Source organism: Lampris incognitus, chromosome 11, assembly GCF_029633865.1.
Source record: "Lampris incognitus isolate fLamInc1 chromosome 11, fLamInc1.hap2, whole genome shotgun sequence".
In the NCBI taxonomy this organism is placed as follows: domain Eukaryota; kingdom Metazoa; phylum Chordata; class Actinopteri; order Lampriformes; family Lampridae; genus Lampris; species Lampris incognitus.
The window spans coordinates 21,615,255-21,687,343 of record NC_079221.1 but is presented as its reverse complement, the minus strand read 5'-3'; positions in this window follow the sequence as shown (position 1 = coordinate 21,687,343).

The window sequence follows — 72,089 nt, the reverse complement described above, 5'->3', positions numbered from 1 at the left end:
GGGGGGCATGAGAAGGCAATGGAGAAAAGGTGTGTCTTGAGACGGGATTGGAAGAGTGGGAGGGATTCTGAGTCTCTAATGATTTGGGGAAGTGAGTTCCAGAGCCTGGGAGCTGCTCTGGAGAAGGCTTGGTCACCAAAGCCGTGGAGGTTGGACCTGGGGGTAAAGAGAAGGGAGGCTGAGGTGGATCCGAGGGACCGAGAAGGTTGGTAGGGGGAGAGGAGATCAGTGAGGTATAGGGGAGCCAGTCTGTGAAGGGCTTTATGAACCAGGATTTTGTAAGTGATCCAGTGGGAGATGGGTAGCCAGTGGAGGTATTTTAGGACTGGGGTGATGTGGTGCCAGGATTTGGTGAAAGTTAAAAGTCGGGCGGATGCATTCTGGACCAATTGGAGTCTCTTGATAGAGCTAGCACTGATGCCATGGAGGAGTGAGTTGCAGTAATCAAGGCAGGAGGAGGTGAAAGCATGGCTCAGTATCTCAGCAGCAGGGCGTGTGAGAGAGGATCTTATTTTTGCAATGTTGTGAAGGTGGTAGGAGGAGGATTTGACCATTTGGTGGATATGTGGCTCAAGGGAGTGGGTGGGATCAAGGATCACACCAAGGTTGCGTGCCGGGGAGGAATGGGAGACAGTAGTGCCATCGATGGTGAGTGCAAGGTTGTTGACTTGGCTGAGAGTGGACTTGGAGCCAATGAAGAGTTCAGTTTTGTCACTGTTGAGTATACTGAAAGGCAAAACCAAGTGGCTGGGATAGTGTATAGGAATATCTGTACTGAATACAGACTGGAAGTCCCCAAGTCCAAATGGGAGACACCACCAAAGGTGGTTGAGAATGGCAGAGCTAAGATCCTGTGGGACTTCAAGTTCCAAACTGACAAGCAGGTGAAGGCTAACCAACCAAACGTTGTGGTGGTAGACAAGAAACAGAAATCAGCAGTAATGATCGACATAGCAATCCTGAGCGACAGCAGCATCAGGAAGAAAGAGCATGAGAAGCTAAAGAAATATCAAGGGCTGAGGGAAGAACTAGATCAGATGTGGAAGGTCAAATCCACAGTAGTCCCAGTGGTAATAGGAACACTAGGGGCTATGACCCCCAAACTGGGAGAGTGGCTGCAGCAGATGCCAGGAACAACATCTAAGGTCTCAGTCCAGAAGAGTGCAGGTCTAGGAACAGCTAAGATACTGTGCAGAACCCTCAAATTCCCAGGCCTCTGGTAAAGGACCTGAGCTTGAGGAAGACACACACCACCAAAAAAATGGTGAGAGGGAGATTGTTTTTATGCAAACTGTGGGGTTTCAGTCCGGGCCTTCAGTAATGAGCTGCACCCCCCCCCACACACACACACACACCCCCACACACACACAAATTTATCATATGGGTGCTGATACAACTAACACAGCCGCATACAAAATACACTATCTCGCACTATATGCACTACTGGATCAACACCAACAAGACAGCTGATCTCCAACAATCACAATGCACACCTCTGTGCACTATCGCAGTTATTGCAGCATCACCAATCAGATCTTCCTTTATGTCACTCAGCAACCAGATTGCACATGAACACCACACGCAAACACAAAAAACACTAAAAGAGTGCACTCAGTAGAGTGCAAATGTCCACCACGCATATCTCCCCTTCGCTGGTGCTTGGACTTGGCGACAAACCACCCCTTTCTTAAGCTACCCAGAGAAGGGGCCCTTATTAAAAGACTTCAGATGTGTTTAACCGTCATGGTTTTCATGCTGTAAATTGTAGGCGAATTACTTTCATTCATTCTAAAGCAATTAAACACCACTAAGAAAGCATAGCTCATATTTTATTGTAGCTACTGAGGCGATTTCTAGCCGGGACTGTGATTGATCCTATGCTTGAAATTGTATTTTTACAGTGGAGTTTTGACACTGGAGTTTATGGCACCTCCGCATCTAATCTCCCTCATGATTTCTGTTAAACAAACATGAGGTGAATAAAGCGAATTATTTTTTGTTCATCCAGTGTTCCTCCAGTTCTGCTGTTCTGAGGTCAGTAGTGAATGATTTACTGATTCATGAAATTCGATCCGACATTTTGTTTACTTTCAACACTCATACTCGAATCCATATTGGGCAGTGTCAATGCCTGACCTAAATCAATAGTGCACATGCGCACAGTGAAGGAGAGCAGCAATGGTCAAGCGAGCTAGAGAATGAAGACACAGAAAATATACTTCATTATTTTTCATTGTATATGCATACAATGAAATTCGTTTTCTGCATTTAACCCATCCTACACTAGGAGCAGTGGGCAGCCGCAGTGCTGAGCCCGGGGATCAACTGCAATTCTTTTTTTCCATCTGCCTTGGTCAGGGTATCATCCAACATCTGAACACAAACACACATACACACAGAGAGAGAGAGAGAGAGAGAGAGAGAGAGAGAGAGAGAGAGAGAGAGAGAGAGAGAGAGAGAGAGAGAGAGAGAGAGAGAGAGAGAGAGAGAGAGAGAGAGAGAGAACGAGAGTGAGAGCGAGAGACACGAGTCAGGACATTTGAGTTGGCCAGAAAGACTTGTCGACTTCGATTAATTGCCTCTGGTCCCTTAACCGCGAGGGGTAATGATGAAATGTACAGTAGGCTTACCTCAATTAACCGCTGGCTCGTTACTGTAATGAACAGGGATTCGGCTTTGTTGATCTTTCTTTGTCTTTCTTTGTCTAGCCTTCTTTCTGAGGCAGCCCTTACCTGCTGAAAGCGGATGGCATTCACACTAGTGATGGTGCCATTCTTTTGTCTAGCAATATAGATAGCGGCCTAAGTTTAGTTTGACATGAGGGACTTATCATTCAGCAGGTTGCAGGCGATTAGAGAGCCTGCTAGGTTTAAACCTAGTATGGATATGGATTCAACTAGTTTAGTTAATATGATAAGTCAGGGAATTTCTCATCGTATAGATTATCAGACAGACAGCTTAGTCTATAACAGTGAGACTGTCTCCCTACCCTGCTGTATTGCTCCCAAGCTCTCCTCTCCTAAATGTGTGAATCACAGTAATCTAATAATCATTCCTACCACTGATGGTGGTGATTTATATTTATGCACATTTGTGCAACAAAGTACCTAATATACTACAGAACCAAACATCTAATGTTATCAAAAGTGTGACCACATATTGTCCAAAGCATAGGACATTCAAATGATCAAATAATACAAGGTGTATAATTCTAATTAACATTTCAGCTATTGGTAGCTCTAAAGTTCTGCCTACTACTGATCACTTCAACACGACGCTTAAATTTGGTTCCATAAATACCAAATCACTGTCTACCAAAGCCTTACTAATAAATTATTTGATTCTTGAACACAGTTTTGATATGACTGGGTTATGTGATAAATAGCTGAAACTAAATGTTTTCCTTCCCTTAAATGAACCTTCCCTACCTGATTATGCTTATGCTCATGTATCAGGCAAATAAACATGGGAGGGGTCACCTTAATATACATGTCTATTCTCTTTATTGGGGATTTTTCCCCCTTTTTCTCCCAATTGTATCCGGCCAATTACACCACTCTCCCGAGCCATCCTGGTCGCACAATGTGAGACTTTTCCAAAAGAGTAAAATGAGGCCTTGACTTTGGTGTGGATTATTTATTTATGACCCCCCCTCCCTTTTTTTTCCTTCCCCAATTGTACTTGGCCAATTACCCTTCTTTCCGACCCGTCCCCGTCACTGCTCTACCTCCTCTGCTGATCCGGGCAGGGCTGCAGACCACCACATGCTTCGTATGATATATGTGGAGTCACCAGCTGCATCTTTTCACCTGACAGTGAGGAGTTTTGCCAGGGGAACGTAACATGTGGGAGGATCATGCTATTCCCCCCAATTCCCCCTCCCCCCTGAACATGCACCCCGACTGACCAGAAGAGGTGCTAGTGCAGAGACCAGGACACATACCCACATCCAGCTTCCAACCCGCAGACATGGCCAATTATGTCTGTAGGGACATCCGACCAAGCCAGAGGTAACACGGGGATTCAAACTGGCAATCCCCAATTTGGTAGGCAACGGAATAGTCCGTTACGCTACCCGGATGCCCCACAAGTCTATTTTCAATTTAACTTCTAAAGTTGAATCTAAATTCTAACCTATTGAGGCCCTTATTCTAAATACATTTCCCTGAGCCAAGAATAAACTCTGCTCAGTCCAGATTGTGATACTCTATTGACCTCCTGGCCCTGACTATTTCTTGGAAGAATTTGGAGAATTTGTCTCAGTTCTTGTTACTCATTCTGATGAGATTCTAATTCTTGGTGATTTCAATATTCATCTGAATAAGGCTGCTGATCCTCTAAGCAAAGCCTTTCTGGCACTGGTTGATACTTTTGGGTTCACTCAGTTTGTTCAAGAGTCCACTCATTGCAGTGTTAAAACCCTTGATTTGGTTTAATCTAAAGGGATAGTTATTTCTGATCTGAATGTCTTGCCAACCACATCTGCTGTGTCAGATCATTTTCTCATTAAAGTTGAAGCATTATTGGCCTGTCCTTTTAATGTTGGCACAGATGTAATTGGTACTCGCCACATTGGTCCATCCGCTGTAGCTGCATTTGGAAAGCAGTTGCCTGAAATCTTGGCTCTTTTCACTGTAGAGACAGACTCTTGAAAATCTCACTAGTGACTTAAATATGGCCCTCTCTAGTCTAATTGATTCAGTTGCACCTGTCACTACCAGAGCTAGGTGACTAAAGAGGCCTACACCCTGGTTTAATGATGAGACGTGCTCTTAAGCAGGCCTGCAGGAGACTGTAACGTGAATTGCGAAAATCAAAACTAAGTTTTTTACCCATCTTTGCATGAGTGTTTATTGAAATACAAGCATGCTTTAGCTGCTGAAATAGCAGCATATCTCTCTCGCTTAATCAGTAATAATAAACATAATCCAGATTTCTCTTTGACACTGTAGCTAAATTTACTATAAAGCAGCCGTCAATTAGCTGTTCACCTTTCACGGCCCATGAGTCTTTAGACTTTTTCTGCAATAAAGTTTGAGATTATAAACAAACTTAGTTCAACTCCAGCAACTCCTGCATATCCTGTCTTACCAAATTCATATCTATACAATGAGTCACTTATAGTCCCTGTTATTACATCTTTTGAGAGTATCTCTCTTGATACTTAGCTCATATCAACTTCTAAACCAACTACTTGTCTACTTGACCCTTTACCAGCAAAAGTTTTTATAGACATCTGGCCCTTTCTGAGACCTACAATGCTAGACATTGTTAATTTATCACTTACTACTGGCACTGTGCCCATCAGTTTTAAGACATATGGGCCAAACTTATACTTAAGAAACCGCACCTCGATCCAGGGTCTCTTAATAACTTTCGACCAGTCTCTAATCTTCTATTCTTTTCTAAAGTACTAGAGAGTTGTGGATCAACAACTTTTGACCCATGTAGAAAAAAACCATCTCTATGAACCTTCTCAATCAGCTTTCAGGGCCTGTCACACCACTGAAACTGCTCTGACCAGAGTGGTGAACAATCTTCTACTAGCTATGGACTCTGATTCCACGGCAGTGATTCTACTACTGGACCTCACTTTGACACCATTGATCACTGTATACTATATGACAGAATAAATTGTAATTTTGGTGTCTTTGGCTTAGCTCTCTCTTAGCTTAATTCCTACTTACCCAGATGAACACATTTTGTCTGCTATAATAATATTACATCGAAATTCTCTGACATTAAACATGGTGTACCTCAGGGCTCAGTTCTTGGCCATCTACTTTTCCCTCTTTATATTCCACCTCTTGGCCAAATTATATGTAGCCACAGAATAAATTTCCATCGCTATGTGGATGATACTAATTTTTGTGTCTATAAGGGCTGATGATCATACTCAAATGACTAATTTAGAGGCCTGCTTGCTGTAAAAAAATGGATGTCACTAAATTTCATGATTTTAAAACCGAGTTGCTGGTCGTTGGCCCTGCTAGTCAAGTAACAATAACAATCAAACACTGTGATTTCACAAAGTGTGGCAGCCAAAACTCTTGGTGTTACGTTTGATCCCAGGCTTTTCTTTGATAAGCATATTAAAGAAATGATCAAGACTGTTTTTTTTTTCACTTGCATAACACCGCTAAAATTCAGTCTGTCTTGTCTATGGCTGACAAAGAGACTCTAATACATACATTTGTTTCATCCAGACTTGATTACTGTAATGTCCTGTTTTCAGGTCTGTCACATGCTAGTACTAAAAGTCTTCAGATGGTTGAACATGCCACAGCTAGAATCCTAACTAAAACTAGAAAATTTGACCATAGTACACCAATTTTTGCCTCCCTTCATTGGCTTCTAATCCATGTTCGATCAGACTTCAAGGTGCTTCTGCTGACTTATGAAATCCTAAATGGGTTTGCCCCATCATACCTGTCTGATCTCCTTAGCCATACATTACACCATGAGCTCTCTGCTCTCAAAATACAAGGCTCCTGTGTGTAACAAAAGTTAAAAAGAAGTCAGCTGGTGGCAGGGCCTTTTCCTATCCAGCCCCGTTCTTGTGGAAAAGCCAGCCTGCTGCCGTCAGACAATCAGTCTGTTGAATCCTTTAAATCCAAACTTTAAACTCATCTTTTTGCCTTAACCTACAATTAGTTAGTTGCCTTTAAATTGGGTACTTCACAACCTGTACTGCAGGGTGGGTCAGTTCCTGTCTCAATGAATTAACCAAACCCTTTTCTGCCGATAAGATTAGAGATTACTGACTATTGCAAACTGTTCTGTTCTCTCATATGTCTTTTCTCTGTCTCTGAATGTCTTCGCCTTTCTCTTCTTCTGTGTATGCAAATGGAGTGATGTGAGTCTCCCCTGTGTGCATGTGTCCTCCCAGGTCTTCATGGGGATTGTGATCACCACCTGGACACTGCTTGGCATCCCCCTCATCACTTTTTTTTAAATATATCTTATAAATCCATATAATTTTGTTAACCTGTGTCAATATCTTTTCCTTCTCTCATTAAAATATGTGACTAAAGTTTTTCCTTGTTTCTTCTCCCATGTTAGTGAATGGTGTGATGCAAGTCTCTCTTGTGTGTATGTGTAGTCTGTCCTTCTGTCTGGTCTACATAGTGATGGTGGTCATGTGGCTCAGGTCCTAGGCTGTTGTGGTGGCATCTTGACACTGCTTGGTACCCTCCTCGTCATATTCTTCATCTACTACTACTACTATTATTCCGGCTCTTCCCTTTAGGGGTCGCCACAGCAGATCATCCGTTTCAATCACTTCCTGTCCTCTGCATCTTCCTCTGTCACACCAGCCACCTGCATGTCCTCTCTCACATCCATAAACCTCCTCTTTGGCCTTCCTCTTCTCCTCTTCCCTGGCAGTTCCATATTCAGCATCCTTCTCCCAATATACCCAGCATCTCTCCTCCACACATGTCCAACCCATCTCAATTTTGTCTCTCTTGCTTGTCTCCAAACTGTCCAACCTGAGCTGCCCCTCTAATATATTTGTTCCTAATCCTGTCCTTCATCACTCCCAATGAAAATCTTAGCATTTTCAACTCTGCCACCTCCAGCTTTGCCTCCTGTCTTTTTGTCAGTCCCACTGTCTCTAGACCATATAACATAGCTGGTGTCAAAACCAATTTGTAAACTTTCCCTTTAACTCTTGCTGGTACCCTTCTGTCACAAATAACTCCTGATACTCTTCTCCACCCACTCCACCTTGCCTGTCTTCACCTCTCTCCTACATTCCCCGTTACTTTGTACAGTTGACCCCAAGTACTTCAACTCAAACCCCTTCATCACCTTTATTCCTTGCATCCTCACCATTCCACTGTCCTCCCTCTCATTCACCATATTGCTTCTACTGACTTTCATTCCTCTACTCTCCAGTGCATACCTCCACCTCTCCAGGCTCTCCTCAACCTGCACCCAACTCTCGCGACAGATCACAATGTCATCCGCAATCATCATCCATGGAGTCTCCTGCCTTATTTCGCCCGTCAACCTGTCCATCACTATTGCAAACAAGAAAGGGATCAGAGCCGATCTTTGATGTAATCCCACCTCCACCATGAACTCATCTGTCTTTCTAACCGCACACCTCACCACTGTCACACTTCCCTCATCCATATCCTGCACCACTCCTACATACTTCTCCGCAACTCCTGACTTCCTCATACAATACCACACCTCCTCTCTCAGCACCCTGTCATATGCTTTCTCTAAATCCACAAAGACACAATGTAACTCCTTCTGTCCTTCTCTATACTTCTCAATCAACATTCTCAAAGCAAATATCACATCTGTAGTGCTCTTTCATGCCATGAAACCATACTGCTGCTCGCTAATCATCACCTCTCCTCTTAACCTAGCTTCTATTACTCTTTCCCATATCTTTATGCTGTGGTTGATCAACTGTATATCTCTGTAGATGCTACAGTTCTGCACACAGGCATCCTCTCACTTTCTAAGATTGTGTTAAACAATCTAGTTAAAAACTCCACTTCCGGCGGCACGGTGGCGTAGAGGTTAGCGCGGTCGCCTCACAACAAGAAGGTCCTGGGTTCGAGCCCCGGGGTAGTACAACTTTGGGGATCGTCCCAGTTCATCCTCTGTGTGGAGTTTGCATGTTCTCCCCGTGTCTGTGTGGGTTTCCTCCAGGGGCTCCGGTTTCCTCCCACAGTCCAAAGACATGTAGGTCAGGGGAATTGGCCATACTAAATTGTCCCTAGGTATGAATGTGTGTGTGTGTGTGTGTGTGTGTGTGTGTGTGTGTGTGTGTGTGTGTGTGTGTGTGTGTGTGTGTGTGTGTGTGTGTGTGTGTGTGTGTGTGTGTGTGTGTGTGTGTGAGCCCTGTGCTGGCGGCCTGTCCAGGTTGTCTCCCCGTCTGCCACCCAATGACTGCTGGAATAGGCTCCAGCATCCCTGAGAGCAGGATAAGCAGTTAAGATAATGGATGTATGGATGGAACTTCACTGCCATCTCTCCTAAACATCTCCATGCCTCCACAGGTATGTCTTCTGGAACAACTGCCTTTCCACTCTTCATCCTCTTCATATCCGCCCTCACTTCCTCCTTGCTAATCCACTACACTTCCTGAATCACTATCCTCACATCATCCAACTTTCTCTCTTTATCATTATCTTCATTCATCAGCTCCTCAAAGTACTCCTTCCACCTTCTCAACACACTCTCACTTGTCAGCACATTTCCATCTCAATCCTTGATCACCACTACCTGCTGCACATCCTCCCAGGTTGGGCCCTCTGTCTAGCCAATCAGTACAAGTCCTTTTCTCCTTTCTTAGTGTCTAACCTCTCGTACAACTCACCATATGCCTTTTCCTTTACCTTTGCCACCTCTCTCTCTTCGCTTTATGCTGCATCTCCTTGTACTCCTGTCTACTTTCTTCATCTCTCTGCCTAGCCCACTTCTTTGCCAAACTTTTCTCCCGTCACCACCTTGCAGTCTCCAATCCCTTTCAGCTTGTGCCTTCTACTTAAGATAGAATCCACCTGTGTGCACTTTCCTCCACTCTTATGTCACCATGTGTTTCTCCCTCTTCTTCAAATATGTATTCACTGCAGCCATTTCCATCCTTTTCGCAAAATCCACCACCATCTGTCCTTCCACATTTCTTGCCGTGACACCATACCTGACCATCACCTCCTCATTACCTCCGTTTCCTTCACCAACATACCCATCGAAGTCCGTTACATTCACCACTCTCTCCCCCTTGGGTACACTCTCCACCGAAGTGGTGGAGAGTGTATCCAACTCACTCCAGAATTATTTCTCTTCCATCTCACACCCAACTTGTGGGGCATATGCGGTGATAACATTCATCAATGCACCTTCAATTTCCAGCTTCATACTCATCACTCTGTCCAACACTCTCTTCACCTCCAGCACACTCTTGACATACTCATCCTTCAGAAGTACCCCTACCCCATCTTTCCTCCCATTTGCACCATGGTAGAAGAGTTTGAACCCACCTGCAATGTTCCTGGCCTTACTCCCCTTCCACCTGGTCTCTTGCACACACAGTATACCTACCTTTCTTCCGTCCATCATGTCAGCCAGCTCTCTCACTTTACCAGTAGTGCCAACATTCAAGGTTCCAACTCTTACTTCCACACTCCTACCCTTCCTTCTCTCCCATTGGACATGCCTTCCCCCTCTCCTTCTCCTTTGCCCAACACAATTCTTCATATATCTTATAATTCCATTATAAGTTATGTTATCCTCTTTCAATGTTGTGTTCTGTAAACTGTGTACACACAACATCTATTGCACATCTGTCCATCTTGGGGGAGAGATCCCTCCTCTGTTGCTCTCCCTGAGGTTTCTTCCTATTTTTTTCCTCCCTGCTAAAGGATTGTTTTGGGTTTTTTTTTTTGCTTTTTTATTTATTTATTTTTTTAGGGAGTTGTTCCTTATCCAATGCAAGGGTCTAAGGACAGGATGTTGTATTGCTGTAAAGCCCAATGAGGCAAATTTGTAATTTGTGAAAATGGGCTATACAAATAAAATTGACTTGACTAATATATATATATATATATATATATATATATATATATATATATATAGTAGGAAATTTTTTTTTAATACGTAGCAGTAAAAGTTGTTTCGTGTGCCGCGCACTCATCAGCTGCTAATGTGATTCAACAAAGAAAACACACAGTATATGTTTCCCTGCGTCACGCCCCTTATTTTGGTGGACAGCAACCAATCAGAGCAGAAAACATTTGAACTATTACAACCAATGGGGTGGGTAGTTTATGATGCACAGCAACCAATGGTGGGGTAGAAAACATTACAACCAATGGGGTACGGTGCTGGGGCTTGTTTTGAAAAAGCATATGAATGACCAGGGCACTGTTGAAATAGCACACATTTAGAATATAACAAGGTAATGTCAAATGGGGTAATTTATGTAAATCATGTAGTGGGGTGGTGTTGGGGCACAGTTGGAAGGCCAGGTAGTTAAAATATAAAAAAATACAACATCTAATAAATGTCATATGTGTATCATCTAATGGGGGGAGAGAATAATAAAGACATTTTACTTGTAGTTACAAAGGAGTTTTTTTTTTCGGCATCTACACCTGGTAGCCAATTCGTTTCTACTATTTCAGGTGGACATATCAGGTCTGCAAATAATAAAATACTTTTCTGCCAAGCATAGGTTACATTTTTTACCGCTAATTGAATATATATTGCTCTTTGTAAGGATGTTCCACGAAATAGAGTAACCAATATTCTTGTCTACCAATGATCAAATGTGGCGGCTTAAGACTGTTGCATTTCTTGCATGCTCATTTCTGAAACTACTCGTATGGGCGTTAAACCTAATTTTAAAAGGGCCCTCTGTTAATCCAATGTAAGTGTCCACATTGTAGTTGTCTTCTCTTGTCACTGATGCCTGGTAGATGACTCCCTCTGTCTAGCATTTTCCTTCAAGAGGCGATGACGCCTTAGTACAGCATTTGCAGTTGGATGTGTTTGGTTGCGGTGAGGGGGTCTGTGCCTTGGTCATGATGCTTGTGTTGTGGGATGAAATAACCTGCTGAACATTTGGCATGCAGTTGTAGCTCATTTTGACTGTGTTCCTGTTGAATATTTTTCTGAAATGGTGGTCTGGAGTAAAGCACTCATCCAAAAGCGTGAAAAATTGTTTTCCAATATTAGAGGCCACGGTGTCGCGGCAGGGGGGATTATACCAGGTGATGTTCCGCCTGACATTTATTTGATGTCACATGTGTATATGACTTCTAATAAATGTCATATACACATATGACATTTATTAGATGTTGTATTTTTTTTATATTTTAACTGCCTGCACTTCCAACTGTGCCTCAGCACCACCCCACTGTATGATTTACATAAATTACCCCATTTTACGTTACCTTGTTAAATTCTAAACATATGCTATTTCATTTATATGTTTTTTTTTTAAAACAAGCCCAAGCCCCTTACCCCAATGGTTGTAATGTTTTCTACCCCTCCACTGGTTGCTGTGCATTGTAACTACCTACCCCATTGCTTTTAATAGTTAAAATGTTTTCTCCTCTCATTGGTTGCTGTCCACCGAAATTAGGGGTGCGACGCAGGGCTACGTACTATACTGTATTTTCTTTGTTGAATCACATTAGCAGCTGATGAGTGAGCGATGCACGAAACAAGCTTGTTCTGTTATGTATTAAACAGTTTTTCCTACATCTATATTGACATTCCGCTCTTCATTAGTTGAGCACTTTTATCAACACCATTGACAGTTTCCAGAAGAAAAAAAACGCTATATACAGTGCATCTGGAAAGTATTCACACCCCTTCACTTTCCCCACATTTTGTTATGTTACAGCCTTATTCCAAAATGGATTAAATTCCTTTTTTTTTCTCATCAATCTACACACAATACCCCATAATGACAAAGTGAAAAAGGTTTTGTAGAAATTTTAGCAAATGTATTAAAAATAAAAACTGAAATATTGCATGTACATAAGTATTCATACCCTTTACTCAGTACTTGGTTGAGGCACCCTTGGCAGCGATTACAGCCTCGAGTCTTCTTGGGTATGAAGCTACAAGCTTGGCACACCTATATTTGGGGTATTTCTCCCACTCTTCTCTGCAGATCCTCTCGAGCTCTGTAAGGTTAGATGGGGAGCATCGCTGTACAGCTATTTTCAGATCTTTCCAGAGATGTTCAATGGGGTTCAAGTCTGGGCTCTGGCTGGGCGACTCAAGGACATTCACAGACTTGTCCCGAAGACACTCCTTCGTTGTCTTGGCTGTGTGCTTAGCATCGTTGTCGTGTTCAAAGGTAAACCTTCACCCCAGTCTGAGGTCCTGAGCGCTCTGGAGCAGGTTTTCATCAAGGATCTCTCCGTACTTCACTCCATTCATCTTTCCCTCGATCCTGACTAGTCCCCCAGTTCTTGCCGCTGAAGAAAATCCCCACAGCATGATGCTGCCACCACCATGCTTCACTGTAGGGATGGTATTAGCAAGGTGATGAGAGGTGCCTGGTTTCCTCCAGACGTGACGCTTGGCATTCAGGCCAAAGAGTTCAATCTTGGTTTCATCAGACCAGAGAATCTTGTTTCTCATGGTCTGAGAGTCCTTTAGGTGCTTTCTGGCAAACTCCAAGCAGGCTGTGATGTGCCTTTTACCGAGCAGAGGCTTCCGTCTGGCCATTCTACCATAAAGGCCTGATTGGTGGAGTGCTGCAGAGACGGTTGTCCTTCTGGAAGGTTCTCCCATCTCCACAGAGGAACACTGGAGCTCTGTCAGAGTGACCATCGGGTTCTTGGTCACCTCCCTGACCAAGGCCCTTCTCCCCCGATTGGTCAGTTTGACTGGGCGGCCAGCTCTAGGAAGAGTCCTGGTGGATCCAAGCGTCTTCCATTTACGAATGATGGAGACCACTGTGCTCTTCGGGATCTTCAAAGCTGTAGAATTTTTTTGTACCCTTTCCCAGATCTGTGCCTCGATACAATTCTGTCTCGGAGGTCCACAGACAATTCCTTTGACTTCATGGCTTGGTTTCTGCTCTGACATGCACTGTCAACAGTGGGACCTTATATAGACAGGTGTGTGCCTTTCCAAATCATGTCCAATCCATTGAATTTACTAGAGGTGGACTCCACTCAAGATGTAGAAACATCTCAAGGATGATCAGTGGAAACAGGATGAACCTGAGCTCAATTTTGAGTGTCATAGCAAAGGGTGTGAATACTTATGTACATGCAATATTTCAGTTTTTTACTTTTAATAAATTTGCAAAAATTTCTACAAAACCTTTTTCACTTTGTCATTATGGGGTATTGTGTGTAGATTGATGAGAACAAAAAGGAATTTAATCCATTTTGGAATAAGGCTGTAACATAAAATGTGGGGAAAGTGAAGGGGTGTGAATACTTTCCGGATGCACTGTATATATCTATTTTTTTCTTATTATTATTATGTATTTATTTTACTACTTTTTGATCCCTGTGGGGAAATTCTTCCTCTGCATTTAACCCATCCTAGCTGCGTAGCTAGCAGTGGGCAGCTGCCGTGCAGCACCCAGGGGGAGATTATACACCTGAAGACCACAATGGTTAAAACCCATGGCTTAATTTTTAACTTGACTCTTTTCACTTGACTTGACACTTATCTTGATTCCTCCTACGTAAAAGTGCCTTGGACTTAAAAGAGAAATGCCTGTCAACATGTCAACAGAAGGTAAAGTTTTGTTCTCTGCACTTTCTGTATTACCCAACTCACATAGAGCATGGTTACAGCTCTCTCCCACCTTTTCTTCACAATTCTTACACATGCAGAATTCACTGGTACATTTTCTTTTTTCTCTCTCATTTTGCATATATACTTTTTTTTATCTAGAGCGACAGATTAATGTTGCGTGTGAAAGAACCTAACAGACCAACTTCTATATTCATGCTGTATTTGTGAATTACCAGGAGAGAAAAAAACGTAATTCTATGCAAAAATCCCTGTCAAAACGATGTTCACACATGATTATAAAAATAGTTTAGCTATTATATGACATCAGTATACTTCAGCCCTCTCTGAATCCCCTAATAAAAAACTAGACATACGTACTTCACACACATGCTTTTAATTAGGATTATCTTTCATTTTTGCTATGACTTTTAGAGGTGTTCACCTTACCTGAAATTTAACTATGAATTAACTGAATCAATGATCTGGAAGTTAAAACAAGCCATTGAATTTATTTTGCAAATGCTGTTTGAGCCCAATCAAGCATTTATGAGATCTTTTATGATTTTACAATATGCTCTGGTGGAAATACAGACGGGTGAAAAATTAGAGGAAAACCCTGAATACTTGTCCTACAGTGAGGAGGTCCAGGGGCTTCGTTATGGTTTGGGGGACATTTTCTTTGCATGGTTTGGGTCCACTTTTCCCCTTAGTGTAAAGGGTCACTACAAATCAATACAAAGTTATAATAATAACTGATTACATCTATATAGTGCTTTATCTTGATACACAAAGCGCTTCACAGTGAAGGGGGACAACTCACCTCAACCACCACCAATGTGTAGCACCCACCTGGCTGATGCACAGCAGTTATTTTGCACCAAAATGCTCACCACACATCAGCTTGAGGTGGGGAGGGAGGAAATCAGAGCCAATTACATTGGGGGATGATTAGGTGACCAGAGAGCCAGGTTGGGAATTTTGCCAGGACACCGGGGAACTCCCTACTCTTTGCGATAAGTGCCATAGGATCTTTAATGACCACAGTGAGTCAGGACCTCTGTTTAACGCCTCATCCAAAGGACGGCATCTCCTGAAGCACAGTGTCCACTGTACTGGGATTCCTTTATTAGAATCAGAGGGAATTTTGCCCCCTACTGGCTCACCAACACTGCTTCCAACAGCGACTTTGTTTTCCCAAGAGGTCTTCCATCCAAGTAGCAGCCAAGTCCACAACTGCTTAACTTCTGTCGTCCAGCAGAACCAAGGTAGATGTTGGTATAGCTATGGCTGCTGACCATACTAACAATTATTCTAAATGATTACCTTTGTCCTATGATGAAACATTTCTATCCTGATGGGAGAGGTCTCTTTCAGGATGACAATGCCCGCATCCACAGGGCATGAAGGGTCACTAAATGGTTTGATGAGTATGAAAATTGTTTAAATCATATGCTATAGCCTTTGCAGTTACCAGATCTCAACCCAATTGAACACCTATGGGAGATTTTGGGCTGACGTGTTAGACAGTGCTCTCCACCATCATCATCAAAACACCAAATGATAGAATATATTTTGAAGAATGGTGTCCATCCCTCCAGTAGAGTTCAGATCCTTGTTAAATCTATGGCAAGGAGTATTGAAGCTGTTCTGGAGGCTCATGGTAGCCCAGCACCTTACTAAGACACTTTATGTTGGGTTTTCCTTTAATTTCCCACCCATCTGTATGTCTTTCTACCATCTAGCCAAGGTCCTTTATGAGGACAGAGCAAGACTTTGACCTTGTAATTTTTTGTATATTTGCACTCTCTGATGTATGATATGTGTCCACATGTTGTGAGGTGTTAAATCACTTTGACTGTGATTGCCAGTATGTATTTGTGCCAAGTTATTTCATTTAGCTCTTTAATTAAAGTGATTCTGTTTATTTGCGAAAACATGATATTTAACTTGTGATTCCAGCTCGTAAGTTGCCTGGCCAGCTTGTCAGTGGACTACCTTGGACAATATATGGGGTGAAGATGAGTGCCAAGCTCACTGGCAATGGGGTACCTTTTTCTTGCTCCCTTTTCCCTGCCCTCATGTGTTTTAACATACTTTGCCTAAAATGAAGTGTTTTGCTTGGGCTGGCAGACCTGATACTGTCAGCTTAGTGGCGATGATCTGCTCTCCGCTGGCATTTGCAAATGCACATCCATTCTCTTTTTTGCTCAGACAAAGCATACATTGTAAATGAGGAAGAAACCTAGCCAGTGGTAAACATCTGCTCTCCAACACCAACACCCTATTCAAACAGTCCTTTTGCAAACGTCTCTACTCTGCTTTCCTCTCACAGCAACAATGACATGTCCCGTCTTTGGGACATTTGTGGATGGACAACGGCAACAGTAGGGACAAAGGGTGTCTTCTATTGACGCAGGATTGTTGAAAATTAGTCTCCATGGGTCTCCCTGGTAATTAATTAAATGACTGCCAATTGCAGATTTTGCTAAGGGCACCATAAAGTTATTGAGGAAGAAATACCGCACATTGAGGTTTCTCTTTTGGTTCTTATTTTAACAGCTAACCTATCCTCATAAGGGTATTGTTGCATTTATACCAATATTTTAATATGTATTATGACCACTTACGAATATAGGTTTAAGAGTAAAGGCTTTCCATTGAGGATGACAAGAGATTCTAGCATTGGCGGCTCTTGGCTCTGAATTGACCTATATGAGGCACTCAGTTTAAACTAGCAGAGTATCATCTCTTATAAAATCTCCTTAATAATATCCTTACTTTTTTACTGTATAAAAACTGACGTGTAGTTTGAGGATTGGTCAGGAGGCATAACTTAAATTACCCCCTTTCCATGTTTACGTTTTGAAGTACCCACAGGCAGGGTAGTGCATGACACTCCGGGCACACAGACACACGGATAATGTGTGGAAAACTGGCAAGAAATGTATTTGTAATTTTAATGTTGTCTATTACGCCTCAAAAGAAGAGTGTGTTGTCATGTATTTACTGTGTATTAACCCCAATATGGGAACATTTACTGAGTGCCAGTCTTGTCTATGTGTAAAGCTTTTTTGTGCTTAATAAATCACATACAACAGCCATCTCTCCAAGTGTCTTTACATCACCTATTTTTTTTAAACTAAATTATACAGAGTGCATATTATCATATTTGTTGACTGCTTCTACATTCTAATTTTATCCTTTTTACCGTTGGTGCATTCTAGTTTTATTTGTTTTTATTTATTTTTAATTTGTTTTATCTTGTGAAGACCCTCCCACTCTGTCTTTCTTTGTTTATTCTGTTTGTTGGCTTAAGGCGATTAAGTACAATGGGCAGACTTGTTAATGCTGACTGAGCACAGCTGGGACCGGTGTATCCTCTGGTATGAAAGATCTGAACCATTTCTAAATAAGCTTACTTAAATATACTTAAATGTCCTTGTGAACATGCAAAACACCATCTGTCTTGACCAAAGTACTGTTCCAAAAAACAAATTCACATTTAGCCAACAACGCTTCAAATGTCCTGATGGGTTGATCGAGGATGCATCAGCTGATGACTCTGAAGACTTGAGACACACAAAGACCTCAGCATTTTTTTTTCTTCTATAGTTCCCCAGTCGTGGAATGAGTCACCAAACTCCAGTTGATCTGCTGAGTCCCTCTCCATCTTTAAGAAGAAGCTAAAGACCGAGCTCTTTCTCGAACACCTCCACACCTGATGGTACTACTACTACTACTACTATTTTCGGCTTCTGCCGTTAGAGGTCACCACAGCGGATCATCCGTTTCCATTTCTTCCGGTCTTCTGCATCTTCCTCTGGCTCACCAGCCACCTGCATGTCCTCCCTTACCACATCCATAAACCTCCTCTTTGGTCTCCCTCTTTTCCTCTTCCCTGGCAGCTCCATATTCAGCATCCTTCTCCCAACATACCCAGCATTTCTCCTCCACACATGTCCAAGCCATCCCAATCTTGCCTCTCTTGCTTTGTCTCCAAACCGTCCAACTTGAGCGGTGCCTCTAATATATTTATTCCTAATCCTGTCCTTTTTCATCACTCCCAGTGAAAATCTTAGCATCTTCAACTCTGCCACCTCCAGCTCTGCCTCCTGTCTTTTCGTCAGCGCCACTGTCTCCAAACCATATAACATAGCTGGTCTCACAATCATCTTGTAAACCTTCCCTTTATCTCTTTCTGGTACCTTTCTGTCGCAAATCACTCCTGACACTCTTCTACACCCACTCCACCCTGCCTGCACTCTCTTCTTCACCTCTCTTCTGCACTCCCCGTTACTTTGGACAGTTGACCCCAAGTATTTAAACGCATATGCCTTCGTCACCTCTACTCCTTGCACCTTGCATCCTCACCATTCTGCTGTCCTCCCTCTCATTCACGCATACGTATTCCATCTTGCTCCTACTGACTTTTTTACCTCCATACCTGATGGTATTAATATATATATACACTCACTGGCCACTTTATTAGGTACACCTTCCTAGTACCGGGTTGGACCCCCTTTTGCCTTCAGAACTGCCTTAATCCTTTGTGGCATAGATTCAACAAGGTACTGGAAACATTCCTCAGAGAGTTTGGTCCATATTGACATGATAGCATCACACAGTTGCTGCAGATTTGTCGGCTGCACATCCATGATGCGAATCTCCCGGTCCACCACATCCCAAAGGTGCTCTATTGGATTGAGATCTGGTGACTGTGGAGGCCATTTGAGTACAGTGAACTCATTGTCATGTTCAAGAAACCAGTCTGAGATGATTCGAGCTTTATGACATGGCGCGTTATCCTGCTGGAAGTAGCCATCAGAAGATGGGAACACTGTGGTCATAAAGGGATGGACATGGTCAGCAACAATACTCAGGTAGGCTGTGGCGTTGACACGATGCTCAATTGGTACTAAGAGGCCCAAAGTGTGCCAAGAAAATATCCCCCACACCATTACACCACCACCACCAGCCTGAACCGTTGATACAAGGCAGGATGGATCCATGCTTTCATGTTGTTGACGCCAAATTCTGATCCTACCATCCGAATGTCGCAGCAGAAATTGAGACTCATCAGACCAGGCAACGTTTTTCCAATCTTCTATTGTCCAATTTTGGTGAGCCTGTGTGAATTGTAGCCTCAGTTTCCTGTTCTTAGCTGACAGGAGTAGCACCGGTGTGGTCTTCTGCTGCTGTAGCCCATCTGCCTCAAGGTTCGACGTGTTGTGCGTTCAGAGATGCTCTTCTGCATACCTCGGTTGTAATGAGTGGTTATTTGAGTTACTGTTGCCTTTCTGTCAGCTCGAACCAGTCTGGCTATTCTCCTCTGACCTCTGGCATCAACAAGGCATTTTCGCCCACAGAACTGCCGCTCACTGGATATTTTCTCTTTTTCGGACCATTCTCTGTAAACCCTAGAGATGGTTGTGCGTGAAAATCCCAGTAGATCAGCAGTTTCTGAAATACTCAGACCAGCCCGTCTGGCACCAACAACCATGCCACGTTCAAAGTCACTTAAATCACCTTTCTTCCCCATTCTGATGCTCGGTTTGAACTGCAGCAGATCGTCTTGACCATGTCTACATGCCTAAATGCATTGAGTTGCTGCCATGTGATTGGTTGATTAGAAATTTGTGTTAACGAGCAGTTGGACAGGTGTGCCTAATAAAGTGGCCAGTGAGTGTATATATATATATTTAAAAAAACATAGTTTCTATGTATGCTATGCATTGCCTTTGTACACTGGCTTTTCACACCTATTTCCTATTGGACTTGAACCTAATTTTTTGACACTTACTTGCATTGTCGCCTCCTGACTAGATCCTTGCTTGTGTTGTGTTAACTCTCACACATACGTCGCTTTGGATAAAAGTGTCTGCTAAATGAAATTGTAACAATTGTGATGTTAACAGTAATGGTAGAACAATGCAAAGCCCACGACTACACCCAAGTTGTCATAATTTTCATACTACAACTACAACCGTTAGTCACCAAATTCACTTCTGAGAAAAAAAAAGAAGAAGTGTAGATTTCAAATATTTACCCTATTTGGAAAAGTAACGCCAATTCAAAAATTTTCTTCAACTTCTTCACAGTCACAAACTCCCGCTAGCTATGGTATGGTGCAATATCAGCAAGTCCCTCTAAAACTGGAGTTTTTTACATGCTGCTGTCTTGCAAGTTTGTACTCTCAAGTTCAACTTGTCAAGCATGTACTCCTCGAGGAAACAAGTTCATACTCGGAGTATATGCTATTGAGAAACACCCTGCTATCCAGTACAGAGGCATATCTCTCCCTCTGTGTTCTCAATTTGTGTTGGATTGTTACTTCAGGTCACACCATAAAACACTCATAGTATAAATAACACAACCCCACTTGCTTTACACTACTGAAACTACGGACAACAGCAAATATTGTACATTGTTAATTTTTGTGGATTGGTTTTCTTTCTAAAATTAATTCCTTGAACCTGATTCTTTTCACATGTTTCATCCATCCTTTGCTCAGCACCTTTTGAGCCATAGCGGTAACAGTCCCACTGAACTTTGAAACTCTGTTTTAGAATAGTGCTATACAGATTTTTGTTTGTTATAACAGTTTGTTTTTTTTTTTATCAACACTACAGAATTAATTATTATAGATTTCAGCTCGTCTGGTCGAGTAAAAGGTAGAATTCATTATCAGAACAGACAGGAGGTAGACTGGCAAAAAAAACAAAACACTGCAAGTCTCAACTCAAAAAGACACAAAAACGTTAGTGACAGAACACTTGGCAAAGGAAAAGGAGGAAAAAAAGTGGAAAGAAACCCAAAGACAATCAATTATGTGCATATTGTGTATAAAAGACTATATCAAAGTTGTACATCAAGCTGATGGATTCTAATCTGCGTGTCTGTGTCTGTTGGCACAGGTACTTTAGTATTATGGGATGATGGGACAGTGTTCCAACTGTATTGGCATGCAGTCAAAACACTAATGGGTGAGCTGACTTAGCACACCTTTCCCAGAAACACTGTGCTTTTTACCCAAAGAACTCCAGAGAGCTTCCCAACTCGACTAAAATATTTTACAGTTGACCACTGAATATTTCCTGTGGTGCTACTGGGGTCTTACTCAAGGACACCTTGATCAAGACCTTGAGGACGCCATGGGGCGTCCGGGAAGTGTAGCAGTCTATTCCGTTGCCTACCAACACGGAATCCCCGCGTTACCTCCGGCTTGGTGGGGCGTCCCTACAGACACAATTGGCTGTGTTTGCGGGTGGGAAGTCGAATGTGGGTATTTGTCCTGGTCGCTGCACTAGCGCCTCCTCTGGTTGGTTGGGGCGCCGCCCGGATCGGCAGAGAGGGGGTGGAGCAGAGAACGGGACGGCTCAAAAAGAGTGGGGTAATTGGTCAGATACAATTGGGGAGAAAAGGGGGGAGGGGGAAATTGGAAGAAAAAAAAACTTTGATGATGCCATGTTTTTGGTTTTTTTTAGATGGGAAATTGGTAGCTTTCGGGGGGGGGGGTAAAGGGGAAGATGCCAAACATGCTATAATGTATGACAAATTTAATAGTCTAACACTGTAAAGAGCAGGAGGATCTAAATTAGTCACTTTGGTAATGTTTGGATGGGACCATGTTGTCCATTTGATTCCTTCAATTAAAATGCAGTCAACTGGAGATGTTTATTAGTTTAGCCTGAACATATTTGCTATAGTTAAAACACTTGACTGCACTGACAGGGAAAATAGTGTTTTGCATGTTTATAACTTTGAAAGAGTCCATTCAACAGCAAAGTGAAGACACTTCATACACTTCATATTTCAGATTATCAGTATCATCTTTTGTTGTGATTACTTGTTGTTTTTTTAGCACTCTCTACTTGTTTGATTTTTATCTATACCCTGTTATTTGGTGTTACAATATCCCACCTTCCCCACTGAGAAAATTTGTTTAATTTAATCTACGCTAATCTAAACTAAACTGAAACTAAAACAGTTGAACTCAATCTGATATTTTACATCCATCCATCCATTATCCAAACCGCTTATCCTGCTCTCAGGGTAGCAGGGATGCTGGAGCCTATCCCAGCAGTCATTGGGCGGCAGGTGGGGAGACATCCTGGTCAGGCCAATAATGCATCCCAAGTAATTCAAGCCAAGTTGATTTATACAGCCCTAAATCACGGTTACACTCTCAAAGGGTTTTACGTTCCCATGAAGAGAAATAGATGTATACAAGTTAACATAAAATGAATATTGGAATTTATCATACATAAAGTATAACTGTTGTCTTCAGACGCTCGATTTGGACAAGAAAAATTGCGCAGAAAGACTTTGTCAGGGGAAAAAAAAAGATGGAGAAACCTCAAGAAGTGCATCAGAGGGATTTGTCTTACAGGATGAGAGATGAGCAGCAGGTGCCAAGTGGGCAAAGTAGACACCGTGATAACAGATTTAGAGAAAAAACACTTAATGAAAGCACTTAATGACAACACTTAGTGATAATGAAACAATGATGAAGAAGATAATGGACACTGGGACAGCAATAAACGAAAAAACCGCATGGCAGATATTCCCCAGCATGGTCCCATTCAGCATCATTATCTGAGTGTTACTAAGTCCTAATATATATTAATATATTTCTCATGGACACAGCAGGCAGGCCCCGGCACATCACTCTCTCACACAGACAGAAAACAGAGTGAAGATGAGGCATAACCTGAGCTGTCACAAACAGTGAGGAAGCAGCCATGAACAGAAGATGGAACAAAAGGCAGACAAAAGGCCTTAGAAAGGCGATGGTCTTGGTCCATGGGAAAAGAGGATGCTGCACAGACAGCAGCCTCATCCATCCCATCACCATACCGCTCCTAGCAAAACAAGCTCTCATCCTAAAATAAAAAGAAGATAAGAGAGAGGACCCACATACACAACAGGCAAACTCATACGCTCATGTTATTCAGACAGACAGATAGCAGGTTAGAAGGGTGCCAAAGCTTTCGAAGGAGGGCCAGGGGTGAAAGCAGGCAGGCTTTTCATCAGCAGGAACAATAATGTGAATTATAGAGAATAACCGAACTTTGTATTGAGACTGAGACCTCCTCCCATGGAGGACATATTAGGGTTAAGCACCAACAAAGCTGACCAACTCAGCAGTAACTACCCATCATATAACTATGAGAATAAGTCGTTTAGTTTGATTTGAAACTACAAAATCAACCTCTCTGATGTCAAATCTAATCCAAATCATACTCACAAATCAATGTGTTAATAATCAAAACGTTGGAAACTTGAACTCGAGCACATCTGTATTTCAGTGTGCATGCTCTAGGTTGTTGATGTGATTTAAAAATCCAAAATTACATGGAAAACCCTTAAATAGTAAATGTGCATTTTGATGAGAATTCCATACACCGCCCTGTTTTCTTGCAAAGGCTCGGTAGTTAATTTCCTGTGTACAGTGATATTTTCCATTTACAGTCACTTATTGCTTTGGTAACAAATCACTCTGTCTTGGGAGCTAATTTAAGGATCACACTTGTTAAAGAGCCACGTCACCAGTAGAGTCCAAAAGAGTCCGACAGCAATTCCTAACACTAACAGTCAATGCTACATCATTTTTCAGGTATGTTTAATCATTTATCACTCCTGAATTATTTCACATAATTGAACATATAACCATGTAACTAGGGATTTGTCCTGCTCCTTACACAGCTATAAATTGTGAAACTGGACCTGGAATAGAAAATTACAAAGATGCACAAAAGGAAAATTGCGGAACGCGGTAGAGGAGACTGTCTGTGAAAAATAAATCATACGGTATAATATTATAAATTCAATTACACTGTATTGCATAACTTGAGTTTCAAATCTTTTCTTTTTGCCCTCTGCTACTACAGCAAGGTGAAGAAACAACAAGACTTAATCAAGCGGGGATTATGCGTACATTTCTCATTATGAATACTGAGTTTATGTGGTAAGACTTTCAGTGGGGTTCTAAAAGGATGGAGGGGGGGGGGATGTCCTGGCACCTGGAATATGATGTATCATTTAATGGAGTTATGTTAGCTCTGTAGCCATTATGGAAACAGTCCACCAGCTTATTTATGCCGAGCAAATGGCGATCCGAGACTAGAGCGAGCACATTTAATTTCACTGCTGATTGTAGAGAGATTCTATTTACAGCCTGTCGATGAAGAAACTGGGAGGGATGAAGGGGTGGATGCAGAGAGTAAGAGGAAACAGTTGAGTCAGGATGAAGCGTTTTAAATGGTCATTCTGATAAAAACCCACCAAGACTAGTATATTTCAAGTTCGGGGGGAGGGGGCCTTTTGTTGAATAAACAGCAATTGTTCTCTTTCATCTACCTTGTCATTACAAATAAGAATATGTCTCATATAATGAAGATCTAGCCAGTGAAAGGCTTTGTAGGGGTGCACATGTGTTTTTTGGCAACAGCGTACCGATGGAAAATATCAAATCCGCTGTGGCGACCCCTGGGAAACAGGGAACAAGCCAAAATATGAAGAAGTGTGGAGGGAGAAGTTAGCAGAGACTGTACCATTAATGCATTTCCATGAATTCGTTTGATTAGAGAAGTTCAGTTATTGTGACTTTTGTACAGCTTTCAAGTCAGAAATTGCTTTCATGCCAGAAATAAACTCACTTTGATAACAATTTGTGACTTCATTATTATTTTTTTAATTTATTTTTATCAGGAAGCATGCACAAAATAGCCGTAAACAAAGAGAAAAGATGCTTTGTACCAGATTTAGCTACAAGCTAATTTCCATCTGTAGTCCCTGAGCAGGTGAACAGAAACAATAAAACAGCAAAATCTATCATCTCCACTATCAATGGACCAACAGCCTATTGACATGCACACAGGCATATGCGCACAAATAAACACACACACGCGCACACACACACGCGCGCACACACACACAGCGAAAAGTTTCTTAGAAATAAACACAAAGCCGAATACAAATATCAAAATATTGCATAGACATATTTCCAAAATATAAAAACAGGTCGTCAAAATGTCAAATTAATGCTGACCAGACTGGTTACTTTAAAACCCATTTTTAAACTTCAGAGGAGAAAATATGGAAATGTGTATGGAAATGTGGAAATTAAGGCATAGTTGGCCGAGATAAATAGCCATAACATCCTTCATCTTCTCCTTCAATACCAAACTGAGTACTTCGTCGTTACGCCCTATCGGTTCCCAGCTGACGGTTTGTTTGTCTGTTGATCCGCTTGCTTTAACTTTTTTAACTTTCACTTTAACTTTAATAGCTAACACCTTAACACCCCCTTAGTGGATTTTATTCGATCGCCGGCTCCTGCACTGGCTTGATCGTACTGAGTAGTCCATGGGCCAGAGCCCAAAATTTCCTATTTCGGTACACTCAAGGTGGCAAAACTTACTTATAATTTTTGAAAGGATCCATGTCTGTAGATGATATTTTGGTATGATAACCATTCCTGAGTGGCAGCTGTATCACAGTTATCAGCTCATGAAGTTAACCACCCCCTAAAGTAAATTGCATTTTAGACGCTGGTGCATATCCTGGTTTAGCCTCATGGTCAGGACATTTTTCAGTGTTCTATAATATTGTCTTTGGTATCATTTTAAAGGGGACCTTCTTAGCTTTCATTCAAGCCCTGTTGTGGATATTTCTCACAAATATAGAGGTCACTTGAGCTCTTCAACCCGTCAATAACACACATCTTTCAGCAATGTTCGCCTTAACTATATACTTTCTTTTAGCCCTGTGGCATCTAGGAATATCAGGGACACAAAACACAAAAACTGGAATACTCACAGGACTGTAAAGATTCAGGAAATGTATAATATACCCATGCTATTTCATTGTGTGAGGTGATTGTGAACCTTAAATTAGAAGGGCATTATTACTAAGAAACTAACTAGACCAAAGCCAGTTAGTCCATGGGTCAGACCAGATATCGATATCACCCAAGGTGACACAACTTCACTGGTGCCATTTTATTTGGTACACTAACAGAAGTAAAATAATACATGATAACCTTTCCAAATGAGCAGCTATTTCATTTTTCTTTCTGTTTCTGTGCCTCTCACGATTGTGTATTTGCCCAGATTTTTACAAATATAGCATTTCAACACCCCTGGTACTGATTAGCCTAGCTTAAACTCTGGGACAGTTCTTAGTTGGCCAACAACCAAGGATAACCAGTACTGTGTACTTCCATTCATTGTGCTAAGCTAGGCTAACGTGCAGCCAGATAGCTTTCTACTAAACACATATAGAGGAAACTGGTATCTATCTTCTTGTCTCACTCTGGAGAAGATTGTAAGCTAATTTCCCATAATGTTAGCATGTTCTTTTAATGTATATGTTAATATGATTAGTTAAAGTGGCTACGAGGAACTTTCATCTTGTGTTGATTTTAGCGGCCTCATGTGGACAAAATACAGCTGTTGCATAGCAACTAGGTAATGTATCTATTTGTGGCTATGTAAGATAAATAATGGTAATATGACGCTGGTGAAGCAAAGTAAACTTTGTTTTAGTAGTGTTCATACATCTAAGTTACATGTATTTGTTTGTATGTGGCAGGTGAAAACTGACTGAATATGGCCACTGGTGAACAAGCAAGTTTTTACCCAATACCAAAGCGCCCACGGGTGGAGTGCATTATCCACTGTTCTGATGATACAGATAAGCTGGTTTCACTACAAAGTGTCCACTCATGGAGAACTCTGCTCAGGGCAGCACGAAATAATGCACCAGTTTTGAAACTGGCAAAAGACATTCCTGTCCTTGCAAAAGAAAAGAAAAGTTGTGTCTCTGCTGAAGAGAAACAATCTAAGAGAGTAGCTCCACATGCTCCAAGTACATCCAGGACTTATGATGCAGAGTGCATATTTTGTCAGAAAAACAGCAAATATTCCAAGAGACAGAATACGAGAGAAGTACTGGTGCAGTGTCGAGAACTGCGAGCTGATGCAAAGATCAGGAGTGCAGCCACAAAGAAAAGGGACAGCAGAATCCTTGCCATTGTGAGTAGAGACCTTGTAGCAGCTGAAGGGCACTACCACAGGTCATGCTATAGACTTTACACCAAAGAAGAGGTTTCCAAAGGAGAGGTTGCCAGCAATGAAGATGATGATGCTGCAGCCCAGTATGAAGCTGCTGTGAATAAGGCATACAATGAGCTGTTCCTCTTCATCAGGATGGAGCTTTTTGGCAATCCTCAAGTGATGACAATGACTGATCTCTCTTCTAGACTGGTAGCTTCAATGAACTCCCAAGGCATTGCCCAAGTCAAGGAATCAACCAAGAAGCACATAAGGCGAAACCTGGAGAGTGAGTTTGCTGGAGCCTTGCAGATATTCCCTGATGAGAAAGGAAAATTCCTCCTCTATCCCGATAACTTGTCCATGAGGGAACTTGCCAAAGAAAATCAGTCTCTCAAAAGGGAGCTGCAGACCCTGAAAAGTGTCAGTGCACAAGATGTTATAGCCAAAGCAGCCATCAAATTGAGAGCAGACATTAAAAGTCAAGATGTTCCTCAAACCTGGCCGCCTGAAGTCAAACCAGAAGCAGAATGTCCTACCATTCCAGAGTCGCTCATTATCTTCCTGTACTCTCTACTCACAGGCTCAAAGGATCCTGATCATGCATCCCAGAGAGTGCAGTGCCTTCTGCAGTCATTTGGCCATGACATAGTATATGCAGTGACATGTGGAAATACCAAGCCTTCCAAGCACATTGTTCTGCAATTCAGTGTCAAATCGTTGACAGGAAATGTAGAGTTGATAAACATCCTCAACCAACTTGGTCACAGTGTGTCCTATTCACAGATGGAAGAGATCAACACTGCCCTGTGTCTCCAGAAACTCTCATCATCAGGGAGTGGCATTGCCCTTCCAGCTAACATCCATCCTGGCATATTCACAACTTTAGCCTGGGACAATATCGACCGTCTTGAAGAAACTGTCAGTGGTGAGGGAACATCTCACAGAGTCAATGGGATTGGTGTGCAAACAAAGCCAGTCAACCCACTTCCTGTCCAACCCATGCCCACTGTTCCCAAAACAAAGAAGAGAAGCATTGATGGACCCCCACCAATGTTACCAACTTACAATGCTGGACAACGGGTAGGGCCACCACAAAGCAAAAAGTCAGATGCCGATACTGCAGCCAATACTAAGCTTGCCAGAGAGAAAAACCTTCTTTGGGTCCTAGCACGCATGTCACAACAAGAAGAACAGTCAGTCAGCAGCTGGACAGGCTTCAACATCCTGACTCGAGGAGAGATGACGGTCATCCCCGACAATATAGGCTATCTGCCTACCATCAATGCTCCAGCGACACAAATGTCTACTGTCAACGAGGTGCTTAACCAGTCACTGAGCATCATGCAGTGCTTAGGCCTGAGGAAGATTGTCTGTGTCTTTGACCAAGCCCTGTATGCGAAAGCTGTCGAGATCACATGGAAACACCATGACAAGTTCCATGATATCATCGTTAGGCTTGGGGTATTCCACACCATCTGCACACTGCTGGCAATAATAGGAAAGCGTTTCCAAGATGCTGGACTCAAAGACCTCTGCATTGAGTCTGGCATGATTGCAGAAGGCTCAATTGCTGGTGTTATGGATGGCCGCAAGTACAACAGGGCAGTGCGACTACACAAGCTCCTGTATGAGACTCTCATGCGACTGACCTTGAATGGTTTCCTGTCCTGGTTGGAAGAAACTCACAGGAATGACATGGTTCACCTGAATGAGACACTGAAGACCATTGACAGCCTTGGGAAAGAAGTCTCACAACATGCTTTGAAGGAGGTCCTCGAGAACAGCTCTTGTACACGCATCATGGATCTATTTGAAGTCTACCGTGAGTTCCTTAGAGGTGGAAACGGCAGCCTCTCGAACTTCTGGATGTCCTATTTGGACATGGTTGAAATCTTGTTGGGGCTCATCCGAGCATCCAGAGAGGGAGACTGGATGCTACACTTGGCTAGCATTCGAGCAATGATCCCATGGTGCTTTGCTTATGACAGGATGAATTATGCACGCTACCTCCCCTACTACTATGCCCAGATGTCTGAGCTGCCCATCACACACCCAGATGTGTACACAGAATTCATGGAAGGAGGCTTCTCAGTCCAACTGGGCTCCACCAAATCCCTTTGGCCGAATCCCTGTTGACCAAGCTATAGAAGAAATGGTGAACAAAGACACCCAAACAGCTGGAGGGACAAAGGGATTCAGCTTGAAGCCAGGAGCTGTGACCAAATATTATCTCACAGCTGAGTATAGAAGCATGTACCTCAGACAGCTGAGAGACCTGACAGGTCAAGGCAGGTGCAAATGGTCTCATCCAGATCTACAGAGTCCAAGGATCAAGAGAGATGAAGCAGATGTCCAGTCTCTCATGGACCTTATGGAGAATAACTGGCTCAATCCTATGTCCCCTGATGAGATTGATTTGGTTAGCCTCTCCACTGGCAACATGGCTCCACCTGATGTGACCATAGATCTCTTGAGAGCTCTTGAGAAAGGAGAAGAGGCCTACCAAGCATTCCAGCAAACAAGGTTAGATGCAGACCCACCACCTGTGAAATTCCACGACAAGATGACCAAGCAAAGTCTGAAAACATTCTCCAATGTCAGCACAAAACAAGCTCATGGAAAGAAAGCACAGGATGTGGTTCTGAAGGCAGATAGAAACCTTTTCAGTCACATGATCTTGGTGGCTGAAAGCAGGAAGGTGAATCTGAAGGATGTCCTTGCCTACCCATTGGGCCCACTACCATGGGCACTGGCAAATGCTGATGGGTCCTTACGAAAAAAAAAAAACAAGGCTGCATGGAGTATGGATGGACAGACGATGAAGGCAAGCTGGCCATTTACTGGATGCGCTCCCCACCTGCACCAGATGTGGTCTTGGAAATGCTAACATGCAAGTGTGTGCATTCATGCAAAATGCCAAGCTGCATGTGCCTGTCAAATGGACTTCCATGCACATACATGTGCAGGTTACAGACCTGCAGTAACCAAAAACAGCAGGATGGTCCAGAACTGGACTTTGAACTTGGGGAGTCAGATGATGAGAGAAACGAGCAGTTTGATGAATGACAGTGTGATGATTCTGATGGTATTACTGTGGTAGTAGTCTATTGATGCACAGGATGTTGATTCTGGACTTGGTTACCCAGAGCTTGATAACAATAATGTAACCATATTCACATATACCCATTACCCTACCCATTACCATTACATATACCCACTAATGATATGGGATTACATGTATCATTGACTAAGTATATGTAAATGTCAATGTTGTTTAAAATATTAAAATAGTTCATTACCTCACTATGGTATTCCTTTTTATCATGTATTTTGATTGTGTATTTAAACAAATGTATAGAGACCAGTTTGTGACCTAACTGGCTTTGGTCTAGTTCTCATTTAAGGCTCACAATCACCTCACACAATGAAATAATATGGGTATATTATACATTTCCTGAATCTTTACAGTCCTATGAGTATTCCAGTTTTTGTGTTTTGTGTCCCTGATATTCCTAGATGCCACAGGGCTAAAAGAAAGTATATAGTTTAGGCGAACATTGCTGAAAGATGTGTGTTATTGACGGGTTGAAGAGCTCAAGTGACCTCTATATTTGTGAGAAATATCCACAACAGGGCTTGAATGAAAGCTAAGAAGGTCCCCTTTAAAATGATACCAAAGACAATATTATAGAACATTGAAAAATGTCCTGACCATGAGGCTAAACCAGGATATGCACCAGCGTCTAAAATGCAATTTAGTTTAGCGGGTGGTTAACTTCATGAGCTGATAACTGTGATACAGCTGCCACTCAGGAATGGTTATCATACCAAAATATCATCTACAGACATGGATCCTTTCAAAAATTATAAGTAAGTTTTGCCACCTTGAGTGTACCGAAATATCGTCTGGCCCATGGACTATGAGGCCCCGATTCTGTAGCGCTGGGGCTGCGTGTGGCCTGTTTCTAGCCTGTGGCCAAGCTAACTAATTATGCCAACTTTGTCCAGTGAGGACTGTGTGCTATTAAAGAAATCAAATAGAAAGATCGCTGACCTTGAAGAGGATGTTCGACGGATTTCTGATGAACTCTATAAGAAGGACTCCCTCTTGACCAGCTTCATGGACGTGGCTTCTGGGCAGTCCAAACGCATTGCCACTCTCGGCGCAACCACCTGGAACCAGTTCTGTGGGACCCCGCCACTTGTCCACAGCTTTCCTCCTGCTCGACGCCCAAACCACCAGTCGTCCTGGGCCGAAGTTGTGGTCCGCGGTCACAAGAGAGCCTCAGATGGGGTTGCACCCCCCCCCCCCCCAAGTACGCTTCTCCGACCACTACGCGACCCTGTCTGACGACAGTCGGGTCCACCCAGTTTATGTTCCTGCGGCTCCGACGCGTCTTAATCGGGGCCCTTCTGTGAAAATGGAGCCTGCCGACACTGCAGCTACTACGCTGGTGGCTAGCGGTGTTCAGGTGGCTCGCCATCCCACTGTGAAGCCTGCACACATCGCCGCCTGCAGATCTCACAATATTGGTTTTACTGAAAAATTTAATCTGTTTTGGGATCGTCTCCCCTTCTCTAAACTGACGGAGTCCCCCCAAACAGGCTGTGCGGCCGAATGCTAGCGGCCAGGCCACATTCTCTTCACGTGACCTCCCAGAGCCTTTGGTGGCGTTCGACGGTACTGTTCGGCCCACTGGCTCCCTCCGCTGGCCTTAATCTGCCATTGACCCTCTCACCAGGAGTTTTCCCCGTACACTTTTTTTTTTCCTCCCCAATTGTACTTGGCCAATTACCCTACTCTTCACATCCGGCTTCCCACCCGCAGACACGGCCAGCTGTGTCTGTAGAGACGCCAGACCAAGCTGGATGTAACACGGGTATTCGAACCGCCGACCCCCGTGTTGGTAGGCAACGGAATAGACCGCTACGCCCACCCCCCTCCCATACAGATTAGGCACTGTGCCTCTCATCCACACGACGTGTCTACTACAGTGGTGCTTGAAAGTTTGTGAACCCTTTAGAATGTTCTATATTTCTGCATAAATATGACCTAAAACATCATCAAATTTTCACACAAGTCCTAAAAGTAGATAAAGACTACTACTACTAATTTCGGCTGCTCCCGTCAGGGGTCGCCACAGCGGATCATCCGTTTCCATTACTTCCTGTCTTCTGCGTCTTCCTCTGTCACACTGGCCACCTGCATGTCTTCCCTCACCACATCCATAAACCTCCTCTTTGGTCTCCCTCTTTTCCTCTTCCCTGGCAGCTCCATATTCAGCATCCTTCTCCCAACATACCCAGCATCTCTCCTGTATGACCAAGTATAATATTTTTGTCTCATTTGTTTAACTGGGTTCTCTTTATCTAGTTTTAGAACTTGTGTGAAAATCTGATGATGTTTTAGGTCATATTTATATAGAAATATAGAAAATTCTAAGAGGTTCACAAACTTCCAAGCACCACTGTGATAGTAGAATCAACAAAAACCAAATATCTGGAGCAAATATTTGCAATTTGCGTCCAATTTGCTGTACTCCTGTTGTCAAAGAAGGTTGAATCGGTTCATCTGGATAGAGCGTTTATTGACAGATATGTTTCATCACTCAACTAAGTGACATCTTCAGTCTCAAGTTGAGTGCATCTCAGACTGAAGATGTCACTTAGTTGAGTAATTAATCATATCTGTCAATAAATGTTCTATCCAGATGAACCGATTCAACCTTCTTTGATTTTTCTTACCTGGATTATTGAGCATGCAACAAGACATGTACTCCCATTGGTTTTAACTCTGTTTTGACTCCAAACAATTTTGGCCTCTTGAATATGAGAGCTCTGGGTAATAAGTTCTTTGTCATTAATGATTTAATTGTTTCTAATAATCTGGATTTTTTTATCATTACTGAGACATGACTGTCCCCAGGGGACACTGTTCCCCTGATTGAGGCTACCTCCCCTGATTTTGCACATTTTCATATTCCCAGGCCCTCTGGAGGAGGGGGTGGCCTTACTGTTTTTTATAAGTTAGGTCTTAAGTGCCATCCTGTTACTTTTGGTAATCTTATCTTCTTTGAGGTTTTGTGTTTTTTTATATCTGGCCCTGCCCCTTTACTCTGCATCTAGGCCCACCAATTCAGTTTGTTTTATCTCTCGAGTTTTCTGAGCTTCTATCTATTGTCATGCCAAAATATGACAGGGTGCTTATTCTTGGTGATTTTAATATTCATGTGTGTTGTCCTTCCCATTCCCTGACTTCACTTTCTTTTTTTTCTTTTTGGATCTTATAGGCTCTTTTAACCTCATTCAATTAGTTAAAGGGGCCACACATTCCAAAGGCCACATCTGAGACCTTGTACTCTCATCTGGTTTCTCTCTCGAGTGTCTTAATCTGGTGGATATGCCTGTAACTGACCATAAAACTGTCATTTTCAAAGTGCCACTACAGCTCGCTACTCCTACTCACTATCCTAAAACACACTCTCACATTCTCAATGCTGGCTCTGTAGGTAAATTCTGGGATGCTGTTAATTCATCCTCCTTTAATCCCTCTATATCCCCCCTCAATCCAGATGCACTGTGAAATTCATTCAACAAGCAGTGCCTATCCATCCTCGACCAAATTGCACCATTTAAAACTAGGAAACAAAAATCAAATAACCTCCCATTGCTGAACGATCAAACCCATGCCCTTAGAAGACTCTGTAGAAAATCAGAATGACAATGGAAGGTCTGCAAATCCGAATTAACACATACCACCCTTAAAAACCAAACGTTAATTTACCAGAAGGCAGTTAAGGATGTGAAATCAGAGTACTTCTCTGAACTAATATCTAAAAATAATCACAATCCTAAAGTTCTCCTAGGATAATTGACTCTGTTATTAATGGTCCCTTCACTTCTTTGTTTGGACCTGATGTTGAGTTGTCTGAAAAATGTCTCACTCATTTTGTAAATAAGGTGGAGAATATCAGCTCCCAAATCCAGCCTGGCTCTTGCATTCGTTCCCCTCCCCATGTTAATTCTTCCTCTCTTACCCTGTTTCAACCAATTATTTCAGTGTTTGAGTACAGTCTCCAATATGAACTCCTCCTCCTGCATCTTAGACATCATTCCCACTAAGCTGCTCAAGGAGGTATTTTCAGCAATTAGCTCCACTCTTCTGCAAATTTTTAACAACTCTCTGGCCTCTGGTTCTTTTCCAGACAGTTTTTAGCATGCCATTGTTCACCCATTGCTGAAGAAACCTAATTTAGATCTCCTGTCCTTAAATAACTACAGACCAATCTCCAATTTGTATTTTTGTATCTAAGGTTCTGGAGAGAGTAATTTGATCTAAATTGATATCTTTTATGAACACTAATACTGTTTTTACCAGTTTCCAGTCTGATTTTAGAACACTTCATAGTACAAATACAGCTCTAGTGAAGATCACTAATGACCTACTGCTGACTGCAGACAGAGATGACTGCTCGATTTTATTTATTTTAGACTTAAGGATGGGTGTGTTGTAGATGGGAGGATGTCGATCACAACATTCTCTTATGTCACTTACAGACTTGGGTTGGCATCAAGGACTTGGCTCCTGGGCTTCCGGGTAGCGTAGCGGTCTATTCCGTTGCCTATCGACATGGGGATCGCCAGTTCAAATCCCCATGTTACCTCCGGGTTGGTCAGGCGTCCATAAAGACACAATTAGCTGTGTCTGCGGGTGGGAAGTCGGATGTGGGTAAGAGTGGGGTAATTGGCCAAGTAAAATGTACAATTGGGGAGAAAACGAAAAAAAACGAGGGGACTCGGCTTTAAGTTTATTACCACCAACTTTTTCTTTTTTTTGTTTCAATTTATTTCTGATTTTTCCCCTTTTCTCCCAATGTAGTGGCCAATCGATCCCTATTTTAGTTCAAACACCCACCCTCGTACTGCATGCGTTCGCCAACTGCATCTCTCCGGCTGGCAGTCTCGAAGGAGACGCCTTGCCACTTCCGTGACAAGGCGAATCTAGGCCGAACCACTGCTTCTTCCGACACACCCAGAGATGCATTCATGTGACGAATACAAGCCAACTCTGCCCCCCTCCCGAAGACAGCGTTGCCAATTATCGCTGCTTCATCGAGTCCGGCCATAGTCGGATGTGACGAGACCGGGGCGCGAACCCCGGTCCGCAGTGGGCAAGAACTTTTTCTGTTGTTCTGGGTAACTCTACTTCCTCGATGGCTCACGTGAGTTGTGTCCCTCAAGGCTCAGTTCTTGGCCCTCTTCTGCTTTATATATACATGCTGCCCCTTGGCCAGGTCATTCAAAATCACGATGTATTTTACCATATTAATGCTGACGACACTCAGTTAACCATTAAAACCCACAGATCCTAGCGCCGTAGCAAATCTCACAACTTGCTTCTCTGACATTAAATTCTGGATGTCTGGAAAAAAAATCTAATGATAAGTCATTCTGTTCGGTCTCCCAAATTCCAGCAGCCCTTTTGTTACTAATATTGGTGGTCTCTCAGGTAGTCTTAAGCGGGCCGCTAGGAATCTTGGGGTAATATTCGATGCTAACCTCAGTTTTGATAATCAAATCAAACACGTTGTTCAGTCATGCTTTCACCAGCTCAAGGTAATCTCCAAAATTAGGTAATTTCTATTAATTGCCGAACTGCAAAAAGTTGTACATGCGTTTATCTGTTCTCAGTTTGACTATTGTAACGCACTTTACTCGGGTATCAGCAAGGGCTCCCTCCACTGTCTGCAGTTGGTACAAAACGCCACTGCTCGGCTCATTACCGGGACAGAGGCATAACCATATCACTTCTGTGCTTGCCTCCCTACACTGGCCCCCTGTTATAGTTCGAATTGTTTTTGAAATTTTATTGCCCTGTTTTAAGTCCTGAAACGATTGTGCTCCTACATACATTTCTGATTTATTGACCTGATATATGCCCTCTTGACCATTAAGATCCACAGATGGAGCCCTGCTGGTTATTCCTAGGTCATGGCTTGTCACAAAGGGTGATTGGGCTTTTGCTGTTAGAGCCCCCACACTACGGAACTCTCTTCCTATTGAACTAAGACAAACTGATTCTCTAGCTTCTTTCAAATCTCATTTTAAAACTTGTCTTTTTTATGAAAGCTTTTACAAACGTTTGATATTTGTTTTTATTAATTCATACGGCTTTTATTTTTACCCTTACTTGTTTGGTCCTATTCTTATTCTTGCCTTGTCTGGTTTTATTTCTTTGTAAAGAACTTTGTAACATTGTTTTAGAAAATTGCTATGTAAACAAAGTTATTAAACATAAAGGCATGAATAACATGCTGTCAAAGTTTAGAAGTGTTAGTGGATCTAAATAATTACTTGAGGGATCACTTTGAAAATTTAAGATATCAACATACAGTGGGATTTTGGGTGTTTAAAAGCACTTCATTAGTGTGAAAAATTAAACCACACACAATCAGTGGATGTGTAAATGCATCCCACTGCACATCACAGGGTCCTCAAACAAGTAACCTTTAAGATAAACTGTTTTACATCCACATGCAGTTCCTCATGGAAATACATCTAATCTTAATGATTTAAAAGATGCACTTAATGTCCCTTTTGGTTGTTGATTTGGGAAGATGGGTGCCTTTCAGAAGAGCTGTTATGCTTCAAACTGTTAGCACCCTGCAAGTTTATCCAAGTCACACCATTTTAATACTTGAATTACTCACTTTTTGGGCAGCACAGTGGCCCAGTGGTTACTGCTGTCGCCTCACAGCAAGAAGATCCTGGGTTTGAAGTGCAGGGTTTTCTAAAATTGGGAGTCATCCCAGGCCATCCTCTCTGTGGAGTGTGCATGTTCATCCCGTGTCTGTGGTGGGTTTCCTCCAGGTCCTCCGGTTTCCCCCACCATAAAAAGAAACATGCATGTTAGGGTTTATACTCCTGTCTGCACCCCTGACCAAGGCAATCGGGAAAAGAATTGTAGTTGGTCCCCGGGTACAGCATGAAGCAGCAGCCCACTGCTCCTAGCTACACAGATTACATTACATTACATTACAGTCATTTAGCCGACGCTTTTATCCAACGCGACTTACAATAAGTGCATTTAACGTAGGAAATCAGGAGAACTACTAGTCATCAGAGGTCATAAGAACATCTAAACAAGCATTTAAGAGCAAAACCAGTGCTAAAGTAAAAGTGCAAGAAAGAGATTTTTTTTTAATGAGTGAATACAATAAGTGCTAAGAACAAGTAACAGGGTAGTAGTTCTTGAAGAGGTGAGTTTTCAACCTGCGCCGAAAGATGGGCAGCGACTCTGCTGTCCTGACATCAGTGGGGAGTTCATTCCACCACTGTGGAGCCAGGACATAAAAGAGCCGTGACCGGGTCGATCGGCAGCAGGGGCCTCTGAGCGATAGGGCAACCAGGCGTCCCGAGGCAGCAGAGCGAAGTGGTCGGGCGGGGGTGTAGGGCTTGACCATGGCCTGGAGATAGGAAGGAGCTGTTCCTTTCACTGCCCTGTAGGCTAGCACCAGAGTCTTAAACTGGATGCGAGCAGCTACTGGGAGCCAGTGTAGGGACATGAGAAGGGGAGTTGTGTGGGAGAACTTAGGGCGGTTGATAACCAGACAAGCTGCAGCTTTCTGAACAAGCTCCAGAGGTCTGATGGCCGACGCCGGGCGCCAGCAAGGAGGGAGTTGCCGTAGGCCAGCTGGGACATGACCAGAGCCTGGATGAGCAGCTGTGCTGTCTTGTCGGTAAGGAATGGGCGAATCCTCCTGATGTTATAGAAGGGAAATCTGCAGGAGCGAGCAACCGATGCAACGTTTGCAGTAAACGACAGTTGGTCACAGTGTTGTCAATGGTGATGGCCAGGTCTCGGTGCGGGCAACCTTTCCCCAGGAGGAAAATCAGCTCTGTCTTGTCCAGATTGAGCTTCAGGTGGTGTGTCGCCATCCACTCTGAGATGTCAGTCAAGCACGCAGCAATGCATGTCTCTACTTGTGTGTCAGAGGGAGGAAAGGACAAGATCAGCTGGGGGTCCTCGGCATAACAGATCAGAGCTAGGATGGGTTAATTTGCAGTAACTGAATTTCCCCAAGAGGATTAAAAAAGGAGACTTAACCTAGTGAGTCAAGTAAATTCTTTATGAGACCTCTCCACCTTCTCCTGGCCACCAGAGGAGTTCTACCTGCCCGACCACCGTGACCTGGTGCTCCATCTGGGCTGGAACTCTGCCCAACACCTGGCCTGGCTGCACAAAACCATCCTCAACCTGCAGATCCCAGAATGGAAGCTGCCATCACTGCCTTATGGTCCCAGCTTTGCTCCTCCATCTACTGTTACACCTCTCAGATCCCAGTATCACGTCACAGCCAGCCCCTCCTGATGTCACAGCTTGATAACCTGCTGGACAGGGTCAGACTCTGGAGCCAATGGAGCCAAGTGGCCGTGGGTAACGGAGGGGCCAGGGATGAGAGTGGGGGTTCGGCATTCCATCAAATCCCCTGGGACGACGTGCTGATGCTATGCATAGACCACAAACTGAAGGACTGGCGGAGCCCCGGTTCACTTGTCTGTGAAGTTGCTATGACCGAGGATGGGGAAATCCCAGTATACTTCCTCACAGAGTCCCGGAAGGGTTTCCAACCACCTGAGGAATAGCTCCAGGCCATTAAGCGTACACACAAGGAGAAACAGCAGGAGACAGAAGTGGCCGGTGCTGCCAGTTGTGACCCTTAATCTAATCTATCCCCAAGACAGATGCTGTTCCAGGGCCTGACAGAGCCTCATATGCTCCTAGCAGCCCCGGAGGAGCTGCTTTCCCTCCATCTCCTCCCAAGCTTCGAGGAGGAGAAGGCTCAAAGCCAAAGGAGTATGGAGCAGCTTCAGTGCTGGCAAAATGCCAACCCACTGGACTACTTCTCAGTGTCCCTCTTCATGCCATCCTCCACTCCACTGTCTGTCTCCACTCTGATGCCACAGGCTTCCAAGGTTCGAGGATCCCCACTCCAACAGGAAGTGAAGCCTGATGATTCTGCACAGAAAGTTGACTGGCCCAAGAATACTCCAGTATCCAGTATCAATGGCAAGTCAGCTGAAGGAAATTAAATGACAGATTTTGGGCAGTCAAGAGGAGGAACTGGCCTGCAGACTGAAGCTGACTCACTGGATTAATGTGCTCCTTATTTGTTACTTTCCCTACTGTTGAGTGTTTCTTTTAACAAAGTTAAAGGAAACTTAACTTAATTTATAAACTTAATTTTTCCTCTATGTTCCCCCAGACCCATTTTTTTTCTCCTTTGTACAATGCTTTGTGTATGGTAAATGACCAAATGATACAATTCTGGTTTCATAATTCAAATCTGTTGCCATTACTGGCATGCTGACACTGTAAATTGATCTCGAAAATATTTTTTAGTCCAATTATTTACATGTGAAGAAGTAAGAAACCAACAACCATGAGTAAATATTTAAAGAAGAATGTCAGTTTCGATCCATTTGTGTGACATGCAATCTTCTAACTGAAGAAATATGGTGGTTTCGTCAAGATGATAGCTGCAGATATCATTAGTAGCAACAAAAAAAGTAGCTGTATTATTATGGTGCCAGATTTCTAAGAAAAGTGAGGAGCAAATTATGAACATCAATCAAAAGTTTATAATAAAGTTGCTTCAGTGGGGACTGTGGACAGTGATGAGTCATCTCAGAGGACCAAATTTTCAATTTCAACATGACTGTCAAAATGAGCTGACAAACAAGACAACTCAAAGCAAAGAAGACAACATCTTCACCAACAAGGTTTTCTGATAATGAAACTAAACTAACTCCAGCATTAGCACCACACTGGCAAAGTGACTGGTGTGGTGATGAGTGTTGCCACAATATTACTCTGCATTGTGCAAGGGTGTGAAAATGAAGGTGATGGGGTGTGCACGTGGAGGAGGGGACACTATTATTTTGATTTTTGGAGCAATTGCTTGGTAATGCCGAGGCAACATCCATCTCAAGGGAGCCATTATCAAAAGGCTGTGGGGGGAAAAAAAATAAAATAAAATCTAATTGTCTGACCTTTATCGACTCCTCCCGAGGAGAAACAGGCCACTGCGTGCCATCCCTCGTTACATGCACATAATTAATGGCAATCGATCTGGCTCCCCTTTTTCTCCTCCTTGATGTGGACCAATGTGCCAACCAGGAGAGCGATGGCTGTCATGCTGTGTGTCAGCAAGTGAATACATTACCCAGCCTGTCAATGCCAATGTTGGGGACTGGGGTCAGGAAGACGAGGAGAGGAAATCTTTCACAATTTACGGATGGACATTGGACATCAATGAAAAGCAGCATCGACGGGCATTATTTGGATATCAATGCCTTTGTTCTGCGCATTGATTTTGTTTTGTTGCCCATCAGAGGATGCATCCTTGACTATCAGATCAAGTGAGATGAAATCGTTACAAAACAGAGCTCTTTGGAACGTGAGCGTGGCCTACTCCCTCATTGACAGGACAGAGTAAAAACCCTTTGGTGGAGTTAATCTGTATTTAGGCATTGGATCTGTCTGTCCAATCTGAGCTTAACTGTTATTTTATCTATCTATCTATCTATCTATCTATCTATCTATCTATCTATCTATCTATGCATCTAGTTGGACCACTTGAGAGAATAGAACAAATGCTCTATGCTCTGGTGTTGTGGCAGACAAACTAGTTTTAGCGGTTTCAAAACGGGAAGTGTATGCCAAAAAAGAACACCATGTATGCCAAAAGAACCACAATCTTTGTCGGCCAATTTAACATTTCCAGAAGTGATCCACAAAAAAGAAAGAAATGAGAGGAGGGATGAGAATGTTCTGCTGCTCTGAAATTTTAGGACATGGATAAACGAAAGAGCAACACATGCCTCAAGCCAATACATTGCTTCAGTACAAAAAAATGCTTATCATACCATAGCCCATCCAGAACCTCATCTTACGTTTCTCCACCGGGGTGGGGGGTGAGGGGTGGGTGCAGGCTTTGTTCCCTCCTTTGAACGTGCAGTCCCTTGGATGATTTGCATAGATGGTTAAGAGGTCGCAAACATAGCCCAGTCTGACATTTTAATTCTATCTAGGCAGATAGCAGGGCTACACCTTCCTCCCATCCTTACGTCTCACCTCTTTTTATCTTGTCTGACAGGTTAAGTAATGCAAAGGTGGTCACCATTTGCATTTAAGGTGCATTCTAATGACCTGATTAGCCAGTAACCTGATCTGATCTGACACCTGATCGTCCCCACTCTTGATCTGTCCATCTATTTTTCTTAATTTATTTATTTATATTTTGCCGAACATGTTAACTATACTATAAATGTCTAAAAATATGGCTTGTATTATGGCCATTAAAGGATTAAGAAAATATTTTGATAATTATAGCATAGTCCACTCAAAATGAAGGATAAAAACACATCCCACTCTCACATGTTTTGTTTGTAACAGAGTATCTCAAAGTCCTCCCATATCAAACTCTGCAAAGTTTGATATGGTATAATGGTATAATGCCAACTATGGTGCAGTATGTGCAGAAACTAATCTCTTGTCTCTGCGTGACACCCCCCCAATCCCACCCTTACTAACTCCATGGATATAAATGCCTCCATCCCCACCTATGCGGCGCTCACTCCAAATTCAAAAATTCAGCTCAAGTAAATGCATTCTACTTTAAGGTTTTTCTAAGTTTTCTAAGTTATTTTTCTCATTTTACAGTGGATCAGGGGATTGAAGGGTTGCATCCCCACAATGGAGAGAGGGGACGACGTGCTGATGCTATGAATAACACCTTCACCTCCATCAATATGCATGATTTTATTGGCTCTGAGCAAGGTGCCAAACTTTCCATGATATTATTGGGCAAGTAGAGTATATGTGTAAATGCATTGGTTTAAGCCCCCATTCCCTTTGCAACTACTGCCCTGTACTATCAGTGCCCCTAAGTAAATGTTATTTAACTGGCTTGATTAATCCATAAACAGTATTTAAAATTGTCAACGAAATGGTACCTGTGTGCACATACCCCAGTTTATCTAATGGGAAGGTATGTTATATGAAGGTAAATTAAAATGGGATTTAATGGCACAGTTGTTGAATAAAATGGCTCTCTGTAGTGTTTGAGAAAAACAATTCTAACACTTCTAGCAACTAGTAAAGAAAATAAAGAGACCCTAAAATCTCAAACTTTGCTTAACAACTTCAGCAAATTGTTTGATCTGTGCTCTTATTTTTCACATAATTAGCATTCTGATGTCCAACTCCACATGAAATATGCAATGTGACAGTAATTACTGTGTAAGAACTATCTAGTCAGGAAAAAAAAACAAATACAAAAGAATTTCTCACAGATGTTATCCCCCGGGAAGCCAGCTAATTTGATCGGGGATTTTTTTTTCCAGCCATATTTATTTCATTATTTCACAGTCTTGGGTTTTCTTTCTTTTCAAGTTTAGTCTACTTTGACAGCTCTGCAGGGTGTGGTGGAGTAAAACCTTCTAGGGTAAAAAAAAAAACATCAGCTTAACCATCCATGAGTATAATGATAAAATAGCATGCAGTAATACATAATAATGCAAATGTGAATTTTCATTTCTAGGGAACAATGTAGGCCAAAAGTTTAAATTTAAATAGAGGAGTTATTACCGTGATCCCTAGAATATTTTTTTTCTTTTAAATGGTGTGCCCAAGACAGCAAAACTGGGAGAAAGTTTGACAGACATGCTTAAAAGCCTTTGGCCAGAACTTAGATCAAAATTGTTTTCAGCACTCAGCCTGCCATAGCCCTCTCCAAGTCACTAAGATGTCTTCACGAAAAGCCACCTAGGCTTTTGTAGAGGCATCCCGGGGCTGGATCAGTTGCCTGCTGGTTCCTGAGGGAAAGTGAGTAGGGGCAACAGTATCTGGCTGATTACAGTATGAGAGGAAAGGGTGCTGTCTTGTTTTCTTAACGTTTTTGGCGACCAACCTATTTTGGGCACAAAACTCCTGTGACCCCAGGTGTTGAAGAACTGCAACTGCCAGCCCCAAGTTTCAAGTTTATTCATCAATTGCGACAGGTACATGCAGTGAAGCCAGCACAACGAAACTAGAAAAGAAGTGATGGTGAAAATATGCAAAAGGTAAAATTGTAAGGTAAGATAAGAAAATATAAAGGCCATATTTTGCTCATTACTTGATCATGACATACTAAGATTGTACACATCAAATATTATTCTATGTCAGTGAGATAACAAGGATGGAAAGTAAGTTGGGACGATGCCCTTCAGGTCAAGTGTATTTGATGTGGAGTTATCAATTATGCTTACTAATACTGATTACAGGTAGACTTCCTCAGAGGGTGGAACTATATGCAGTCATCTGAGTTTTCACAATTCTCCCAAATACCTCATTAAAACTTCAGAAAACTTCCCAAGATAACTTATTTGATGACACATGACATGTTTAGCAATCACAAATTCCCAGGAAATAAAAAAACAAAACAAAAAAAAAACAAAACAAAAACAAATTGGAATGTGATGCCTAATGAGATTTGGCATTTGGCTCTCAAAGTATCCACGTTAACACGCTGCCATTTTCTATCTCAACTGAAATAACCCAGCCATTAAATGATACAATTCAATGGCCCATTATTCTCTAATCAAGAGGAGCTGAGAGGCTATTGCACTGAACGTTTATCTCACCTTGAATAGAGAAGCAAACAATGAAAAGGAAATTGCAGGTCGGTCTCAGTGCATGCTATATTCATTTTCCTACTGATCTCAAAAAAGACCCAAACATTTCCTTTACCTGTTAACTACTGGTGTGGAAACAAGTCCTTGTGCTCATTTACACGATTGTGTCTTTAATCTATTAAATTCTTGCACTGGTGTTGAAATGAGAGGCTACTGGCCCTTTTCCACTGCTGACCCATGTTGTAGTGTCCTGCAGTTCTCCTGGATTGCCACCTTGTCATGGTGGAGAAGCTTGTGTGTACCAATGATTCCAAGAGGTATGCTGTGTGTTGCTTGGCTCCTGGTAGGGTCACCCAAGGTGGACAGATCAAGGGGGTGTTCCAGACAAAGCACAATCCAACAAAAGACCTCAAGGGCGGAACTGGCAGAGGATGTCTCCAGGTTACAACGGAAGTGAAGGCAGATGAAGGCTGCAACAGAGGGGGATCCCCAATCATCTTGGTTCTCCATGCCATTGGACTCTGGCCAGCGATCGTGTGGTGGCTGCAGGTGCATCAGCCACTCCATGAAAAAAGCTGTCATGTGCAGGCATCCTCCTATTATGCAGCTCCAGGATCGGCCTCTACACACACCTGAGGACCCAGAGGGAGAACGGTCATACTCGATCCCGAGTCACCGCAGATGATGATGATGATGAGTGTCCTACACTTATACACCATGTGCATGGATTCAGAAAGTGTTTCAATTGTGTTCAACATGCTTTTCAAGTGGGAGAGCTTGAATTTTGTACCACTTTATGATGTGCTGCCACATACAAGTTCCGGACAATATTTACAGAAGCATCACAGATCACCCACCATCTTTGAATAAACCACAGATTCCGTCGAAACTGACAACAAGCTTCTGAGCTGACACAGAATCAAATCAATCTCAGTTTGTGAATTGAATTCTGACTTCTGAAAAAGTAATGGAAGCAGCAACCATATCATGGATGATAGATGAGAGCCAATCATTCAACTGTATTCATATTGGAGGAGGAAACTCAAGAAATGGCAAAGAGAAGGTGTATAATAAAAAGGTTTGGAAGAGCAGCATATCCAGCAAATGCCAAGCGATGTTACCAAAAAAATACAAAAATGAAACAGGACAACAAGAAAGGCCAAAATCATTCTGACATATAAACAGAAAAAAAAAAACAACAACAAAAAAAAAACCTGAAGCGTTACTATGTACTGGAGGTTGTTCTTGACCACTGGCCCAACAAAGGCATCTATAGTCAGTCACAGCATTGCTGAAAGCTAGCATTAAGGACAAGGAGAACACGTCTCCTTCTCCATGAGGTAAATACATTATTCATCAAATTATGAGTTAATTTTACCATCTATTGTCTTGAAGACTCATAGGTTCGAGTTCAGGTGATCAGGTTTAGAGATCGTTTGATTGTCGCTTCCACATAATGCAGTATGCAACATGTGACCGAAAAAGAAGTTGTTACAGATTGGCCGATGTTTAAGAGGCTTGATTTAGTCTTTTATGTTTATGATGCATCTTACTTTAGATTTAAGCAATTTTCTGTCATTCATCTAAGTACTTTTGCAGTGAAGTATTAGTGTTTTGTAGTTGTACATTCTTTCATTTTCTCCCCCTTTTTTCATTATTGTTAATTCACCATATGTGTTCATTTGCGAACTGCAACTTTATTACAACTCGTTAAACTGCAATCAGTCTTTAGTCTCATATCTGTTTCTTAATGGACACTAGGGTCTGGATGCCGTTTATCTAAATGTGTGTGTGTGTTTGCACTGCACTGGCACATTTAGCATTGCATTTTAATAAAATTGTTTGAATAGTGTAGCGTGCCTATAAACTCCACAGTAGACCAGTTAAGTTTTATACACTCGAACTGCTTTAATCACCTTTCCGTGCCAAATACAACTGAGGTCGCCATTTGTGTACGTCATAAGTACTCGCCTGTAATCTAAAGTGACCACACCATAATTCTACATTCCCCCTCTTCTAGATGTAACACAAAATGCATTGCAGCAACACAAACAACAGCTATGTTGCATAACTTGAGTGGCACAGATCCCTGAACACAACAGCATGAGTGGGGTACAGCACATAACAGGAACCTGACAAACTCACACGCCAGGAAAAGATGAGATGGCATGTGTAACTAATAAGGTACAGAATAACCAACAAGGAAACTCCGTAATCAATCACTGTAAGAACAATATTTCTCATAGTGCACACATTAGTTTTATCAGTCACTGGGGCTAAGTGGTGATGTAAACCCGATAACGCTGGTTGGGGTGGCTGACTGTTCCTCAGCGAGTCACCACAGGTTGTCTACGACCTGAATCACTTGAGGTAATTTCTGAGCGAGTCACCACAGGTTGTCGACCCCCTGAATCACTTGAGGTGATTTCTGGTGTGTCAATGGACGGTGAGTGGTAGAGTGTCAGCACGGACAGTTTCTGTATCAGGTGCTGCTGAAGCGGGGATTTGTGGCAGGTCGTCCTCAGAGATGGCCGGTGGGGGTTCGTCAACTCAGAGGTGTCGCCGATTCCTGATGTAGTTGGTTCCTTGGGATGTTATTATGTAGCTGTTAGGCTGAGGGGCTGGGCCCTCTACTCTTACTAACCAGTCAAAACCACATGCAGTCAGCACTCTGACGGTTTGACCTGGACTTAATGCAGAGAGGTGCCGGGCATTGCGGTCATGATATGCTTTCTCCCTCATCCTCTTTTTTGTGGTAGTGGCTTTCACATTAGTGTGGACGGCTGGCTGGAGCATGGCTTTGGTCACTGGTATGAATGTTCTGGTCCGCCTGGACAGAAGGTGCTGAGCGGGAGAAGAGAGTTGAGCTTCAAGTTGATGGCCCGAATTTTGTTCAATACCCATCTCAGACAGTCATCAGGTTCTTGCAGTGTACATCTCCAGATTAAAATATCGACTACAATCTCAATGGATTGTCCAGCAAACAGTTGCTCCATCACATTTTGGAACACCTCGCTGCCTGTGTAGATGTAATATGGCATTCTCATTAACCTATAGCGGCCATAGGGTGACATGAAAGTTGTAAGCTTTGAGGTAGCTTCATCAAGAGGGATCTGCCAAAAACCTCATTTGGCATCCAGAATACTGAAATCTTTAGCATCAGGCATGTCTGCAACGATTTGTCCAATAGATTTCAGGGGGTGACATGGTCTGAGATGGGCCTTGTTCAGGTGCACTGGTCGATGCAAATTCTCAGAGTTCCATCTTTTTTTTTTGGCTGCAACCATGGTGGACACCCATTCTGTGGCTTCATTTTCTGGCACTATGACACCAAGTGCAGTCATTCGATCAAGCTCTGCCTTAACCTTTTCTTTCATGGCTATTGGAACCTTGCAAGGCGCACACACTGTAGAAGCAATAGTGTCATCTAACCTCATGTGATATGTGATATATGACTGTCAATTTACCTATAGTGTTGCTATCAAACAGGTCTTTGTATTCCCATACCTCTGGTGCTTCTTGTTGTAGGATGTGGATGTCAGGTCCAAGGCATATGAGTCCCATAGCAACACTGTCTTGTAGTCCTAACAAAGGTCTCACATCCCTATTGACCACATGAAATTTGAACTTCCCCTGCAGACAGTGTAGTATTGCTGTGCCCTCTGTGTTAATTGTCTCACCCCCATAGTCCACATGATTGACTCTTTCATCTGCATTGACAGGGATTTTGCAGTCAACTGCATGCAACATGCATTCGGATGTCACATTGCATTTGGCACCAGTGTCCACTTTTACCTTCAGTTGCCCCTTTCCACTTGTCAGTTTCAGCATTGTGAAGATGTCTCCTTTCTGAGTGGTGAATAAACTGGGTCACAATAAAATGCATCATCCAAAGCACTGTCTGGTTGCGTGGTCAGTTCTTTCACTCTATCTGGCTGTCTTTTTTCTGTATTGACTGGGAGCTTTGGCGCCAACTATGGGCCATGCTGGTGTGGATTTGCAGCATTTAGCTAAATGATGAGATATAACACAATTATTACATTGTTTATTGAATGTATAGCATTCACTACGGTCAGGAGCGTGTTGTCCATTGTAGCTGCCACAGCGAGTTTTCTGAATAGCGCACACATCTACTTCTTTCTTTAACTCCTTGGAGCTTTTTCCTGACTGTTCATGGAGCTAATTCCAGGGTGGGATTCTTTTCACGGAGTAGCTGCTTGCGGACAAAGTCACTTTCTATGCCACACGCAATTCAACTGCCCTTATCAATTCGTCGCGGAGCGCGCCAAAATCACATTTCTTAAGCCAGTATTTTCAACGTGGAGATGTAAGCTTGAACTGACTCACCAGGGTTTTGACTAGCGGTGTTGAAAGCATGCCTCTCTATAATGATGTTTTTTTGCAGACAAGCACAATTCAGCAAACTTTTCCAGTAGCACCTCTGGATCTTCGTGACTTTCTCTGTCTTCGTAAATGAATGATACCGATGTTTCAACTGCCTCAGGACCGGCGAGGTTTAGGAGCGTGTAGGCTTGCGCTTTCTTCGATTTATCCGACAACCCCGCGCTGCAATAAATTCCCCATTCCTTGTCAAATGTCCGCCAGTTATCAGCAATATTGTCATCGAAAATTAAGGGGTCGATGCGACGATGCCGTTGAACCATGATCCCACTTCTGACACCATGTAGCGTGCCTATAAACTCCACAGTAGACAGGTTAAGTTTTACTCACTCGAACGGCTTTAATCTCCCTTCCGCGCTAAGTACAACTGAGGTCGCCACTTGTGTACGTCATAAGTACTCGCCTGTAATTTAAAGCGATCGCACCAAAACTCTGCAAATGGTCTACTGTGTTTTTTCATTAAAAAGTGTAAATATTCAATGGTGTTTTTTAAGAAAACAAACTAGCAAGATCTGAAAACGAGTTTGATTAGTTTAATAGTGAACATGGTGAAATTTCATATACACAAATGCCGATTTACAAAGGTTTCCCCAAATTTTATTAGTTCCTTATGCGAATTTAAAGAATATATTAAAACTCTGACTTTAAGTGACACTAAAAAAAGTAACAAAACCATTAAGCTGTACAAGGATATTTTCAAAGATTAACGATGTCACTTGTTTCTTTTGTTAGTTTTTTTCTCCTTTCTTTGTTTGTTTTTTTCCATTCTGTTTATTTGTGTGGGTTGTTTTGTCATTTTCATAACCCCCAATACATTTTGTTTTTTATTTGTTGTTTATTCAGGATCCTCTCTTGCAGTACCATTTTGTGGAGTGCATGTCTGCTGTATTTGTACATGTCAATACTTTGCAATAAAGTTTATTGAAATACAAAAAATAATCGTCACCTTCATTTTTCCCCCCTCCCCGTCATCGCAGAAACAAAATGGGCTCTGTTCATCACGGAAATCCCCGATTTGGATAGCTCTCACAGCTAAATAGTTTGGATGCGTAAGATGGCGTCGTTCGACTTCCGGCGTACGAGTACTTGCACAAGAACTTCCGGTCTGTTTTGTTGAGAGAAGAGATGGCTTTTTTTACACTCGCTGTTTGCAGGACCTCCCTAAAATCACGGTCAATGATGTACATCGCATCGTGAGTGCTCCCTCGGTAGCTCAGACCAGCAAAAAAGAAAAGGGGTTTAAGGTGTATATTTCAAGCTACATCGACAACTACGAGGGTCAGTAACGGCATCATTAGAACGATGCTAGTGCTCGCTAGCTAGTTAACCAACGTTAGCTGGCTGCCTTGCAACTAACGTTACCTTGCTACTTTGCTTTTATTAATTAGTTAATGTTGCTAACTGTAATGCTTATGGCTGTTGCAGCTAGAAAAGTGCTATATAAAATGCAACTTGATTGATTGAATACAGTGACACTGTGATGTGGATGAAATGTTGTGGCCAGAGGAGAGACTGGATTACCAGTGAGATGCTAAAGTCGAATTTAAAGTATCTTTACAGTATTTCCTTTAACCTTACAGGAGTTTGTAAACACTGTTTTCAATACTGTAATATACTTTTGAAGATTTTTTTTATGTTCGGAACAATCTTTATCGATGGCAACACTAGACACAGTAGCCCAGACACTAGTAACAGTAATTTGGTGATCATCAGGTCTCTGAAATATAAGGTAAAAGAACATGTATTCAGGGCTGACAATGTCATAATGATGCTGATACTTTGCATATTGCCTATCTTTGTTTATGTAATGATGAAGACACATTTCCATGTGGTGATATTGTTATACTCTATTGACAAATTTATCCAATTTTGAAACATTAATTTATAATTTTGACTGTATTGGGGACTTTTGCAGGTGAAGTTAAATGTTGTGCTAAATAATTTAACAGTTCTAACGATTGCACTTAACAGTTTTGAGAATGTTGAGAGTTTCAAGAATTGGATTTAAGCAACTGAGAAAAACTGTAATTGTATTTTCTCGTGTAATAATTGTGCTGTGTGTGCTCATTCTAGTCTAAATAAGAATCTTGGGGGAAAAAAAGAATGCCCGATAATTGCCAAGCACTCACATATCTTATTTTTCTTCCCTCATTCTTCTACATCCCCAAACAATGACAAAAACACAGAGTCAGTATTTGAAGGCGTGATTTGGTTGACCAAAATCCGCACACTGTGCCACACAACAGTGCTCAGTGGAGCCTGATTCACGGTGATGATGCTTGAATGCCCCTTTTTGCCCTGTTTGATTCATTGATTTTTTTGGACAAAATTAAGATTTCGGAACAATAAATTTACAGCTAACTAATGATTCAGTAGGACATAAGCATCTGGTTGTACCGGAAGTTCTTATACAAACAGACCCTCCCGGAAGCTCCGCAGCGCAACATTAATGCACCAAGCCTATTCTCATAAAATGAATATTGTTGAATGGAGAAAGCATACAGATTAAGAGAAAGAGCATACATGGCGTGCTTGTATGTGTAGATGTGTATGCCTTTCTTCGCAACTAAGTGAGAAGACTTTCTCACAATCTTCAGTCAAAATATGAGGGATTTATACTTATTTTGCCGCCCGGGGGGGGGGATGCCTTAGGAATGTGGGGAGCCTCTCTGGGGAAGTCAGTGGGGGCCTCTGGGCCCCAGGATCAACCCCCATAAACCACACACACACACACACACACACACACACACACACACACACACACACACACACACACACACACAAATGCACACACAGACTAACATACACAAGTGTGCGCACTACACACATACACACAAACGCACACACACACACACACAAACACACACACACAGTGTGCGCGTGCATACACAGACACACAGACACAAACACACACACACAAATGCGCACACATGCACGCGCACGCGCACACACACATCACCATCACCATCATCATCATCATTATCATAAACTCCCTTCATCGCTCTTACGGCACAACGCGGTCATTCTTTGTATTTGAACCAGTATCTGGTGACTCATTCAATAATGTTGGACAGATTTAAAGATCTGATCATTTACCAGCTACATTTGGGCCAATTTGGCAAAGGAATAAGTCATCGTAAAACGGGAGTTTCATGGATTTATTAAATGTACTGGCATTTTCTTGACCTACATTAACTTACATGAACGAACTGCAGAAGTTCACTAAAAGTCGGCTTCATGAGCACATTTTGTCTTTCCAAGTTGGGAGAGTTAATAGATGTTGCAAAATCTTACTCGTAGAAGTGCATGTTGCAAAAGCATATAACCGAGAGGTAAATGCACTCCAGACATTACATTAAACTTGAAAGCTCTTATCTATGATAGTTTTGATGGGTCATTTAAGATGAATTGCCTGAACATATCATTTTTTTTCATTCGAGGAAAATCATTACGCTTTTACGCTTGCTGTTTGATATAGACCAAGACACTGCATCAGTAAACTTGATTGGCCCCGTGTAAGGGCTTATTGATGGATTGAAAGTGAGACCAAGCAAAATGTCAGCCAAAATATTCAAGCACACAAACATTGTGCTCTGTCAGATATTCAGCCCCCCCCCCCTTATATCGCTGGTTTGAATTAGCCTGACGTGGACAGGAGGCAATGAAGCAGAAACCATAAGATTTATGGTAAATGTGTTTTTTGGGTTTTTTTTGCATTTAATGAGTTTGGCCCAAGTAAGTACAGGCTCGACATGGGAACATCACCTAAGGGAAGGTGAGGTCAAGAAAAACAGTTTGATTAAGTCCCTGCGGATATTGCCATTCCGTAAGCCTGCATGCTTTCCTGCGGAGAAAACGGCATGTTGATTGTATGGGTCAGAGGTAGACCGGTTCTATCAAACAACGTTGGGATGAGGCTCGGGTCTCACACGCCCCCATCGTTTACATTGGGTACACTACTGATGAGACCTGACAGACTGTGGTCATTCCTGTGGGGCACCCGACTATTGTTGCCAGTACAGATGTGGAGGGAGCTAAACGCAACCATATGGTCCAGGAAACCACACACGTACATGTATGCACGCACGCACATGCACACACAAAAGTATTCATTGAAAGGAGTCATAAACATATACACGCATACAGCCACTATTCATTACCTTGAACACACATGTGCATGCACATGCATTAACCTTAACACTCACATGCACACACACACACACACATGCATAACCACAAGCTGACTGCACGGTGGAACACACACGTGTGCTAACATGCACATAATCACACTCGCTCTGCTTTGAAAACGCAAGCAAACACAAACTGACATGTCCACACACACACACACACACACACACACACACACACACACACACACACACACACACACACGATGGTTTCACGGGGACTGAGAGAAGGCCATCTCGCTGCACTGGTCCCTCCCACCTGCTCCTATGGGAACAGGAAGTATGGAACCCTGGATCGCTCTTTTGTTCTGAAGTCGACGTGTTCCCGCTCATGGTAATCACACGCCTCCTGTGTTGCAGGACTGAAGAAAACCCGGCAGGGGTGTGGAAAATCATGAAGAGGGAAAAGTGGGCGACCAAGGCAGAAAAGGAGGGAATTGGTTTTTAGCATGTGAGGGAAGGTAAATAAATTGGCACAATGGCGAGGGAGAGAGAGCACAAAGAACATGTAAATTATGGTACTGAGTAGGTGGCAGGGGTGTAGAGAGGAACAAAGGTAGCGCTGGTGAAAAGGAAGGTTTAGAGGAGACTGCTTGGTTGTGTGTGATAATTCAAAAATAAGAGTTCAAATTTCTGGTTCAAATTCTAGTGGCCATTTGTGCAAACACCTGGAAAATTTGCAGGGAGCAACACTAAAACTGACCAATCGTACGTAATACAAATAGACATAACAATATATTAGCGGCTAATTATATCTTTGTATTGAAAACAATTGTTCTTCTCTTGCCATATTCTAAAGGAGGAGGGATGATTGGCTGAAAAGGCCACGAGAGATCCGGCAAGAGACAAAAACAGGAGGCTGCAGGTACTTCAAGAATACAAGGATAAGAGGAAGGGCGGGGGGGGGGTAAAATAGTACAGGATTCAAAACATGAACGACGTGATTTACCATGTCTCTGGCAGAAAATTGCTCATCTTTCAGCTCCATAAAACATTTAGTCTGGTTCGGACTTTTAAAAGACCGCTGCCTTTGCCAACATCTTTGAGACACTCAAGATTCAAGGATGAGTTATTTTACCCTATTGTTTAATAACTAAGTTTGGCTTGCTTTCGACCTTGGGCCCCTCAAAGTCTTTATAAACATGCCTGGAGCCCCAACCAGAAAAGGCTGGGAATGATATTTTGATGTTCAGTTTCAAACCTTCGTGAGACAAGGGCGAGGTAATGATTACAGTAAATTATAGGACAGGAGACATGGAGGCCTTGTCACACTAGCGTGGTAATAGTGAGGTGGTGATACACATGAATATACACCTTAAAGACAACACACTTCTCATCATCTCACTTCAGGACTCATAACCATCATATCAGGACAACTATTGCTGTCTGCTCATTACTTTGATACGTGTGTGTGTGTGTGTGTGTGTGTGTGTGTGTGTGTGTGTGTGTGTATGTACATGTGTTTGTATTCATAACAATGTCCTCCATAAAAACGCAATTGAATACAAAGTAGGGAGGCATTTGTTGCTCAGCCCCTGCAGGGGCTACATTTTTATTGCCATTACAACTCACTAAACACCTCTCTCCCCACTTAAGTCTCTTTCAAAACGTTGTGATTACCAGTCATGTTTTGTGTCATTAGCTTCTGCAAACCTCCTCACTATCCTTTGCTCAGTCTCAATAAGCACCGCCATTACCTCTGCAGCCCAGAGCTACACCGGCAAGTCCATGTGTTTGTCGGCAGTTCCTGGAAAGCTCCGCCACCCACCTTTCACCTTCTACTTAATTAGTCAATGAGAAGCTGGATGTGACGGTGTGTAGTTGGTAGTCACTCCCATCATTACAGTAAATACAATGTGAAATGAAAATAGACATTTTTCCCCCCTTGTAAGCTCATTTCTCCAGTCATACGAGGAACCTATACAGCAACAAATGCCAAATTAAACAATCAGAAACAGAAAATCAAAAAGAGAGAAAGCAACTTTATATTATCATTGAACAGGTTACAATGAAATGTGTTTTCTGCATTTAACCCATCCTTTTGTATAGGAGCAGTGGGTAGCTGCAGCACCCGGGGACCAACTCCAGTTCTTCTTCTCATTGCCTTGCTCAGAGGCACAGACAGGAGTATTAACCCTAACATGCATGTCTTTTTGATGGTGGGAGGAAACCGGAGCACCCAGAGGAAACTCACACAGACACAGGGCGAACATGCAAACTCCACACAGAAGGACCTGGATCGGCCTGGGGTTCGAACTCAGGACCTTCTTGCTGTGAGGCAACAGGGCTAACCACTGGGCCACCGTGCTGCACAAATTCAATCAAAACATTTCGTTTTTTACTTATTTTACATCAAATATGCAGGCAGGGTGGAGTGGGTGGAGAAGAGTGTCATGAGTGATTTGTGACAGAAGGGTACCAGCAAGAGTTAAAGGGAAGGTTTACAAGATGGCTGTGAGACCAGCTATGTTGTATGGTTTGGAGACAGTGGCACTGATGAAAACACAGGAGGTGGAGCTGGAGGTGGCAGAGTTGAAGATGCTAAGATTTTCACTGGGAGTGACGAAGAAGGACAGGTTTACGAACGAGTATATTAGAGGGACCGCTCAGGTTGGACAGTTTGGAAACAAAGCAAGAGAGGCAAGATTGACATGGCTTGGGCATGTGTGGAGGAGAGATGCTGGGTATATTGGGAGAAGGATACTGAATATGGAGCTGCCAGGGAAGAGGAAAAGAAGGAGGCCAAAGAGGAGGTTTATGGATGTGAGGGAGGACATGCAGGTGGCTGGTGTTACAGAGGATGATGCCGAGGACAGGAAGAGATGGAAACGGATGATCCGCTGTGGTGACCCCTAACCGGAGCAGCCAAAAGTAGTAGTAATGAACTTATTTTACATCAAATCTGAAATCAAAATCCAAATTAATCACCTTAATTTCCTCTAAAACAGCCTTTTTTCCCCCTTTCTTTTTTGTGTGATTGCATCACCAAGTCTGACTGGGCATGCAACCATTAATATTGTAACGTGCATGGATAAGAAGACACGCTGACCGCTGGTTGGCAGGTCTGACCCTTTCGTCTAGCGGTTAGCGATGTCTCCTGCGGTGCGGGCGATACGGGTTCGCTTCCCGGCCGCGGCAGTTCCTGTGGTTGCGTTGTCCCCCGAATTCGCTACATTGGTTTCGCTACAATATCATAAAATGTTTTCACATCACTGCTTAAGTTTGGTCCGGCCAAGAGTCCCGCCCTCATATCATATGGGTGAAATAACCAGTCGTATTGTTAAGATTAATACTCATCCCACATCTTTTGTCACTAGAAAATCTAGCAGTTATGAGTGATATGGTTGTAAAGTCACAGGATGTTAAACGTCACGTTAGGCCAACGGTAACGTTGATGGTAGCAAGTGCTGGTTGACAACACTGCTGCAATAGTGGCTCACTAGTCAGCAACATAATCCATTAGTCAGTCCATTAGTCAGTTTGACTTGTTGAGTGACAACCGATTTTTATGCATGTGGTTAGCCTGGCACGCGCTGAAATGATTAAATCTATTGGAACAGTTAGCACGGAGACGCATTCAGCCGTGTTGATATGCAAAGCCTGTGTGCTGTTCAGAGGCTCTGGTTCATCCCCACGTGGTAATAATGGAAATGGTAATGTTAGGTGCAGCAAAATAACTTGGTAGTTTCTGCTGACCATTCCACTGCTGTCGACAATCCATTATCTGCATACCGACTAAGGTCGGTCACTGGTCTGCTTAACGTTAATAGTCTCAAACGGTCCATGTCAAATCTTTTGGTAATACACGTGGGAATAAGTCAGTCGTTGTAAATCACATTTCGGTGGCCTTAGGCATACGACAGAGGTAGTGATTGTACAGAAAACGGCTTGTGTTCTGTTGTAACAGTGTCTGAAATTCAGATTTGACCAGAAATGTAAAGCGCTTTAAGTGGCTGTTGCAGCTAGAAAAGCGCTACATAAAATGCAACTTGATTGATTGATTGATACCCCGATTAACTTGGAAATACATCACATTATGCAAGCAAGGTACACGCTTAATTCTGTTTCACATTGTCTCTAAATAAATATCGTTTACCCCATTTCAGTGGGCAGTAGCACTTTGCCCGGAGAGCTTTGTGAGGCATTGCGAGCACTCGAGATGGCGGTGCATTAAGGCTCTGTGTCTGCACAATTCCTACAAAAGGTTTTCCTCCGAAATCTGCACGTTTTATGAGAGCCATGCTCCACTGATATTGTGCACTTTTCCACTGTATTTCATTTCAGTTGATTTTATTTATTCTGTTTTCTTATTGCCTGCGTTAACAGCTGAATATTGCTGCTGCTTTTGTTACTCCACTTTTGACTGGTTTTCATTATTTTTCATTTCATTTTGATTTTATTAGCGAACTCAAACTCCATCCTTTATTTGCTGGAATATTTATAATGTATGGCCTCACCCACCTCCCAAAATTTTTGTCAGACAGTGAGTCTGTTTGGGTCCATTAGTTGGCGAATGAGTGCACCTATGTGTGCACAGAGAAAGAGAAACAGAGAGACTATGAATCCTGAAGGACGGAGCAGAAGGCATCGCAGAATGGAGTCTTTTTTATCCCCTAAGAAACAATTTAGAGATCACTGTGGGTTGTCTCATCACCCTGCTGTAGGTGGAGACACAATGAGTGGCTGCATCTCTGAGAGCGGTTTGATTGTTGAGCACGGGTTTCATCACATTATCTATTGTAAATATCATTGTTGTTGTTGTTTTGTGCTTTTTTTTAAATCAAAGGAGTTTTTGGTGGGTTGGATTTATTTTATTCCTTCTGATATTTGAATTCTCTGTCCTTTCGCCACAAGCGCTTTGAGACAAGATAAGACACGTGGCACAAAGACAAGCCAAACAAAACAATATTCCCATGGGACAACAGCAATGCTTGTGCAAATGCATATGAACAATAGTTTGACAAGCACAAAATAAAAAAATTAAAAAAAACATCTCAGAGTGCAATCAAAAAGAAAAAAAGACACTGGATGTCCAGGCAATATTAACGCAATTCCCGCCACCCTTGTTTTCTATAGCAAACTACAGTGATGATAAAAGCTCCATGTTTCCATCGGGTTCGCTGTCAAATGGAAAGAGCCTGCTTTTACTAACAGTGCTGGAGGGGAGTATAACGTAGCCCGTAACTTACACTCTGGGCCATTCCTTTCTCACACCTTTTGTGCATTATCGTGCTGAGGATAATGTATGCCATACTATGCCGGCAAGGAGTCATGTGCACGGTTACCACTAGCGCAGGACCTGAAATCAGGAATATGAAATCCCACAGAAAAGCTCGATAACAAGAACTGATGGCATGTAACGGCGTTTATCTACGTAATGCAAATGTGACACTGGCGTCAGTGTCTCTTCCACTGGCCATGGCATGGATTCAGGCATTTTTGTTTTGTTTTACTTTCTGATCAACACAGACCGACGCATGGTGTTTGCAATTTCGGTACACACTGCAGGATCCGTGCAGGATGTAATAATGGCACCGTTGGATATTAACACCATATCAGATGTGGCATCACTGGATGTGATGTGAATGTAAAACCAATCACAGAGTACCAATATCATTAAGCTTTGTCACCGCCATGATCTGCGGCTGCATGCAGCAACGTTATCAAACAGTCAAAAATGCAGACGTGAGCATGCACAGTTTGGACCCATTCCTCGCCAAGCTGTGCCTTCATGGAAATGCATTTGGAAGGGTTTCTTTCTGTGCTCAGACCCGAATCCATGCTATGGATTCGGGTCTGAGCCACCATTAGTCCGTGGCCCAATATAGTTTTCGGAGTAATGTATTTTTAAACCGGGCTAATCCTAACTTAATTCTGGCGTTAGCTAGCCTGGCTCTGATGTTGGGTTAGGATGAATCAGCAACAGAAAATCAAAGATCTTTACTCAAGACCAACAGGTAAAAAAAAGAAAAAGAAAAAAGAGCCAAATTAGGTCGTACATAATCTAATTTCATAGGATAAGTAATTTAGTATTTTTCCCCCATTTTTCTCCCCAGTTGTAGCCGGCCAATTGCTCCACTCTTCCAAGCTGTCCCGGTCGCTGCTCCACCCCCTCTGCCGATCCGGGGAGGGCTGCAGACTACCACATGCCTCCTCCGATACATGTGGAGTCACCATCTGCCTCTTTTCACCTGACAGTGAGGAGTTTCGCCAAGAGGACATAGAGCTATTCCACCATGTTCCCCCTCCTCCCCAAACAGGCACCACAACCGACCAGAGGAGGCGCTAGTGCAGCGACCACTACACATCCGGCTTCCCACCCGCAGACACGGCCAATTGTGTCTATAGGGACGCCCGACCAAGCCGGAGGCAACACGGGGATGCGAACCGGCAATCCCCGTGTTGGTAGGCAACGGAATAGACCACCACACTACCCAGACGCCCCTGTAATTTAGTAAATTAAGTATAATTTTCAACTGATAATTTTTGTCTAGTGTTAAGAAAAATGTTTAGAAAAAGATATAATAAAACAAACGTAAAATCTAAATAATAAAAAAAACACTGAAACTTTCTGCAACTGCAAAACTGAGGTGCACAACAGGTGAGGTGTAAAACTTGTACAAAGTGTTGATGACCCAATGCAGCCCGTTCAAAATCAATGTTCCATTTAGTCAAGAATGCCACGAATCATTTTCAGGCTTCAGCTTCAACAAAGCCAGCAATGGATTATACCTGTCCATGTTTCTGTGAAAGTGTACACACGGAAACACTGGTGTGATAAGCATCGGAGTAGGCCCGTGGGAATTATGCAATGCCAATTATTTGTCTTTCTTTGACACTGGAAAAGCTCATTATGGACGTAAATATACGCCAGTGACTTTAAATAGGTTAATTAAGACTGTATCATGGCAACAGACGATGACATGAAAGCAGTCATTGCCCTAATTAAAATGCTCATAGCCTTCCGTTAGCCAACCCGATCAGACCATTATCAGTGGCTTTCGCAGCCCCCCCCCCTACACACACACGCATTAGCAATGTCTCAGTATCTGTCATAATGTTTGTGTGCTTATTAAATCTTTGAACGTCCCTCTTTATTAATTATTCTAAGGCACAGTATACATTTTTCAGAGTTTTATAACCTAAATCAGCATGTGAATGTGGAAGTAATTGCAAACAATGACAGAGCCATGTTTAATGAACCTCAACCAAGCTGATAGATGGTGCTGATTCATACTCTTTTTTTTAATCCCTAAACACAAACATTCACAGGTTGCTTGATGGTTTGTCTGCCATATAATCATACCTGTATATGATGTTTGCTTACTTTTCATGTATCAGCCTGTATTACCTATACCATGTTTAACTTTAGTCTACATTGTTTGGCTAGATGCTTACAGCTCATGTGTAGCAGAACAAAGGTAGTGATATAAAATGTCTTCTCCATATGAACTAATAAAGGCCTATTGTTAACCGTTAGCTGACAGCAGGAATGTATGGGACGCTCATTTGAGTGTAACACGGTCTGAAAGAACAGCCCTGGAGAATTACGAGCTGGACGATAAGGACGAGAGGAGACCTGACCTATGAACTCTTTGAACAATATGCAAGTTCTGTTACCCATTGGGATGACAGTCCAGCAATAAAGATGAGCTACTTCCTTGGGATTAGGGGGGAACTCTGGGTACATACCATTGTGATCATAACAATAAGCATGTTTGTGCTGGAAGGTATAAAGGGAGTGAGCTCTGAGATCAGGGGACGCACTTAAGTATTAATGCATTGTGCGTCTGTTCATGAATATGTTAAAGTGTGACAATGCTGGAAGAGATTTTTGTCTCGCTCCTCATTTAGTGTAAGAGTGGAATTAAATAATTGCCATGACATGGTTATGAAGATTTTTATGGTTATAGATGTAGAACATTCCTTGCTAGTGGTAGTATTCTGTCTGTAAAAGCCATTGATTGGATTTTTGCTCCCTTATAAAGACTGACTATACAGTATGTGCAGAATTTAAATTCACAGATATTGGTGTCATAAGGACACATTGATCAAATTCTATGAGGATACATGCATGGTACAATAAGTCATTGCACCCCATCTTCTATCAGTGAGGAGTATTATTCTCCTTTTAGTCTGCATCTTAACACACTTATTCAGTCTCTTACACTCAGTCAATGCAGCTTTCTGTGTTGTTTATCACTGAAATACTTAGCCGATCTAGACAGGCGTCAATTTATGCAGTGAACTTACGTTAAACACAATGCCATTTGCACAGGCATTCATTAAGCTTGTGTGTTATTTTTGCATTGGGGAGGTATTATTATTCGTTAGTAAATTCGCCACTTGTCCTTGTGCCAGTCATTCCTCTGTCCACCCCTGCCACCAACATAATTTCTTGAATATTTATTGTGCTTTTCAAAATGAATGATTCTTATTCCGATTCACCTGGTGATCCTCAAGTTTCTTATGTCTCTGGTGGTTACGCTGCAATCCCTTAGATCACATGAAAGGTGACGTGCGTGTAATATTCATCTTTAAAGGTATGCAGATAGCTTTCTTCAGCCAACATTGTTTTCCACCCCAATTTTTGCTGTGACGAGCTCTGCCAGTCTTTCTTCTCTGGATCACCCAGGCGGGCGCTTTGCACTTGTCCTGGTTAACAACTTCCAGCAGAAGAGCAGATAAAACACAAGTAGTTACAAGACAAAGTAGAGTGGGGGTGGACAGATTATTCAGGGTTTAACATTATAATTGCTTTCATCAACAGGCAGCAAAGAAATGTTTAAGGGAGATGTGAGGAGTCTCACAAGTTCATTCAGGAAATGGTCAATTTTCAGTTTGACTGCTTTAGAACAGGAAAGCAACTTCCATTTTGAAAATGTTAATGTTTGATCATCTTATTTTAATGTTACATACATAGGGTTACTGGTATATGAAGCATAAAACTACAACCCTAAAACTACAGAGAAACATAGGTGATCTCTCTTCCAGCTCCTCTAATGGAAAAATAAAGGATTTTTGGCATCCCATGTTCTCTAGAATATTTTAAATAATAGCAACAGCCCCCACCATTGCAAAGCCATCTGTTCGTTGAGCCAAAGGAACAGGTTTCTTTCTGCCCAGGGGGTAAATGCTATTCAATATCAGTTATGATCAAAGAGTGGCATGCTGACTCTCAGCCTCCTGGCTGGCCATGTGCTGGCGATTACACTGAAACTTTGGCATTATGGGCTGAGTTGAAATAATGGCCATAGGACAATGGAGATCAGGCGTTTAAGTCTGTTACTGTTGGCAGGTCTCACAGCGCTGGGGCTGCAGTCTTCTTGTTAGAGGATCTCACATACAGAGTATGAATCCACATTTGACAAATGACTAAGGGAATCCATGTACTGATTGGCAAGAGATGAAAAGAACAGATGTTTTAGCTAGGGTTGGTGTTTAAGAGTTGGTGAGATGTGAGCAAGCAGCATACATTATCATCCTACCCATATGCATTTGTAAGCCTTTCAGTGTTTTTGTAGCCTCGATGCAGCCACATTTTTTTTGGCATGACAACCTCTGCGTGGCCCATTAAAGAGCATTTGAGACTCACATCAAATGCCATGGTCATCGCCTGTGTTCTATTGTCTTAGCTATATTCAATAAGGGGGAGTAGAATATATCATAGGAAAGTAATTAACCCCACATTACCACACATAAGCAGCCCTGAATTTCCCAAATTAATCATACTAATCAGATTCTCTTCTTGTGAGAGTGTGGGGCTTTTGTTATCCCTGCCAAGCGGTAGCCTGGGAGGGGATATTGCGTCTGGTCGTGTGTGTGTGTGTGTGTGCGTATGTGTGTGTCTGCGGCTAATCTTGCAACCTACTGGACCTATCAGCCTAATTTTTTTTTTTTTGCAGTTATAACTGCATGATCAAGAACCTCTCATGGTTGCGGTGATTCAAAACCTTTGAAAAAGGTTTTCTTGCTACCGCCGTTCCCGCTCTTCATTCACTCTCTAGCTCACTCGACCAACGCTGCTCTCTGTTGCTGCCTGATCGAAGTCAACCGTGCACATGCATGCACAACTCACATCTATGGTTGACATAGATCAGGCAGTGACAGTGTCAAATCATTATGTATTTGGGTATGAGTCTTGGGGGCGGCACGGTGGCACAGTGATTAGCTTGGTTGCCTCACAGCAACAAGGTCCTGGGTTTGAGCCCCGGGTTAATCCAACCTGGGGGGGTCGTCCCTGCTCATCCTCTGTGTGGAGCTTGCATGTTCTCCCCGTGTCTGCGTGGGTTTCCTCCGGGTGCTCCAGCTTCCTCCCACAGTCCAAAGACATGTAGGTCAGGTGTATCAGCCGTACTAAATTCTCCCTAGGTGTGAATGTGTGTGTGTGTGTGTGTGTGTGTGTGTGTGTGTGTGTGTGTGTGTGTGTGTGTGTGTGTGTGTGTGTGTGTGTGTGTGTGTGTGTGTGTGTGTGTGTGTGTGTGTGTGTGTGTGTGTTGTGTGTGTTTGTGTGTGTGTGTGTGTGTGTGTGTTGGCCCTGTGATGGTCTGGCGGCCTGTCCAGGGTGTCTCCCTGCCTGCAGCCCAGTGACTGCTGGGATAGGCTCCAGCATCCCCACGACTCTGAAAGCAGGATAAGCAGTTTGGATAATGGATGGATGGACGGTATGAGTCTTGAAAGTAAACAAGAAGTCGGTTATATGTCACATCTAAGCAAATCTTTCACTGCTGATCTCAGCACAGGAGGAGAGGAGGAAAACTGGATGAACCAAAAGTAATAACCTCTGTCTTTATTGTCAAAACATAATTAAGCTGGGGAAATTGGTTACATTCATGCATGCATGACTCAGATCGAGTAGCACCCAGCTGCAGTCTGCAGAACAACATGCACAAGGCGGGGCTATACCCCCGCCCCCCACACTGCTGGATGCAGCTGGCTGTACTTGCTCAGATCGGGTGATCAAAAAGTTATTAAAATAACTTGGATGGTTAAAAAGAAATGTGAAAGTTAAAAAGGAACAACTTCCTCGCAGTCAAAACAGGAAGTGTTGCATATTCTTGTCACTGGCCAGCTTTATTATATTATGAAAATAAAGACAGGGTTGGACCAAAAGGGTTGCATAGCAAACCTTTTCTTTTTGGAAAGTGCAAGTTCAAATTAGACTCATTCGCATTCGTGTGAAAGTCCACCTAGGAGGCAACACATCTATAGACAGACAAAATGTTTTTTAGATTATTTTAGCTTGAGCGCTGCTGCATATTTAAAACTTTTTTTTCCACATTTCCTGTTCATTCGACTTGGGCACTGTGCAAAAGCCTTATAATGGCAGGAAAAACACTAATTTTTCTGTCCGTGTTTGTGTATGTATGGTTGCTGCTAATCTCGCATACTACTGGGACTGTCAGCCTAATAATTTTTGTGCACAGTTATGACTGTATGATCAAGGACCTCTCATTGTTGCGGTGATTCAAAACCTTTGAAAAACCTGATTCATACCACAATTGAGTGCTGATTCCTCAGCTGGTTTTTCAGCTAAGTCCGAGCACCGGAGAAGGGGAGATACACAGGCAGGGCCTCCGTGTTTTCCCTTCTCCCAGTAGACAAACAAAAAGGGGTGATTTGTTGCCAAGTCTGAGCACCAAAGAAGTGGGGGGATACACATGGCGGGGATCTGCACTCTACTGAGTGCACTCTTTTAGTTTTGTTTGGCTTTTTTATTGTACCCTTAACCTCAGTGATTAATTTCACCATGAATATCTCATTGTGAAATCCCCACTGACATGCCATATTTTACTTGTAAATTGTCCAGGTGTTGGACTATGCCAAGGTTTTAAACAGCAAGACCCTGCATTGACTTTTATTCTTAGCCTGTGCCACATCTCTTGATGTGCATACAATTATTTAATGTGTTTCATTTTGACTTGTATTGCCTGTGACTCACTTTTAGGTACATAGGTAACCGTAATCCACAGACCCACACTGCGTGCATTTCAGTAACAATGTCCAGCTGGAATGTAAAATGTGTCCCTACCTGTTTCAAGTCTGAGCTGCTATTCAGCTTGAAAAATAGTCTCCACCTAATGAGAGACAAAGTCATTACCACAGCCACTGCCAGAACAACGTGAAGAAAAAGGTTTTGAGTAATGTTATTATTTGGTAGGTTGCCTATGAAGGCCAGATGTAGATAAGACTAAGCTAAAGTGGTGGGAGGTGTGGGGGTGAGAAAACACAGAGATGGATATGGAGGGAAGTCATGTTTTGCAGCATTTGAATTGCCTGTGAAAATGGCATGTGGTGTCTCCTGGATAGGTTTTATTATTCTGTTGGCAGTGTATCACCCCAGGGCAGGACATGTCCTGTCTGATGGCCTATTTGATGTGTTATGATAATAAGAGTCCAGCCTGTCTGAAATACAGAACTGAAGTGAGATGACACAGAGGTCAAGAACAAAATGTATTTTTAAACGATGGACAGCCAGCTAATGTATCCCAGTTAAAAGAACTTTTGTAATAATAATTTAGATTAAAAGGCAACTTGGAAGACTACAGAGTGTGCATTGCCAATGCCAAAGTGAAGTAGAGTTAATAACTTTCATAAATGTATTCATGAAAAAAAAATTAAAATAGATTACGTGCAAACGCCTGCTGTGGTTGTCAGCATGGGTGTCTGAATGAGATTTGGTGTCATTTTCTTCCCCTGATTATGTCTCAATGCTAAAACATGGAGGGAGCATTCAGTGGGCTCAACAATTCAACAAGAACAGGCCATTTTTAAGAAACAAGCCACCTCTTTTGAGACTTTTCTCCTAAAAGCATGTTAGAGTTAGTCTTTTTTGTATTTTTCCCACCGCATGTGCAACTACTGCCGTGTGTTCTGCCTCAAAAATGGTGGTCATTCAATCACTCATAGATGACCTGAGAGAGACGTTTAATAGAGAAATTTAGTAGAGATGTTTAGTCGAGACCTTTAGTAGGACGCACTTGCTACTGATGTGTGGACACACGGAGGACAAAAAATAAAGTTATAGACATGAAAACATGCCATAGCTAGCTAGCTAGCTAGCTAGCTATATTGTTAAGCTAGTTTTACTCATGGCATTTTTAAGATATGAATAATCCCTGGAACATAATCACAAACAAATGTCAAGGTGCAACTGTTCCCTCATCTCCACAATGTAGAAGAGAATACGACCCAAATGCAAAGATCGGTGTTGAGGTTGAGCCCGAGGGAGAACAGGAAAGGGATAGTGAAAGCCCTGCTATGCACAGGTGTGCTGTGGATCTGGACGATTTCCTTTTTGTTTCTACTGAAAAGTGCCTTCTTTTGTGGATCATTTAAACATATCACTTTTTGTTCATGTAGAATCAATATTTGAAACACAGCGCTGTCAAAGTTGCTCCACATCTCCAAGGCCTTACTCACACCTTAATGTGTAATCAATGATCACTATTAAAGTTGAAACATTCATCAAAGCAGTTCTAACTGAGGAAGGATGTACCTCCTTAGTACATGCATGTCCCAACATTTATGTCCTAACAATGAGTTTTCCATTATGACAAAGTTCTCTGAATGCCCACCAGCCCCACATCTCTGAGGAATGAAGCAACTAAGGTTTTTATTTTCTACTAAGGAATTCACTCTTAAAAAAGTGTCACTCTTGCCCACTTTCGTATTAATTTACCAGTATCCCAAGCCTGCAGGACCATTTAGCAAATCCTCCTTTGATTGTAAGTAGCTTCTTAATGCATTAGCCCCTTCTTGTTGCACCCATTTTCAATTAATCCTTTTGCATTATGCATGATTACATTAAACAATCCAATAAATTGATATGGAGTCCCTGGCTAAGGAAGGACTCTGTTAATGGATATAAAATGAAGTTACACTACTTTGGAATGAATATATAATTTCACTTAGTGTTCAGAGAAGTAATATCCTATGTCCGTGTGACCCCCGGCATCTCAGTTGGTCACTCTCCTGAACAGTTCCACCCCTGCATCTTTTGTACATTACGAGCTCATTGTATTATACAACCACAACGTGTTTCAAGACCATGTCAAGTCAACCAGCTACTGCCCAAACTTTTCTTTGAAATTCAAAATAAATAACTGATATTGCTAGATATGTATGATTAGGTTTATAGAAAGGCTACATTTTTTTTTTTGGATGTTGTTCTCCTGCATTTTGACAGTTCCTCAAAGGTCAATGCACTGCACGTCTATTGTTCGGCCATGATCACAATTTATGAAAGGAAACACTTATATTCTCACTGATATGACAGTTCTACAAATGCCAAATAAATTCCTTTATCTTGCTCCTTGATAAACAGTTGCATGATGACTTAACTGCCATTACAGAACTATTGATGTTCAACAACCATCCCTTCAGTCATATAAATATTTTTTTTTCATTGTGAGCTCAATATACAGCCATGTTGAATTGTTCAACAGTGAATGAGACAAATAATATTTCATATATTATTTCAACAGCTCATACTTCCTTTTGTAGCTTTTACATCATGTACCTTTACATCATGTAATTTACTACTACTACTTTTGGCTGCTCCCGTTAGGGGTCGCCATAGCGGATCGTCCGTTTCCATCGCTTCCTGTCCTCTACATCTTCCTCTGTCAAATCAGCTACCTCCATATCTTCCCTCACCACATCCATAAACCTCTTCTTTGGCCTTCCTCTTTTCCTCTTCCCTGGCAGCTCCATATTCAGCATCCTTCTCCCAATATACCCAACATCTCCCCTCCACACATGTCCAAGCCATCTCAATCTTGCCTCTCTTGCTTTGTCTCCAAACAGTCCAACCTGAGCGGTCCCTCTAATTGTTCCTAATACTGTCCTTCTTCGTCACTCCCAATGCAAATCTTAGCATCTTCCACTCTGCCACCTCCAGCTCCACCTCCTGTCTTTTCATCAGCACCACTGTCTCCAAACCATATAACATAGCTGGTCTCACAACTATCTTGTAAATCTTCCCTTTAACTCTTGCTTTTTACATGATGTAATGTTTAACTTATTTCTTAATCTGTCAAAACATGCTTTACTATCATTAGCAAAAACAATTGCAAATACCACAGAAAGTTGAATCAGTTCATCTGGACACAACATTTATTGGGAGTAACGTTTCCTAACTCATCTAAGTGACCTCTTCAGTCTCAACTGACTGCAGGTATCCCCACCCTTATAAACATATGACCCAACCAATGATCAGTTTCATATGTAAATAGGCATGACCATTAACTAGAATTACAAGGACAATGTGTACTATTCACATAGCATTGGGGAGTGGTTGCAATCACAGCACTGTAAGATGGCAACAGATTTACTTAGTCCCCCCCCTCCCCCGGGTTCAGGGATGGTCGTGTTCCCTCTTCACATAGCTGGCTTCTTTGATTCCCCATGCAAACCAGCATTTCTCCTTATCAAGGATGTGCACATCATCATCCTTAAAAGAGTGGCCACTGGCCTGTAGATGGGTGTGGACTGCAGAGTCCTGGCCTGACAGGTTAGCTCTCCTGTGTTGTCCCATCCCCTTGGCCAGTATCTCTTTGGTTTCCCCAATGTACAAGTCATGGTAATCCTCCTGGCACTTAACAGTGTATACTATATTGCTCTGTTTGTTCCAGGAGACCTGATACTTGGGGTGGACCAATTTCTGGAACAGTGTTTTGGGGTTCAAAATTGTGTCCGTAGGGATACCCGACCAAGCCAGAGGTAACACAGGGATGTGAACTGGCTTTCCCTGTGTTGGTAGGCAACAGAATAGACTGCTACACTACCCGGACGCCCCACAATTACAGAATTGTAATGATGAAATACAACTGCCCTCACCTTTTATGTAAAAACTCAGGATTGAATATCAAACATGTGCTATCCAGTTATCCGAAACACCATAAGTAAAAGTATTTCACAATTTTTTAAATGTTGTCCCTCTTATTCTTGAGACACATCATAAGACGTGTCAACCCTAGAATACTGAGCATGCAAGTGGGTTCCACATACTTTATTGGCAGAGTTTGCCTGTCACACAAAGTATGATTGCATTCAATGACACCCTCTGACTGTCCTCAAGCTGGCTACTTTGTTTGCAGGCAGGAGTCGGCAGCCCTGTTGTCCCGGTTAACATGCATGGATGGCATCATTAGCATGGAGTGGAACTCCTCTCTGGCGAGGAGAAAGAATGAGTGGAACAGAGTGAGTGAGTGAGAGAGAGAGAGGGAGAGAAAGAGAGAGAGCACGAGAAAGAGAAAGAGAAAAGTTTGGCTGATTAGGGGATTGAAATATAGACGGTATTATGAGGAGTGACTGAGCAAGAGAAGAAAAGAGCAGAGATAGCGGGGCATCTGTGTTTGAAAGACAATGACAGAAAAGTATAACAAGAGGCAGGGCAAGACAGTAGAGTGGGGAAAAAGAGCAAGAGATAAAAAAAACTAAACAGAATGGTGATTAGAAAGATGCTGACACATAAAGTGTGAGGGAGAAAGACAGAGAGAGGCAATGACAGTGTCAGGTTAAACTAATACCAAGGCTCTCCTCCAGGCCATCATACTGAGCACTTCTGTTGTCTCTCCTCTCATTACAGCATCTCTCTCTCTCTTTCCAAACTCTCTCTAACTCTCTTCTGCTCAGATTGTCAACTTCCTCCTTTGTTGCACATGGACTATTAGGGCCTTATAACTGTCAAAAAACTTAAGGTTAGCCTGGAGCCTTGAATGGTGCTATACTGTTGGTGGTGAATCCAACTCAATTTAAGCTTTGTTTAAGATGTACTCTGCTTGGAAATATAGAGGCTAATTGTCAGATCTTTAATAAACTGAAAGGCGCACTGCAAGTTAGACTCAGCTAAAATAAAATAAGGTCCCCGGCAGACTTTAGCAAAAGTTTTGAATGCATTTTGAATATCTAGAAAATGAAAGATGAGTGTGACCAGAGGGGTAAGAACGGAACTTTTGTTGGAAAGCAGCGAGACCCAAGAGTGGCCCAAAAAGATAAGTCATTCCAGCATCTTTAGTTCAATCAGCCCTCCCTATATATGTGTTTCAGAAGATAATCTGGACAGAACCAGATTTATCAACATGGCCAACTATGTTTCCACAAAGCAAGAATTTATCTCAGTGTGTCTTATATGGATTAACACCAGACAATATACAACAACAGCATCAACAGAAAGGTTTGAGGTTAGGGATGTTAAACTACAATAATGAAAGACTGAGGGGGATTAGGGGATACTGTAAATACATGTGTGGAATTAAGTGAAATTGTATAGTGCAATCAGTCATATAAATGTAAATATGGTGTTGGTTAGTGTGTTGCCTTTAAGGCATAATGATGGGTAGACTTTTATTTTGATAAGTGTTAGTCATCCCTTCCTGCCAGTCATGTTGAGGAAGCTGGCTAAATGTGTCTAACATTTATATTTGTTTAGTTACAACATTGAGGAAATATGAGACTACCCACACTGTAAACGCCACAGAGGCAATGTCTTTTCAAGCTGTCTGTGTAAGATGGTGTAAAGAGCCACAGTAAACAGCGAGTAAAGCTTACTACGACTCAAGTCATCATTTTGCAAGAAAGAGTTTAGCTAGTTGGATAGCTGCAGCTTCTACACTGCAGTGAAAACAACATGGTGAAAAGACAAAGAAAACACTGAGTGTTTTCATAGACATTGGCATGAAAAAGATTAAAATATCTTGCCCCCCATTTAAAATTAAAACTCCTTATAAAAAAGCGAAAGACTTTAAAATATGTTAAAATTACTGCTTCAATGTTGTTCATATGATTTCTATTATTTTCTAGTATTTCTGGTTCTGTCTTAAATGGTTGGAACACATGGTCAACAGGGGGCGCTGTATGTGTAAGGTATCAGTGACTGATGCCTGTCACTCGTAGAGTGAGACGTCAGACGCACGAATAATACACAGACGCCAGGACTGATGTTGTGTTTGTTTATGTTCCAACAGGAATAAAAAGGAAAATTAATATGCTACACAAGAACCGGCCATCGCGTCATTCTTAAAAGTGTAACATATTTTGGCAAGCCAGCCAGGAGGAGGCAGAAGAGAGATAATTCACTCCAAATCCCCCCTCCTCCACAAAGAGTCGAACCTTCTTCAATCTTCAGTAAAATGAGTGACAGCCAGATCCTGCGTGATAGAGTGAGTGCAGTCCTATGGCAGCTGGGGCAGGAGTCTCTAATAGATGTCTGCAGGTACATGAAGTGTGAAGGCCTGGACAAAGGAGGAGACCCCCGCAGCCAGAGTCGAAGGGTGCTCATCAAGATGGCAGAGAGCGTGCTGGATGAGATTGAGGAAAATGACGAGCATGATGAAAATCAGTACTGCACAGACCTACTAACATTTATTGACAGACAAAATCGTTTCCAGCCACACAAGGAGATGTCCTCAGAGGAGCCTGCATCCAAGAAAGAGTGTGAGGAGATGAACTTCTTGCCACATGACTTTCGTCAAAGACCCATAGCCTCTCCATTCACAACCCGACCAGAGCCAAACCGCACCTTGCCTGAGGTAACGCTGAGAAGGGAGTTTAAGATTATGGGGCAGATTGGAGAAAGTGGCCAAAAAGAAAAATTATCTTACCTCAGTTTAGTCCGCCAGATTGAGCTGGGATTAGAAAGAGGACACACAGAGACTGAGATTGTAGAAGCAGTCATCAGGGCTGTCAGTTCAGGACTTCCTTTGAGGGACATGTTGGAAATCAAACGTGGACTGACCCTCGAAACACTTCTCACAATCTTAAAGGGCCATTACAAAGTAGACAGCTCCACTGAACTCTACAACCAGCTGATAAACATCTCTCAGGAGCCGAGAGAGACTGCCCTGAACTTTGTATCCCGAGCAATTGAGCTGAAGGAGAAACTCTTATGGAAGGTGGCAAATGAGGAAACTGACGACCAGTATAGCCAAGCCACAATTCAGCGCAAGTTCCTCCACTCTATTGAAACAGGGCTATTGAGTGACTCAGTGAAATTTCAGATTTTGCCCTACCTTAGTAAGGTGACAATAACCGATGAAGAACTCATTGAGGAGGTGAATGAAGCTGCAAAGCTTGAAAATGAGGGACAAGAGAAGCGGAAAAGATTCACCACTGTGAAAAATCCTAAAGTGCAGGGGCTGCAAATCGAAACCCAAGCCGATTTCACACCCACTCAGAGCCCCTCTAAAATAAGTGAATCGAAGTCAGAAGCGGCAGTCAAAACAGAAAGGAAAAGAGGCTAAACAGGACAGCATAAACACGCAGCAGATTATGGAGGAGCTTCGCAATGAAATGAAACAGATGTTTGTTGCAGTGATGGAGACGAGTCACCGCCCTCCAGGACCAAGGCAGCGAGAAAGAGACTGTAAAAAGTGCAGAGAGGAGAAGGTGGGTGAAAATTGCCCACACTGTTTCAAATGTGGACAAGAGGGACAATTCTCTCGTGGGTGCAGGAGGCAGGGAACTTTGTGGGGAAACGGAAGTGGACTGCCGAGACGGGACCAGCGGTAGTGCAGGATGGAGC